The 60,948-nt window shown below is 46.7% G+C and overlaps 2 protein-coding genes across 2 annotated transcripts in view; both read left to right on the top strand.

Annotated features, from left to right (window-relative positions):
- Positions 1–12,760: 12,760 nt before the first annotated feature.
- On the top strand, positions 12,761–29,926 carry LOC140207949 (NACHT, LRR and PYD domains-containing protein 3-like). The gene is given in 10 exon segments (XM_072276486.1): positions 12,761–12,821; positions 13,914–14,080; positions 16,543–16,714; positions 16,814–16,879; positions 25,332–25,595; positions 25,598–27,068; positions 28,506–28,592; positions 28,744–28,914; positions 29,069–29,236; positions 29,400–29,926. Coding segments are annotated over 10 exon segments (2,715 nt in total). The 3' UTR covers positions 29,488–29,926.
- Positions 29,927–53,106: 23,180 nt separating this feature from the next.
- The window catches only part of LOC140207948 (uncharacterized), a 29,419-nt gene continuing 21,577 nt past the window's right edge, over positions 53,107–60,948 (top strand). Inside the window, exon 1 of the mRNA XM_072276485.1 lies at positions 53,107–53,191. The gene's annotated coding sequence lies outside the window, so the exon portion shown is untranslated. The remainder of the gene's footprint in view (positions 53,192–60,948) is intronic.

The following is a 60,948-nucleotide window of genomic DNA, read 5'->3' as shown; positions in this document are numbered from 1 at the left end:
AGTCGAAGCTTCGGCAGGACTTAAACCTCGGCTGTACTCTTTTCCGTAGAATCTCTTAGCATTCAATTTGATGTTTATCGTTTAATTGGCAAGAGAAATATTTGCATTAATATTAAAGCTTAACGCTGATTTATTTTGCAAAAGCGAAGTTAAACGGGACACGTAGCTGTACTAAAGACAATGACCAATACGGAAACCAGTCATCTTCATATCAGTAAGTGACGGATGACTGCCGCCTTCCGGAATAGTTAGATTGCCGCTTGTTCTATTCGTTCAATGAGCTGACAGGTCCGTCTCATTTGTTTTCATATCCCTCCTCAGACCGGCCAAGCCTGCAATTGTACCAGAAGTGGATCAGCTGCACGAACTTCCTTCTGAAACTTTCATATCGTCCTATTCACGAAATAAGGTGGAAATGCTTTTTACGTCATTTATTTAGCACACATGCACAACCAAGCAAAGGTTCTGGAAATATGAATCCAATGAAACAATATCCCCTGCCCACTTGGTCTGGAAAGTTAGTTCCACGACGACAGGGGATAGGGCAGGAACTGGATACTGATAGTGGATGATCAGCCATGATCACAGTGAATGGCGGTGCCGGCTCGAGGGGCCGAATGGCCTACTCCTGCACCTATTGTCTATTGTCTATTGACAGGTACATTTCATTTGGGACTTTGGGAAATCTCAGCTGTGCAAACCTACAGGCCGGTCTGCTCCGGTCCAACAACAACAACGACTTTCACTGCCAACTGATGTTTACAAGTGAACCGTTCACTTCATTTACCATTGGGATTTGATATCGTTGCCGCCCGTGTCGGCGATCCACACCAAGTAAAGGGAGGAAATGGATTGAGAGATTGAACAATGGCGATTGTAGAACAAGGCACCGGAAACATAACTGCAGGAGAGCGACTGACTCCGGAAAATCTGGATTTAATTTGTTTCATCTGTCTTCAGTGCCGCAGGAGTTCCATTGGTAATAATGACTGTTACACATTCTCCAGGTTTGCTCAACTTCTGTCCGTTTTAATCTGCGAAAACTGTGTAATGGAATTGGTTTACATGTATTGGCAACACACTAACACTCCCTAATTCCAAATACTACCCTGCGGATAAAACTATTGAGGGGGTCTCCATTGCCACTGACGGATCTTTTGCTCAAGTTGTTGTATTTTTAATGGGGATTCTTCACTGACTGACATTTAGCGCCATCGATCACTTTGCAGCTCTGTAGCAGATTGCGCCCGGATCATCTTACCGGGTGATCTTTGAAGTAGAATTATCAAACGTGCAGGGGGGATACCCAGGAACTTCCAGTAGCTTCAGAATTTCAAATCTGTCTGCCTCATCAATATAAAAGTGAGACACGGCTTTGTCGGTTGGAGACGGTATTCTCACTGTTAGAAACAAATACCAAATTCATCTATCTGCATTTTAAAGCAATAGTCAAACACTGATTTCAGCTAACAGCAGAAGTGAATTTTGCAATTTGCTGTACATCAGGTTTTAAACATTTTAAACGGAACTGAACGTACAACAAATCTGCCCTTTCTGTGACATTTTTTTTTACAAAAGACCAATATGAAATAAAGCGATACAACATATGGAGGATGCAGACATGAGGGAATCTGCGGATGATGGAATTTCAAGCAACACACACAAAAATTGCTGGTGAACGCAGCAGCCCAGGCAACATCTATAGGAGGAGGTACAGTCGACGTTTTGGGCCGAGACCCTTTGTCAGGACTAACTGACAGAAGAGATAGTAAGAAATTATCCATTAGGCCACACGGTCGTGTTATGTGAGAAAGGCCGAGGGGAAAAACAGGGAACTGCTGCAAAGAGTTTAGAACATATAACATAGAATAGTACAGCACAGTACAGGCCCTTCGGCCTACAATGTTGTGCCGACCCTCAAACCCTGCCTCCCATATAAGCCCCCATCTTCAATTCCTCCATATACCTGTCTAGTAGTCTCTTAAACTTCACTAGTGTATCTGCCTCAACCACTGACTCAGGCAGTGCATTCCACACACCAACCACTCTCTGAGTTAAAAACCTTCCGCTAATATCCCCCTTGAACTTCCCACCCCTTATGTTAAAGCCATGTCCTCTTGTATTGAGCAGTGGTGCCCTGGGGAAGAGGCGCTGGCTATCCACTCTATCTATTCCTCTTATTATCTTGTACACCTCTATCATGTCTCCTCTCATCCTCCTTCTCTCCAAAGAGTAAAGCCCAAGCTCCCTTAATCTCTGATCATAATGCATACTTTCTAAACCAGGCAGCATCCTGGTAAATCTCCTTTGTACCCTTTCCAATGCTTCCACATCCTTCCTATAGTGAGGTGACCAGAACTGGACACAGTACTCCAAGTGTGGCCTAACCAGAGTTTTATAGAGCTGCATCATTACATTGCCACCCTTAAACTCTGTCCCTCGACTTATGAAAGTTAACACCCCATAAGCTTTCTTAACTAGCCTACCCAACTGTAAAACAACTTTTAGCGACCTGTGGACATGTACCCCGAGATCCCTCTGCTCCTCTACACTACCAAGTATCCTGCCACTTCCTTTGTACTCTGCCTTGGAGTTTGTCCTTCCAAAGTGTACCACCTCACACTTCTCCGTGTTGAACTCCATCTGCCACTTCTCAGCCCACTCCTGCATCCTATCAATGTCTCTCTGCAATCTTTGACAATCCTCTACACTATCTACAACACCACCAACCTTTGTGTCATCTGCAAACTTGCCAAACCACCCCCCCGTCTACCCCCACATCCAGGTCGTTAATAAAAATCACGAAAAGTAGAGGTCCCAGAACAGATCCTTGTGGGACACCACTAGTCACAATCCTCCAATCTGAATGTACTCCCTCCACCACCACCCTCTGCCTTCTGCAGGCAAGCCAATTCTGAATCCACCTGGCCAAACTTCTCTAGATCCCATGCCTTCTGACTTTCCGAATAAGCCCACCGTGTGGAACCTTGTCAAATGCCTTACTAAAATCCATATAGATCACATCCACTGCACTACGTATAGAATGATTTCCTGCCAGAGATAAAACTACTCTTATGCAGTGATTTCATCCCAGGTGAACATTCGACCATTGTTGTTAATATCCCTCTATTCATTCCTGCTTTGGGATGTTCTTTTAAATTCAATATTCTCTTTCTGTCACTCAGAAAGGAAATCTAAAAGGCACACACCACTATCCTTTGCGGCTGCGTTATATTATGGGATTGGAATAAGTGAAAATGGTCCACCACATTAAATACGTTATTGATAGAGTGAACTCGAATTGTTTTTAGGTATTTCAGCCGTTGGTTTGGTATTCCCGAACCGAGCAGCCATGTGTATGTGTCGGGTAAGCGTTAGGATGTTCGGGTCTGCGGCTGCGCACAGCCGGGCGTGCCGTCAGCGCGTCATAAAGTGGTAGTTATCGCGTTATTGCATTTGCCCAAAACAGGAAAAATCGTCATTCTGAACCAGATGGCAAATTCCTATAATATCTGTTTACTTGAAATCAAGCAACATGATAACAAAGCTATTGAAATTTTATTTAATACAACATTAGTTTATCTCATTTTACAACTCAAAACATTCAGAGTTTCTCCGAGTTACAGAGCACGGAATCGATACTTATGCCGCAGCACGTCCATAGCGTTTAAAGTGCCTGAATTAGTTATTTCCATGTTTCCTGTGGTTCGTACAAATCTCTTTAAACTGTCCTTATCCACGTCCATGAATTCTGGTAAGCACGGCGAGCAAAGTTAATTGACATAGAATCTGAACACAAATGTTTTGACGATAAGCAGAGTCTGTAAGTGCTCTGAAGAAATTCAGAACTTAGAAACAAGAGAGTAGAGCAGACGAGGTGGCCGAGAGGTTAAGGCGATGGACTGCTAATCCATTGTGCTCTGCACGGCTGGGTTCGAATCCCATCCTCGTCGCGACATGTTTATGTGGGAGACTCTTTGTTGAATCTGTCACTTTAAAACATCCAAGCTCCAACTTCTGTCACAGGGACGCCAGATGGTTTGTCATATAAGTCATGAAAAACAACATTCATCATTAGTTTATCGCCAAATTTGTCCTCAATGCCACAAGATACACTGTAGGAGCAGAATTAGGCTATTCGTCTCATCGGTGTTTCTCCGCTATTCCATCACGGCTGAGGACTTACCTTGAGTATTGTCAACAGTTTTGGGTCCCCCATCTCAGAAAACTATCTTTGGAGAGAGTCTAGAGGAAGTTCACAAGAATAATTCCAGGAATGGAAGGGTTATCATACGAGAAACATTTGATGGCTCTGGGTTTGTACTCGCTGGAATTCAGAAGGATGAGAGGAGGATCTCATTGAAACTATTTGAATGTTGAAAGGACTAGACAGAGTAGATGTGGAAAGGGTGATTCCCATGATGGGAGAATCTAGGACAAGAGTGCACAGCGTCAAGATAGAGGGGCTCCCTTTCAAAACAGAGATGCATAGAGATTTCTTCACCCAAAGGGTGGTGAATTTGTGGTATATATTGCCACATCCAACTGTGGAGGCCAGGTCGATGGGTGTACTTAAGGCAGAGATTGGTAGGTTTCTGATTGGACATGGCATCAAAGGATACGGGGAGAAGGATGGGGACTGGAGTTCATGAGGAGAGAAGAAAAAGTATCAGCCATGATTGAATGGCGGAGCAGACTCGATGGACCAGATGTCCTAATTCTGCTCCTATGTCTTATAGCCCTGTGGTCATACATATTATCAGTCGTATCCCCATTCCCTTGTCTTCTCCTCGTCAAATTTGACAGCCTTATTACCTGCCCTCCTCCTCAACCGCGGCTTTAAGTATGCCCAATTACTTGTCATTCATGGCTACCCATGGCAATAAATTCCACAAACCCATAACTTCAAGCTACAGAATCTGCTTCTCTAAAGTGACGTCCTTATCTGAGGTTGTGCCCTCTTACCCTCTACTCTAGCACTACATCAAAATCCTCTCCAGGTCCATTTTAACTCGACCTGTCAATATTCGATAGATTTCAATGAGATCCCCGACTCCTTCTTCCAAATTCCAGCGACCAAGGCCCACGGTCGTAAAATATTCCTCATGCGTAACTCTTTTATTCCGGGCATCATTCTCGTGACCGCCCTCTGGACTCTGTCCAATGCCGGCACATCCGTTTTAGATAAGGGATCCAAACCATTCACCATATTCCAACTGTGGTCCCACCGAAACCTTATAAAGGCTCAGCATTACATATCCGTTTTTATTTTCTAGTTCTCTCGAAACTAGCGTGATCACGTGGCCAAATGGTTAAGGCATTGGACTGGCGACCTGAAGTACGAGCCCCAGCCAAGGCAACGTGTTGTGTCCTTGAGCAAGGCACTTAATCACACATTGCTCTGCGACGACACCGGTGCCAAGCTGTATGGATCCTAATACCATTCCCTTGGACAACATCCGTGTCATGGAGAGGGGAGACTTGCAGCATGGGCAACTGCTGGTCTTCCATACAACCTTGCCCAGGTCTGCACCCTGGAGAGTGAAGACTTTCCAGGCACAGATCCATGGTCTTGAAAGACTAACGGATGCCTTAACTCTCTCGAAATAAATGCTGACACTGCATTTACCTTTCTTATTTCCATCTCAAGCTGTCAATTAAACTTCAGAGAATCCCGCACTAGGCCTCCGAACTCCTGTTACACCTCTTATTTTCTGATTTGTCCCAATCAGAAAATAGTCTTCACCTTTATTGCTCCTAACAAAGTGTATTTCCATACAATTCCCTGCAATACAGCCCATCTGCCGCTTCATTGCCTACTCTCTTCACCTGTCCAAGGTCTTCTGCAAACTTTCTGCTTCCTCAAGACCACCTACCCTACAATCTATGTTTGGATTGTCCGCAAATTTGGCCGCAAAAGCACCAGTTTCATCATCCAGATTCATTGACATATGATGCCCTAATTCCGACTAGTCACCGGCAGCCGACCAGAAAAAAAATTCCCCTTTATTCTCACCGTCTGCCTCCACCCAGTCAGCCATTCGTCTGTCTATGGCAGTATCTTTACTGTATTATGAGGAACGTTTATCTTTTTTAGCAGACTCCTGCGCTTCACTTTGTCAACGACCTTCTGAAAATCCAAGTAAACAACATTCAGTGACTCTCCTTTGTTTATTCTGCTCCAATTTATCTCTCAATATGTTTCGTTCCGCACTCCACAGACCCTCGATGGACAAGGGAGGGAACTGCTGCAGGCAGGCACAAGAGAGGGCGCGCTGAGGTCATAGTTCAGCTGTGGAAAATGCCTGAGAGGTCAAACACCCTGCTCTGAATTCAATAAAACAGCAGTCAGACCTGAGAAATAAGTGACCCAGTGAGTTTAATGTCCCTAGTCTTTCCATCACTTACTGAAGAGATGTATCTATCAGTTAAGTATGATGGATGCAAATTCATCCACGGGAAATGGCCGTGATGTCATATGATTGGTGCTGTGATTTGGTTACTTACTGTTTCCAGTAAGAACGGTCATCTGAAGGGGAAGGGCGCGCCTATGTTGCTGTCGCCTTTGACCGGTAGTTATCTCTGGGAGGTGTAATCTCGGCACAGCTGCTACTTTGCCGATTGCTGTAATGGTGCAACTGGGTGCAACTGTTGAAGACAGTTTTATTATCGGGCAGACTCTGAGACCAGTGCGGCTCCAGGCAGCTGGGCCAAAGTTAAAACCAGGAGAGGGAAAATGTCTCGTGTTCAAAAGGGGAAAAAAAATGAAAAATGTGTAATAGTTCATGATATTTCACAGCGTCCTTCCTTCTGCTGCCTCTGAGTAATACCTCCACAGCGGACTTCGTCCTGAGCTGTGACTGGAGTTTATAGTGTGACAACAAACTGGTCCCAAGCTGAAGAATAAATCGAAGCGCCGACACCAACCGAATCGAACCAACTGTAGGTTGCGATTCCTCTCTGCAGTAGACCAATTTTTCTAGAGAAAACGTGGCCACTGCTGTGGTGCTCTGAATTAATAATTTTTGACTCGGAACACATGTTACAAAGACTCATTGATGTAAAATGAGTATTTGCGTGTTTGAAGAAAAGCGTGATGAAACAGGGTGTAGCCTAAAGGGTGAAGTTCAGGTTATGAGTGTGTTATTACCTGAAGGTGTGTTCCAGGTGTGTTTACCTACTGTTAGGGTCCATAAAATTTTAACGAGTTTATTCGCTGAAGCAGGTCTAAGGTCGCTGATACCACAGAACACATTGACAAATGAAAGATCCAGCTAATTTTATGTTCAGGAGTTTTCTATCGACCTCTGACGCAGAACGGTAAGTGTATGTATAAAATAAATTAGACATCAGGGAAATTCACAGGCGACAATGGTCGTAATTTGATATGATTGCTGCTGGGATATGGTAACGTGTTTCCAGTGAGTGAGTAGTAAAGTGAAGGAGAAGGGGGTTCTTAATCTGCTGTCGACTTTGACCCGTAGCTATCTGGGGGAAATGGTAATCTCAGCATGTTTCTCCCCAACTGGCCCATTATTCCAATAGACCACCATCAGACAACTGCTAAAGCTGGCTGTATAAACGGGCTAACTTTAAGATCAGCGCAAGTCTACGCGATGGGAAAGCAGTTAAGGCTGGAGAAAGGAAGGATCCAGTGTTCATAAAAATATATATATTCCAAAGGCAAAATATATGATCACACCTAACAGAGTTCTTCCGTCTGCGGTGCCTGTGCAGTAAACACGCAGCGGTCTTTGCCCTGAGCTGTCACTGGAGTTTATAGTCTGGCAATAAACTGGGCCCAGGGTGAATAATAAATCAAAGCGCCGACACCAACCGAATGGAACCAGGATGCGGGTTGTGATCACTCTCTGGAGCAGATCAAATTTTCCAGTGGAAGTTACTCATTGCAATTGTGCACTGTCGTAGTAGCTCGGATTGGAACCGTATGTTAGAAATGCGCATTCAAGCGATACAAATGCTTTAACATGAGCGTTGTGGAACAGGATGTGGCGTTACGTGCTGAAAAGTGTGCTGTTTAGGTTTATGAGCGTGTTATCAACTGACCCTTGCTCAGGGTGTGTTCCCTCACGGTTAGGGCACATAAAATTCAGCTCAAACACGAGGAAATCTGCAGATGCTGGAAATTCAAGCAACACACATCGAAGTTTCTGCTGAACGCAGCAGGCCAGGCAGCATCTCTCGGAAGAGGTACAGTCGACGTTTCAGGCCGGGACCCTTCGTCAGGACTAACTGAAGAAGGAGCTAGTAAGAGATTTGAAAGTGGGAGGGGGAGGGGGAGATCCAAAAAGATCCAAAATAAAATTCAGCTGCTTCGATAGGCTGGGACCAGACTCAGGAGTTGAGCACAAGGTAAGAAGAGAGACTATACGGGGAAAAGTCACGGTGTTTCAATGCGCCCACTCGTCGCGGCAATGCGTCTAGTGTTACTACCAGATCAATACGGTCTCTAAAATCGCACGGCTTGTTGGATCTGGTTTTTTCTGTATGCGTTTTTTTTTATTTTAGCAATAACGGGGTACAGCAGGCAACGGTATTTAATACAAACTTTCTCCAAGTAAATTCACTGGCTGTTGACAAAAACATACCGAAGTGCAGACACGGTGGGCGCTTTATTATGTTCGTTCTGTACCTAATGAAGTGGAAACTGAGTGTATGTTCGGGACCTTCTGCTACTGTTGCTCGTCCAGTTCAATGCTCGGTATGTTACCCGTTCAGTGATGCTGCACTGCACACTACTTTTATAACTTGTGCATATTTGATTTGCTGCCGGTTTCCTATCAGACTGAATCAGTCTGGCCAATCCCCTTGATCTCTCTCATTAGAGCGGGTTCTCGCCCAGATAACTGCCTGTTTCCGCCTGGCCGGTCTCCCTGATCTCTCTCATTAGGGCGATGTTCTCGCACACTTGATTTGTTGTTTTTTTTTTGGCTTTTGTTTTTTGCACGATTCTCTGTAAACGGAACAATTTGTGCGTGAATGTTCCAGGAGCTGAATAGTTTCTGAGATATTGGCACCAACAATCCTCCCACGGTCAAAGACGTTTGGATCACTTTTGTTCCCCATCTTGAAGTTTCCCCTGAACACCCTTCATACGTATTGACCATGCCTGCATGTTTTTACGTTTTGAGCTGCAGCCACATGACTCACTGGATCGCATTGACGAGCTGGTATACATATCCACCGAATAGAGTGGCTAATGGTTGTATTTCCTATTCAGACGGCCCTCCCCTATCTCTAATATGAGCATTTATGAGATCTGGACCTAATTACTCCCGATGCCCCTGTTTTCAAAAACATAGCCAATTAACGGTCCAATTCTGTGCCAGGCGTCGCGGCATAAAACCATAAGATATAGGAGCAGAAGTAGGTCGTTCAGCCCCTCCATTCTGCTTCGCCATTCAATCGTGCGCGGCTCCACTTCATCCACTCACGCCCACTCCCCCGCTTTCACCCCAAACCCTTTAATGCCCTGGCTAATCAGGAACCTGTCTATCTCTGCCTTAAATACACCCAGTGACTTGGCCTCCATAGCCGCTTGTGGATTTCCACAGATTTACCACCCTCTGATTAAAGTAATTTCTCTGCATCTCAGTTTTTTTTAGTTTTTAAAGGACGTCCTTTAATCCTGAAGTCATGCCCTCTTGCCCTAGCATCCCCTACAATGGGAAGTAACTTTGTCATATCTAATCTTTTCAGTCCTTTTAACATTTGGAATGCTTCTATGAGATCCCCCCCCCCTCATTCTCCTGAACCCCAGGGAATACAGCCCAAGAGCTTCCAGACGTTCCTCCTACAGTAACCCTCTCATTCCTCGAATCATTCTACTGAATCTTTTCTGAACCCTGTTCAATGTCAGTATATCCTCTCTATCATAAGAAGCCCAAAATTGCACAATACTCTAAGTGTGGTCTTACGATTGCCTTATAGAGCCTCAACATCACATCCCGGCTCTTATATTCTACACCTCTAGAAATGAATGCCAACATTGCATTCACCTTCTTCACAACCGACTCAACCTGCAGGTTAACCTTTCGGGCATCTTGCACAAGGACTCCCAAGTTTTTGGCATCCCTGCATTTTAATGCTTTCCCCATGTAAATAACAGTTTGCCAGTTTATTTCTTCCACCAAAGTGCATGATCATACACCTTCCAACATTGTATTTCATTTGCCAATTCATTGCCTATTCCCCTAAATATCTAAGTCTCTCTGCATGCTCTCTGTTTCCTCAACACTACCCATTCCTCCGTCTACTCTTTTTTTTCTGCCGACCAGCCAGTGCTCCATCCATACTAGTAACTTCCCTGTAATTCCATGGGCTTTTATCTTGCTAAGCAGCCTCATGTGCGGCACCTTGTCAAATGGCCTTCTGAAAATCAAAGTACACCATTTCTACTGCATCTTCTTTGTATACCCTGCTTGTAATTTCTTCAAAGAACTGCAGGATCTTCCTTTTAGGAAACGATGCTGGCGTTGGCCTGTCTTGTCATGTGGCTCCAGTACGCTGTAATCTCATCCCTAACAATCGATTCCAACAACTTCCCAACCACTGATATCAGGCTAACAGGTCTACAGTTTCCTTTCTGCTGCCTCCCACCCTTGTTAAGTAGCGGAGTAACATTTGCAATTTTCCAGTCACCCGGTACAATGCCAGAATCTACCGATTCTTGAAAGATCATCGTAAACGCCACCGCAGTCGCTAGAGCTGCTTTCTTCAGAACCCGTGGGTGCATTCCATCAGGTCCAGGAGATTTATCCACCCTCAGACCATTAAGCCTCCTGAGTACCGTCTCAGTCGTAATTTTCGCTGCAGGAACCTCACTTCCATGACACTTTTGAATGTCCGGTGTACTGCTGACGTCCCGGTGAATTAATCTGAGCTCACTAATCCGATCAAAACCGAATACAGTAACTGCTTGGGGTGCGGTGGGAGGCGGGGGGGGGGGGAGTGGAGAAGCGTATCGACTGACAAACCCATCTTTTTGTTTCTGATTATCAAGTGGAAGTAATATTTACTCCGGAGTGCACGTTTACCCACAAAAACAATAACGGACTCAAAGAGATCCGAATCGGGAGACCCAGTACAAGGTAGGTTACTGAGAAATATATATTTAGTCACAAAACAAGAAATTTGAGAATGTTGGAAATCCAGAGCAACACACACAAAACTCAGCAGGTCAAGCAGCATCTCGGGAGATGAATAGAGAATCAACGTCCGGATGAAAAGCCCCGGATCTGAAACGTCGACCGTAATATTCCTGTCCATAGAAGCTGCCTTATCTGCTCAATTCTTCCAGAAGTTTGTGTGTGCTGCTCTCTAACTTTCAGTGAAGGTATTCCTATGAAATACAGTCATCTCACCGTTGCACGCAACTGTTCAATAAACTTCAGATATTGCCGAATTGTTGTCCGGGTAACTAAGAAACACGTGGCCTTAAATGTATTATTTCTCTGTTCGGTTGTTTGTGATGAGGGTCTCCCTTCATTGTCTGCGAGCTGCAAGGAGAGTTATTCACACAACACCAACACCACCGCAACGAGTCCGCACGGCGCCCCTATCCCCAGACCGCGTGTCGCCCCGATCCCCAGGTCAGTGATCTTATCAAGGTCCGGTGACTGCCACTCGGCAGTCAGAGTGTCATCTCGGGTGCAGACCCAATGAAACAAGATAAGGGACGTATCGAGGTTATGCTCCATGCTGTCAGTTACGTACTCTATCTAATAAAACATTGAAGATTGTCGCATTAGGGAAATCGAATGGTATTCCAATAGTCTTGCTTAATTTTGCAGGATATATTTTACAGGCAATTGATGAAATTCTTATCCATTAAATAATTAAAATAAATCTTCGGTGAGGGAAATGTGAAACGCAAACAGAGTGTACTGGAAGTGTTCAGTAGATTGGGGAACAGCTGTGGACAGGCTCAATTCTGATTATGGTCCCTCGACCTGAAAAAAAGTATTACACCGTCTGTCTTGTTGAATAATTCCAGCATTTAAAATTATTTTGAAGATTTTTTGTAAAACTTGCTGTATTGGATGTAACGATCCAATGGTAGCCAGATGATATGCTCCAATAAATCCTGAACGAAATTTAGGCGCTGAAGACCTGCCAGTGAAAATATAGTGGTTTAAGGCAAGACATCGTGATGCTGTACGCGGGACTGGCTTTCCACATTGCCTCAAACAAGATATGTAGTCTTGCCAGTGACGTCAATACTTCGTAATTTAAAAAAAAATGGAAGGAGACTCTGAGAATCAGGTGTGATGGAGAAATGTGTACAATTTGGCGAAGTGAGGAATAGATGTGCCAAGGTCAGCAGAAGTGTTTGAGCACTCGCTGCTGTACCAGATGTCCATTGATCACCATAGCGCCACTAGTGGTCGGAGGGCACAAGCTGTATGTGTTTCCTGCTCAGGACCTCCAACCTGCATTGACGTTCTGTTGACTTGACAAGCCGGTGTGACATCTCACTCTTGCTCATGTCACGGGATTGCCTGGAAAAGCACGGGCATCTCATCCAGTCATCCGGCCATAAAGTATCTTCCAGAAGTTCTATGGGTGTGTGCAGAAGGATCAAGCCTTATCATGATTTCATTGGGAAGGACTATATTTTTGGCAGTATGTTGCTCTGTACAGATATCAGCTTTCTCCTTTATACCTAAATTAATACCGGACCCTATTCTTGATTTTGTTTCTTGCAGAGAACTAGAATCTGTTAACACCTGTCTTCACAATGGCTGATGGAGCCAGCGAGGGACGAGACTCAGAGGCGTCAACATCAGAAAAACACCCGGGTACGCAGCCATCCTGTCATTTCCACCAAATTGGCCAGTCGTATATTTGTTATTCGTACTGTATCTGCCAGGTATTTCTCAACTTCCTGGACAAATTTAAATCTGTCGCAGCCTGTCTCTTCGATTCTCGCCTTCCATCCAGATTTAGGTCATTCAGAAACATGGAGATGTTTCATTTATTTCCCTCGTGGAAATAGCCTTTCTGAATATCTCGGGTCCTGGCATTGATTCCGGTGGTACCACTCCTCACTCATTGCCATTCGGAAAACAATCACTTTATGCCTAATCTATGTAATTCGACCAACACGTTCGTATCCGTATCATTACTTTATCCGCAACCCCTCGTGGTTTACGCTTGCCTGATAATCTGTAATGCGTGATTTTACTGAAAATCCTAATATTCTACATTCGCTGGTCCCACCTTATATATTCTGCTAGTTGCATCCTCAAAAGTATTGCAAGGGGTTAAGCCAGTGTGATTTCTGTTTCACAAAGCATTGTTGAATTTGTTAGGCCTTTTGAATTTTCTCCTGATACAGCTTCTACAATGGCCGAGAATTGTTCACATCACTGATGTCAGGCTAAGCAGAATACTGTTCCTAATCTTCGTTTTAACTTCTACTTTCACAGACCTGTGTAATGTTAACCACCTCAAACCATTCATTCAGCTCAAGAAGTAGGTAAATGCAGGTGGGATTAATGAGAATTGAAATATACTGAAGTCGATCTAAGGTGCAACTGCACGCAATACTCCAAACAAGACCTCACGAACGACTCATACAGCTCCAATTTCTCTACTCAGTAGCTAGGTTAACAAAATTAAATGTTCCAGGACTCTCTTTAATACCCTGTCTCCACGTGACGCCACTATCAATTAATTAAATTCCTTGGAGTTGGATCTATATCTCTCAGTGCCATGTCTTTCGCTGTGTAAGTCCTTCCCTGATTTGTGCTTCAAAATGGTAACACCTGTGTGTGTCTATTTCTGATTGTGTTTGGTAACATGGTGCACCGACCTTAGGTTCTAGATGGAAAGGTGTTGAGCAATAAAGGTTCGATAATGTCTTTAGTTTCCTTCGCTTCGCTCCACAGGTCCGAGCTCAGTAATCACCGAGCTCCTGGCAAACTGGAACAATTTCAAGCTTCTGCAGTTGATTGACTTCTACCGGGACAGGCTGGAGCAGGCGATGGAAGGAGTGGTGCACGGAATGAGCCTGGCGTTAACGTTCGAGAATCAGTTCAGTGAAGAGGAACATCGGGTAAGTGAGCGAGAGAATGGGTTTGAATGTTCACACATCATAGGTGTCCAAAATCTGACTCATCGGATATTAAAGCAGATAAATGAACAACTGGGAAATAAATACTGAATATACAGTGGCATGCAAAAGTTTGGGCACCCTTGGTCAAAATTTCTGTTACTGTGAATAGTTAAGCGAGTAAAAGATGACCTGATTTCCAAAAGGCATAAAGTTATAGATGACACATTTCTTTAATATTTTAAGTGTTTTTTTTTTTTAAATTTCCATCTTTTACAGTTTTAAAATGACAAAAAAGGAAAAGGGCCCGAAGCAAAAGTTTGGGCACCCTGTATGGTCAGTACTCAGTAATACCCCTTTTGGCAAATATCACATAATATAAACGCTTTCTGTAGCCAGCTAAGGGTCTTTGAATTCTTGTTTGGAGGATTTTCGCCCATTCGTCCTTGCAAAAGGCTTCTAGTTTTCTGAGATTCTTGGTCCGTCTTGCGTGCACTGCTCTTCTGAGGTCTATCAACAGATTTTCGATGACATTTAGGTCGGGGGACTGAGAGGGCCATGGCAAAACCTTCAGCTTGCACCTCTTGAGGTAGTCCATTTTGTATTTTTGAGGTGTGTTTAGGATCATTATCCTGTTGTAGAAGACAGACGGTGTGATGTTTGCTTCCAGAAATTTGCTGGCATTTAATCAAATTCATTCTTCCCTCTACCAGTGAAACGTTCCCCGTGCCACTGGCTGCAATCCACCCCCATGCTTAACAGTTGGAGAGGTGTACTTTTCATGAAATTCTGCACCCTTTTTTCTCCAAACATACCTTTGCTCATTGCGGCCAAAAAGTTCTATTTCAACTTCATGTTTCCAAAATGCACTAGGCTTGTTTAAGTGTTCCTTTGCAAACTTCTGACGCTGAATTTTGTGGACGCAGAAAAGGTTTTCTTCTGATGACTCTTCCATGAAGGTCATATTTGTGCAGGTGTCGCTGCACAGTAGAACAGTACACCACCACTCCAGAGTCTGCAAAACTTTCCTCAAGGTCTTTTCCAGTCAAACGGGGTTTTGATTTGTCTTTCTAGCAATCCTACGATCAGTTCTCTTGAAAGCTTTCTTCGTCTTCCAGACCTCAACTTGACCTCCACCGTTCCTGTTAACTGCCATTTCTTAATTACCTCATGAACTGAGGAAACGGCTACCTGAAAACGCTTTGCTATCTTCTTATAGTCTTCTCCTGCTTTGTGGGCATCATTTATTTTAATTTTCAGAGCGCTAGGCAGCTGCTTAGAGGAGCCCATGGCTGCTGATTGTTGGGACAAGGTTTGAGGATTCCGGGTATTTATAAAGCTCTGAAATTTGCATCACCTGGTCTTTCCTAACGATGATTGTGAACAATCCATAGCTCTAACAAGCTAATTAAGGTCTGAGACCTTAGTAAAAGTTATCTGAGAGCTCAAATCTCTTGGGGTGCCCAAACTTTTACATAGTGCTCTTTTCCTTTTTTTTCACTCTAAAATTGTACAAAACAAAAATAATACACTAATCTTGTTTAAAATGTTGAAAAGAATGTTTCATCTTTAACTTCATGTCTTTTGGAGATCAGTTCATTTTCTACTCACTTAACGATTCGCAGTAACAGAAATTTTGACCAGGGGTGCCCAAATTTTGCATGCCCTGTACAATCACAAAATTATAAATCTGCACCAATGACAGAAAAGGGGTGAAAATATCCCCCGGACTGGTGGGTGATTGCTCATTTTCACAGCGAGGGAAGCGGGTAACTGTTGTATAGGCTTAACATAATGGACATTAAATAGAAATATGATACGGTATTTCGGTTTAGGACGATCGCAGAGCGTGACCGTAGGATTTCAGTGAAAACCTGGGCATCACCTGTGGGTGTCACAGGAGCTCGACAGTGTTCTCTTTTGGGTGGAGGTGCTTGTGTTATAATTTGTAACTGCAAACTGTGTCTTTCGTGGTACACTACCATGTTGTGATGTTGTGATGTAATCACTGAAGAAACGCCACCAGAAAAGAAAATGGAAATACAGTGGGTGCCAGTCGCCGTCATGTTGGATACTGGCAGACTGAGAAGATTAATCGGATCATCTTTTCTGTAACTTCTCTGAGACTGAACACGTGTTATGAAAAAAGCTTCTTGACTTCTTTGTTCATCTGCTTTATGATAAATCATATTTTATGATTTCTTACTGACACTGTCAAATCTGATGAGGAATTATTTATGGGTTGGAATCATTGTAACAAAGTGGTCACAGACCAGCCAGGATCTCATTGACTGGTGGGCCAGGTTCACGGTGAATGCCCTTCTCTGTTCTCTGCTCTGAATGTACAGCCCATCTCCAGAGAGGATCGGCATCCAGCCGTGTGATCCCGATAAAGGGTACATCGCTTACTTCGCATTCTCTGTGAATCTGGCAGTCCCCAATATGTTCATTTCTGCACCTCACAGAAAATCTCTGATCTCGCTGATAAGGGAGAGTTGGTGGATGGTTCTAAACTCCTCTTGAGCCTGGTGATTGAGAGAGGCTCCCGCGCCCGGAGGGTGATGTGGGAATCGTTTGTGAAAATGCGGAATGGCGTCCCAAAGTTGGACAAAATACTTAAAGAAATACAGGAATATGGTGAGATAATAGTAGAGATTAATGTCAATTCGGATTCAAACAATGCACACTTTATAATTCAACACATCTGATTTCACCAAACTGTTTAAAATTAAACAGGTTGTGCACCGTACGAGCGATCAGACCCCGCTCAAGGTTTACGGGAGATCCCCAGTGAGCTGAAAGGTAGGTGAAGAAAATGCTGTTTCCACCAACCGCTGACACTTGCGCAGAACGGTCATGTTGATGAGTCACGGGGGTTTGACCAGGTAAATGTCGTCACTGTGACACAGTACATACTAAGGCACATAGAAACATCGTCTCCTGGAGGAAGAGTTTTCAGAGGACATAATGAGGAACGAGGCTGAGAGTCGGGACTTGAGGAAAGGGGTGACTCCTCTCTGGTGCCTGGAACTACAGCTGCTTCCACCGGGGTCAGAGCATACGAAGGAGCAATCCGGTGGAGGGGAAATCTGGGAAACCTCTACACCCCAAAAGGTCGAAACCTCACCCTACCTGCCTCTCTCCCCCTTCCCCACTGCCGAACATCCCTCATCCTAATTCATTTCTCTAAACTCCGTCAGTCCCCGCAGATAATCAGTTCTTCGAGTTGGACATCGATTGAAGTTCTAGTCACAGAATACCAGCAACAGCTTCCCTTTAAACAGAAAACCAGGTCATATTCCAACTAACCTGTCCAATCCCAAAAAAGCAACTGTAACCCAGTCTGTTTATATCTGCACTCTCTTAATGCAAACAGTGGGAAGTCCATCAGGAGACAGTGGAGGTGAGGGGAGGGTGGGGGGGCAGTGAGGGTTGAAAAATCTACAGAACTGAAATTCATGTCTGCCTGTGGTGTGTGATGGAAACTGTGGACGGGTAAGAGCTGTCAATTAGGTCAGAGAAACCCAGTGTTGTGTTAATGCGGCGAGGAAACTGAGAAGAACTGAAGAAATCGATAAAAAAAATGTTGAGATAAATTACATGCTCCAGACTGATGAGAAGCTCACTTCATCCATAAGCACATTGTGCCTGTGAAAATGGAGCCCTGGGCAGTGCAAGTGCTCAGAGTCCGAAAAGCTTCATATTCACAGACAGTGTTGTATCATCCAACTGCACATCTAACAGAAGAGAGGGCGAAGGAAAGACAGATATTGCAACAGTTATTAATCTTACAGTAGCCAATGTTGTATCTCAGTATTCGAAAGTCTTCATCAGAAACATGAGGAATCCCTGCCAGTGTCCTGGTTCAGCGTCTCTCATTTCCAAGAACAAATTCCAAATATGTTATTGTTCTTATAGGACCTGAGATAGGCTAATTAGGAACTTTAGAAAGACCTCTCAGTCTCTGTCACTTCCGTAATTATTGTTTCGGTCCATATTCTGCCACCAAAACCCCTCAGTTTCCTTGCACCACTGACTTAGTATATCTCTACAAATTGCCTGCAAAATTATTCTTCAATGTTCTTCATGCTGCTTGCCAAGGGAACAGATACAGCTGTAGAATTCTCACACTGACTTAGAAATATAGATATGTAGAAAACCTACAACACAATGCAGGCCCATCGGCCCTCAATGCTGCGCCTAACATTGAGTAATGTCAGTTACTTCAGTAATTACCTATGTTTACGCATAGCCCTCTATTTTTCGAAGCTCTATGTACCTATCCAGGAGTCTCTTAAAAGACGCTATCGTACCCATTCCCACCACCGGCAGACCATTCCAAACACTGACCACTCTCTGCGTAAAAAACTTACCCCTGACATCTCCTTTTTACCTACTTCCAAGCACCTTAAAACTATGTCCTCTCATGCTAGCCATTTCAGCCCTGGGAAAAAGCCTCTGACTATCCACACGATCAGTGCCTCTCATTATTTTGTACACCTCTGTCACGTCACTTCTCATCCTCCAGAGAGAAAAGGCCGAGTTCACTCAACCTCTTCTCAAAATGCATGCTCCCTAATCCAGGCAACATCCTTGTAAATCCCCTCTGCACCCTTTCTATATTTTCCATATTCTTCCTGTACTGAGGTGACCAGAACCGAGCACAGTATTCCAGGTGGGGTCTGACCAGAGTCCTATGTAGCCGTAACATTACATCTCAATTCTTAAACTCAGTCCCACGGTTGATGAAGGCCAATGCACCGTATACCTTCTTAATTACAGAGTCAACCTGCGCAGCAGCTTTGAGTGTACTGTGGACTCGGACCCCATGATCCCTCCGATCCTCCACACTGCCAAAAGGCTTACCATTGATATTATATTTTGCCATCATATTTGACCTACCAATATAAACCACCTCACGCTTATCTGGGTTAAACTCCATCTGCCATCTCTCCGCCCAATTTTGCATCCTATTGATGTCCCGCTGTAACCTCTGACAGCCCTCCACACTATCCACAACTCTCCCAAGCTTTGTGTCATCAGCAAATGTATTAATCCATTACTCCACTTCCTCATCCAGGTCAATGATAAAAATCACGAAGTGAAAGGGACCCCGAACAGATCCCTGAGTCATCGACCTCCATGCAGAATATGAACCACCTACAACCACACTTTGCCTTCTGTGGGCAAGCCAGTTCTACATCCACAAAGCAATGTCCCCTTGGATCGTATGACTTCGTACTTTCTCAATAAGCCTTGCATAGGGTACCATGCCAAATGCCTTGCTAAAATCCATTATACTGTATATCTACTGCTCTACCTCATCAATGTGTTTAGTCACATCCTCAAAAAAAATCAATCAGGCTCGTAAGGCACGACATGCCTTTGATAAAACAATGCTCACTATTCCTAATCATATTATGCCTCTCTGAATGTTCATAAATCCTGCCTCTCAGTGTCTTTTCCATCGGTCTACCAATTCCTGAAGTAAGATTCACTGGTCTATAATTTCCAGTGCAATCTCTACTACCTTTCTTGAATAAGGGAACAACATCTACAAACCTACAACCCACTGGAACCTCTCCTGTCCCGATTGATGATGCGTTGATAGTTGCCAGAGACTCATCAATCTGCTCCGTCGCCTCCCGTAGTAACCTGGGGTGCATCTCGTCTGGTCCCGGAGACTTTTCCAAAAGCTCCAGCATGTCCTCTTTCTTCATGTCTGTATGCTCGCCAAGATCCTTTTCCGTAGTGAATACTGAAGCAAAGTACTTACTAGGAACCTCTGCTATCTATTCCGGTTCCATACTCAGTTTTCCACTGTCACACTTGATTGGTCCTATTCTCTCTTATCATCTTGCTGTTCACATACTTGTAGAATGCCTTGGGTGGTTTCCTTAATCTTTCCCGCCAAGGCCTTCTCATGGTCCCTTCTGGCTCTCCTAATTTCATCCTTAAGCGCCTTCCTGCTAGCCTTATAATCTTCTAGGTCTCTAGCATTGCCTAGATTTTTGAACCTTTTGTAAGCTTTTCTTTTCTTCTTGACGAGATTTTCAACAGCTTTTGTGCACCACGGTTCCTGTACCCTACGCACCTATGCAGAATGCCACGCAAATATCCCCTGAACGTTTGCCACATTTCTGCCATACATTTCCCTGAGAACATCTGTTCCCAATTTATGATTCCAAGTTCCTGCCCAATTACTTCATATTTCTCCTCACTCCTAACTTGTCTGTTCCTACGCCGCTCTAATGCTATGGTAAAGGAGACAGAATTGTGATAACTATCTCCAAAATGCTATTCCACTGAGAGATCTGACACTTGACCAGGTTCATTTCCCAATACCAGATCAAGTACAGCTTCTCCTCTTGTAGGCTTATCTACATATTATATCGGGAAACCTTCCTGAATACACCTAGCAAACTCCACCTCATCTGAAGCCCTTGCTCTAGGGTGATTGCAATCAATATTTTGGAAATTAAAACCTCCCGCCACGCCAACCCGGTTATTCTTGCATCTTTACAGAATCTGTCTCCCCATCTGCTGCTCGATGTCCATGTTACTATTGGGTGGTCGATAAAAAAACGCCCAGTAGAGTTATTGACCTCTTCCTGTTTATAACTTCCACCCACAGAGACTCAGTAGGCAATCCCTCCATAACTTCCTCCTTTCCTGCAACCGTGACATTATCTCTGATCAGCAGTGCCACGCCCACCCCTTTTGTCTTCCTCCCTGTTCTTTCTGAAACACCGAAATCCTGGCACTCTAGGTAACCACTTCTGAACATGCAATAGATACTCCCCTGGATCTTTGAAGAACAACTTCTCTACTAGTTTGCCATTCTCTAATGTAACTGTTTATACAATCCATGCTTTCCTACGTTCCCTGTCTCACTCGAATACGTTGAATGAATGGCTACTGAGAAAACATGCCTGCATCGTTTAGCGCCAGATCACCGGTGTTTTCCTCAGAACTCTCAACTCTCTAAGAAGATGATATAAATGGTATTTGCTGGCCCCGGATACATGGTGAAGATTAAAATGTCATTTTCAAGATCCGTTACACAATAAACGTCTATGTAGAGTATACCTGTTATTTGGAAACCCCACACACCCCTGGCAGGATCCTAATGCGCTGTGAAACCCTGCACATCTCTGGCAGGGTACTGACACACCGCTAGACACCACACACCCCTGGCAGGATCCTAATGCGCTGTGAAACCCTGCACATCTCTGGCAGGGTACTGACACACTGCTAGACACCACAGACCCCTGGCAGGATCCTAATGCGCTGTGAAACCCTGCACATCTCTGGCAGGGTACTGACACACCGCTAGACACCACACACCCCTGGCAGGATCCTAATGCGCTGTGAAACCCTGCACATCTCTGGCAGGGTACTGACACACCGCTAGACACCACAGACCCCTGGCAGGATCCTAATGCGCTGTGAAACCCTGCACATCTCTGGCAGGGTACTGACACACCGCTAGACACCACACACCCCTGGCAGGATCCTAATGCGCTGTGAAACCCTGCACATCTCTGGCAGGGTACTGACACACCGCTAGACACCACACACCCCTGGCAGGATCCTAATGCGCTGTGAAACCCTGCACATCTCTGGCAGGGTACTGACACACCGCTAGACACCACACGCCCCTGGCAGGGGCTGACACGCTGCGAGACTCCACAAGCCTCTTGCCGTCTACCTACACGCTGCGAGATGCCATACACTCCTGCAAGAGCCGTCACACAATGTGAAACCCTTTAACTACTTTACAAGGCTCCGGAACACTCTGAGGTCCCGCACACTCCTGTCAGGATCCTGACATACCGTGAGGTTTCACATTCTTCAGGTGTACTTTCACTGCAAGTAACTTTCCCACACCTCATCCAGACCAGGTCCTACATTGACATCGGCTATCCCTTATTTCAGGACGGGCTCGGGTTTCAGTGGGAGAGGTTTCGGGAACAATGAACACAACTCAAGTTCTGAGATGGTTATGAATAAAGAGAGGTCTGCAGCTTAGGTGATACACAGGGTGGGGATGTTAAATTGGGGAAGGCAGATTAAATGGTAGAAGTCAGGTGAGGAACAACTGTTACAGGGCAAATCTCCGTCTGGTGAGAGTCGATATATATCAGCTGATCAGAATTTCGAACCGGCATGTTCCAAAGAGGATTAGAGCATAGTTTGTCACCGTCCCGTGACGGTGACGGGAAATGTTGTGAATTTAGTCTGCAAATGAAATATATGCTTTCTGAAGCTGAGGTGAGACAATGAGTAATGGAGAGGGAAGAAATGTCTCAAAGAGTCCAGTGGGGTATCGTCGTGGCTATCCCTCGAGGTCGAGGATGATGGTCTTCATTCTGAAGAAGTGGCCCCCAGAGCGAAGACACCTGTGCGTGAATTTGTTTAACGAATACTTGATGTTGCACTCCAAGAAGCACACAATACTTCACAAATCAACCAACTGATTCCAATGGCATGGAAACCACGACAATTGGAGCTGGCGGATTTGTTGCAGCCTTCATCCGCCTTCACAGCCGTTGAGTGGGGTATAGATCAGTTGCAGAGGCGGGTGGACAAATAGCAGATGGAGTTTAATCCAGAAAAGTGTGAAGGTATGGGGGATGTTTAAAGTAGCTGGCAGACGCTAACATCATTGAGGTGCAGAGGAAGTTTGTTGTCAATGTCCGTAGCTCGCTAGGTGTGACAACACAGGTAAATGAAGAAGATATGATCACATAGTTCACTTCATTGTACGGAGCACTAAGTCTATCGAAGCTTTAGGTTACAGATGTATAAAACTTTGGTTTGGCTGCACTTGGACTTGCACTTGGAGAATTGGTTCAATTCTGTCGGTCCATTACAGGAAGGATCTGGAGAACTCGGAGAAGAGAGTTTTACCAGATGCTACCGGGATTGGAAATGATCCTGCTTTTCAAAATTTTAGTTCAATTTGAATAATAGATCTGTAGCATCCACTCTCTCCCTTTCTCCAGAGCAGCGGTGTGCCTTGGGGATCGGTTGTGGGATCCCTACTGTTCGTGATTTTTATAAATGATCTGGATGAGGAAGTGGAGGGATGGTTTAGTAAATCTGCTGACGACACGAAGCTTGAGGGTGTAGTGAATAGTGTGAAGGGCTGTCAGAGATTACAACGAGACATTGATGGGATGCAAAACTGGGCTGAGAAGTGGCAAATAGAGTTTAACCCAGATAAGTGTGAGATGGTTTATTTTGTTAGGGCAAATATGATGGCAGAATATAGCATTAATGGTAAGATTCTTGGAAGTGTGGAGGATCAGAGGGATCTTGGGGTCCGAGTTCATAGGACACTCAAAGCTGCAATGTAAGTTGACTCTGTGGTTAAAAAGGCATATGGTGCATTGGCCTTCATCAGTCGTGGGATTGAGTTTAAGAACCAAGATGTAATATTACAGCTATACAAGACAGTGGTAAGAGCCCACTTGGAGTACTGTACTCAATTCTGGTCGCCTCAGTACAGGAAGGACGTGGAAACCATAGAAAAGGTGCAGAGGAGATTTACAAAGATGTTTCCTAGATTGGGTAGAATGCCTTACAGTATGAGTGTGCTCGGACTTGTTTTCTTGGAGCGACGGAGGATGAGAAGTGACCTGATAGAGGTGTACAAGATAATGAGAGGCATTGATTGAGTGGATAGTCAAAGGCTTTTCCCCAGGGCTGAAATGGCTAGCACGAGAGCACATAGTTTTAAGGTGCTTGGAAGTAGGTACAGAGGAGATGTCAGGGGTAAGTTTTCTTTCGCAGAGAGTGGTGAGTGCGTGGAATGGGCTGCCGGCGACATTAGTGGAAGCGGAAACAGTAGGGTCTTCTGAGAAACTCCTGGATGGCGACATGGAGCTGAGAAAAGTAGAGGGCTATGGATAAAGCCTAGGTAATTCTAAGGTAGTGACATGTTCGGCACAGAATTGTTGGCTGAAGAGTCTGTATTGTTCTCTAGGTTTTCTATGTTTCTATGTTTTTATTCTCCCTGTCCTGCTGAGTATTTCCCGTGGATACTGTTTAGTGGACATGAGACTGCAGAACTGCAGGCCCGGACATTCTTCTGGATGATCTCGGTGAGTTGTCCAGCATCCGTGGTATAGTAGGGTGAATAAATTATTTATGTTTGATTAGAAACGCTGATTGTCTGAGTCAGCTTTGCGAGACCTTGACAGCTGACCCCCACCACCCCTACAACGTTGCTGATCGACATGCAGTAGGTTTCTTTTGTTTTATTCTGTTACGTACCCCGTAACTGGGTTGCCAAACCAGCAGAAATGGACCACTTAGTTGGAGTCTGGTTTAACAGAAATTAATAAAGTTTTATTAAAGAAATAAGTAACACAGTACTCTAATCGTAAGGATGTAAATGAAACAGGTTAGCAATGATAATACACACGTGTACACAGAACTAGGGTAACAGGAATCAGCTAAGTTCTATCGCAGTCTAGGGGTAAAATGATCAGTCTCAAGTGACGCAGAGTTCAGTTCAGCTTAGTACAGTTTGCAGTAATCGCTGTTGTGCTGTTGGAGAGAGAGAGAGAATGCAAATTTTGATTCAAACAGACCTTTGATGTTCTTCGCAGTTAGCTTTCGGGCGAACCTTTTTATGTCTTCTGTGGTCACCGACTGTGATCCCTCCGTTCTGGATACGACCGTTCTTCCGCGGTGAACCCGGCACCCAGGCAAGGGCGGGCACACACACCAGGTTCCCGCCGATCGTTCCTTTTCACCCTGTCAGTCTATGGTCGGTTCCCTCGAACCAGACCTCCAACTTTAATCAACTTGTGGGGGCACACCGCTCTTCCAGGGTCTCGTTATCTCGTGATCTCGTGGTGTGTGTCGTGCCTTAGCGAACCTGTTCTTTTTATCCCCCTGCTGGGGTATCGCCTGTCCATTAAACTTCAAACAGTTCAGGTTCAAAGCAATCAATCTGTCAATATCTGAAATGTCTTTCTTTCTCGTTAATCTCGCTCTTCTCTCTTATTAGCATTTTGAATGTTTCTCCATTGTTCCCCTTATCTCTCTCATCAGCATCAATCTTCTGATAACTTGGTTTTTCGTCACAATTCTGATTCACTGCAACCAAATTTACTTTAGTGTATGAACATATTCTGATAAATTAAATTGATACAAGAGCTTTGTGCTGCACTATTTGTTGTTTACTAAATTCTGAGTTGAGGCGTCTAACATTTTGACTCTTTCTCTGTTCCCATGGAAGATGTTCAACAGAAACACAAGGAGACTCTGCGGGCACAAACCGAAACACTGAGCGTGAACACGATCCTGATGACGGAGAAGGTGAATGTTTTCCAGCTGGTTGATCGATACGCTGAGATCACGGTCATTTCTACTATTCGTGATCGGAGACTGGTGGAACACGAGCTGCTGGCGAGAGGCAGAGACCACGAGGAGTGGAGAAAACAACATCTCCGCAGAGAGCTGGAAAAACTCCGGACTGATCAGTTGTTCCAGAGCAGCTTTTCCAAAGTAAATGCAAATCTGGGAGTTCGGCAGCATTGGCTGGAGTCCCGGGGATAGGGAAAACAACAATGGTGCAAAAGATTGTTTATGACTGGGCCATGGGGAAAATATACCAGCAATTCCAGTTTGTCTTCAGTTTCAAATTCAGGGATTTAAACTCCATTAACTGCAGAATAAACCTGAGGGAACTGATTTTGGATCAGTATCCTTACTTTGGGAATTTCCTGAGAGAGGTTTGGAAAAACCCAGAGGGATTGCTGTTTATATTCGATGGCTTGGATGAATTCAAACATAAAATTGATTTTGCTGACAGTCGGAGAGATACAGAACCTCAGCACAAGTGCCCAGATCCCGAGTGGTGGTGTGAAGTGTCGGATATTGTGTACAGTTTAATCCAGCACAAGCTGCTGCCAGGGTGTTCAGTACTGGTGACCACCCGACCCACTGTGTTACATTTATTAGAAAAGGCAGAAATCAATGTCTGGGCTGAAATCCTGGGATTTGTCGATGAAGAATGGAAGGGATATTTCATGAGGCATTTTGAAGATAAGACGGTAGCAGAAGCTGTTTTCAAACATGTGGAGGAGAACGAGATCCTGTACACCATGAGCTACAATCCCTCCTACTGCTGGATCCTCGCTCTGGCACTGGGACCCTTCTTCGCAAAAAGAGACAGGGACCCCCAGCGAGTTCCCAAGACCATAACCCAACTCTATTCCTACTATATTTACAACATCCTGAAAAACCACGGCCGTGAGATTGAGAACCCCCGTGACGTGTTACTCAGGGTTGGTCAGATGGCCTTCAGAGGTGTGTTTGACAAGAAGATTGTATTTACAAATGGAGATTTAATCAACTACAATCTGAAGCCTTCCCAGTTCTTGTCTGGGTTCTTAATGGAGCTTTTGGAGAGAGAGGATTCTCCCCGATGTGTGGTGTACACATTCCCACACCTCACCATCCAGGAGTTTGTAGCGGCACTCGCACAGTTCCTGAATCCGCATCCCGGGGATATCCTGAAATTCCTCACTGAAGCCCACAACACAACAGATGGCCGATTTGAGGTGTGTCTCCGTTTTGTTGCTGGCCTCTCCTCTCCAATGACAGCTCGGGGCCTGGAGGAGTTTCTGGGACCATTTCCCCGTCAAACAACCTGCCGGGTGATTGACTGGGTGAGGGAGGAGGTTAAACGCCAGAGTGGAAACACGAGGAGTGAAGCTGGTAAAAGGAGCCTCCTGAACACACTGCACTACCTGTTTGAGTCTCAGAATTGTGGGCTGGCTCAGGCCGCACTGGAATCTGTGGAAACACTTTCATTCAGTAGAATGACACTGACCCCGATTGACTGTGCGGTCCTGTCTCATGTCATCGGACTCTGTGATACAATAAAACATATCGACCTAGTTGGCTGCCACATTCAGTGTGAAGGAATCCAGCGGCTGGTACCTGGGCTGCACAAATGCCAGGAGTTGGGGTAACTTCACTTATTTCTCAGTCTGATCTGTGAAAGTATTTCATTATTTTGTTTTAATGTAAAGGTAAAGCAGATTATGAGTTTTTGTGACAAATTAATAGGCGATCGGTCAGTAAATCAAGAACGGGAGTGCCCTATGGTTTCGTGTATAGAGATGTTGGAGACTTCAGATGAGCGAACAATGGTCGTTGGTTTAATGGTAGTAAATCACATGAATGGCCGTGTTTCTCGCTGCATGTGACACGTCAATTGACAATGTTCCTTCTCACTGTTACTGACATCGACACCAACACTGACTGCAGCAGGTGTGACGGATCTGCGCACCCTCTTCCCGATGAAGTACAAGAGAGAATCAGAGGAATGTCCCAGTGAGAGGGAGAGAAATACCCGAGATTATCCTTCCCAACCCCTCTCCCCGCGTGTGACTATCACGATCACTCCAACAGTGTGACTTTGTTCACTGCCAGATACCCAACACTCATGTGGGCATCACCTCTTCCAATTGTGGGGTTCAATTCTGACCAACCCTCCCCGTGCGATCTACGTCTGCATCACATCCTGTTGTGGAATCTTGCTTCCCCATCTGCCTTCCTCCTATGGGATCTCTCTTTTTCATCCCCCTTTCCTCCTATGGGATCTCTCTTCCCCATTCCCTTTCCTCCTATGGGATCTGTCTTTGCCATATCCTCTTCATCTTGTGGGATGGCTCTTTACCTATCTTCCTTCATTGTGGGATCTAGCTTCCCTATCCCACTTCCTCCTCTGGGATCTATCCTCTGCATACATTTTTCCTCCTGTGGGATCTCTCTTCTCCATTCTCCTTCCTCCTGTGGTAATTATCCACTCCATCCCCCTTCCTCCTGTGGCATCTGTCTTCCACATCCCCCTTCCTCCTGTGGGATTTCTTTTCTCCATTTCCCGTCCTCCCATGGAATCCCTCTTCTCCACCCCCCTCGTCCTGTGGGGATATCTCTTTCCCATCTCCCTTCCTTCTGTGGCATCTTTCTTCTCTATTCTCCTTTCTTCCCGTGGTATCTCTATTCCCCATCTCCCTTCCTCCTGTGGGATTACTCTGCCTATCCCTTTTGCCCTGGCGGGCTTTTCTTCCACCATCTCCCATGGACACGTTCTCATCCACAACTCTTCCTCCCTGTGGGACTTTTTCCAGCCCTCCAACGCTGCAGCTTTCTACCATCTCGTCAGGACTTTTTTTCCAAACGTCGGGGACTGAGACAGAATATAGAAAGTTTACAGAGTCACACTGACAGGCTAAATTACTAACATTCGGAGCTGGGCAGTGAGGGACATTGACAGTCATGTGAATTGGTCAGTGATTTACTGAAGGGTTTAATGTTTCCTGAAATACCGGGTGAAAGGAATTCCCTCAGAACCACTGTCTGAATCAATTTGTTCATCAATTTGTCTGTTTGTGTTTAGACTTGGGATGAATAAACTGGGAGATTCAGGAGTGAAACTGCTGTCTGCAGCTCTGAGGAATCGAGAGTGTAAAATACAGACACTATGGTGTCAGAAAGGGATATTGCGGTTATAGTCACTGGGTATCTGACACTGAACATTAAGGTGATCAGTAATTGTATTACTGATAAACACTGGGAATTTCTACCGTCTCCTGTCTCTCTGTGGCCTTTACCCACACTCTCCCTTTCATCCACAGGCTGAGCAATGTCGGTCTCACAGATTCTGGTGCCAAGCATCTTGCCTCCGCTCTCAGCACAAACCCTTCACTGACGAAGCTGAACCTGAATGAAAATGAACTAGGAGATTCAGGGGTGAAACTGGTGTCTGAGGCTCTGACGAACTCGGAGTGTAAAATGCAGAAACTGTGGTAAGTGTAAGACTGTGGGAGATTGTCTTTACAGTCACTGGGTGTCTGACGCTGAACATTAATGTGATCAGAATTGTCTTATTGGTCAACATTCGAGATTCATAGCGTCCACTGTCTCTCGGTGTCCTTCACCCTCACTCTCTCTCATCTCCAGGTTGTACAAGGTCGGTCTCACTGATGCTGGTGTCGATGATCTCGTCTCCGCTCTCAGTGCAACCCAATCACTGGCAGAGCTGGATCTCGGATCAAACTCGCTCACAGACCAATCTGTCCCCGCTCTTCGCCGCCTCATACTGGCCCTCCCGAATCTGGAGCGGATCTGGTGAGTGATTGTGTTCATATTCAATGTCATAAAATATCAGCGGATCCGCCGGGTTTCCGCTTGTGTTTGTCTGTGAATGTTGTTGAAACATTAACCCTAGTCCTCTGTTGCTGACACTGTTGTGTAATTTGTTATTTCCTCTTCATTCTTCCATCTGTTTCAGGCTGTGGGACAATCGGATCAGTTGGACCGGGGAAGAGGAACTGAAGTCTCTGCAGGAACTCAGATCCGGACTGAGTCTGATACTGTGAACATCTGAATGTGTGCACATCCCCACCCACAGTTTGACAGACTCTCCGCCCACCCCCTCCCCCGCGCCTTTAATGGACCGTGACAGATTTAATTCCCAAAGTTTCTGACGGACCCCGTCTCCAGCAGCGCGCACTGTGACGTCAGAGTCAGTTCCAGAGACGTAATTCCACCTCCGGATCAGCGGAACTGCCTCCGATGTATGTTCAGTCCGGAGAGCACCCCCAAGTGATGCCCTGGGTAATTACACAGGCAGTAAGAGCCCGGAGGCAGTGCTCATGGGACACCAGTCCCGGGATGGGGTAATCCGGGGAGTGAATCCTTTTGCCCACTTTGCTGAGGACGGTACATTCCGCAGTGTGGCCGAAATAATAATGTTAAATTGACAAATACCCACAACCTCAAATTGAAAAACAAACTGTACCTCACATGTCCTTTAGAATTATCCCCAACTGATCTTAAATTCATGGCCCCTTCTACTGGAAATTTCAACCCTGAAGAAAAGATACTGTCTGTCTTGTATATCTGTGCCGCTCATAAACTTAGAAACATCAATCAGATCTACTCTCAGCCTCCTCCGCTCTAGTAAATAAAAACAGTCGCTGTTCGTCTAAACTCCAGTCGTCGCGCATGCTCTCTAATCCAGGTAGCACCCTGGTTAATATTTTCAGCAGCCTCTACAAAGACTCGACATCCTTCCTCTAGTGGGGCCACCAGAGTAAATGCATTACTCTGGGTGCGACCACACTTTGTTAAGCTCTCCACCTTTCTTGTAATACCACGAGCATTTATCTTATTCAGCAGCCTTATGTGCAGCACCTTATCAAATGCCTTCTGAAAATCCAAATAAACAATATCCATTAACTCTCCTTTGTCTGTATTTGCTGTTATTTCCTCAAAAATTGCATCAGGAAAGAGAGATTTCCCTCTCAACCACAATCTCCTGTCTTATCACCATATCCTTTCATGCTCTGACTAATCAAGATTCTGTCAACCTCTGCCTTAAATATAACAGATCACCTGTCCTCCTTAGACATCTGTGGCAAAGAATTTCACATATTCTCCACGTTCTGAGTAAACATATTCCTCCTCATCGTTCTAAGTTGACCTCCTTCAGCCCCCTCTATTAGGAGGCTGTGTTTTCTGGTCTCAGACCTCTTCCATCCACCTCCATATCATGAGAAACATCCTCTCTACATCCACTCTATCAAAGCCGTTCAATATTCGATAGGTTTCATTGAAGATCCCAATCATCCTTTTAAATTCCAGTGATTAGCTTCCCAAAGCACCAAAACCTCCTCCTATGACAAGCCTTTCCATTCCGGAATCATTTTTGGGAATCAGTAAATGAAACAGTGTAACTTGGCAAACACCATGCCTGTTCCCTCAAACTCTCAGGGAGACTCTCTCTGTCTGGTTAGAATCACTGAGCATAGCAGTAACAGTGTAAATAAGTGGAGAGGACTTTGGAGGTCATTCTTGAGTGGGAGATATTAGTGGCCAGTGTTGGAGTATTTAAGTTAAGGATAACAGAATGACATGGTGGAATAGTGGTTAGCATAAGCTTTAAGATTGTGTTTCAATTCCGGCCACTGTCCGAAAGGAGCCTGCACACTTTCGCTGTGGGAGCTTCCTCTGGCTGCCCTGGTTTCCTCCCACATTCCAAAGATGCACAGGTAGGGTTACTGAGTTGTGGATATGCTGTGTTGGCACCGAATGCATGGCAACACTTGCGAACTGCCACGGCACCTCTCCAACGCAAACAACGTGTTTCCCTATATGTGTCAATGCACATGTGACAAATACGGCTGCTATAGTCATTGTTTTCTCTGTGGGGGCTAAGGGCACAGGAAATGCATACACTCGCCCGAGTCCCAACTCCCTCTGTCACCTCAGTCTTGTTTGTCACTATTACTCAAAGCTCTCACGTGGCTTCTCACCTGATGTTGTCTCTGTCTCTGATACAGGGAGTCGATCGATCACAGTCTATCAGCTTCCTCTAACACACCGGACATTAGTAAGGCTGTGGGCTCTGACAAATTAAACTTTAATGCACAACGAGTGTTGAAGAGCATCCACGTGATGTACCAAAAAGAGATCAAAAATTGATCACTTCTGGAAGTAAACTTCTTTATATTGAGCCTCAGCAGATGGGCAAGATCTTAAATCAATATTTATCCTGCTTTTTTTTCATTGTAGAGAATGATGCAAAACTTAAAATAGTCAATGCAAATGGTTTTGTGATAGTCTACATCATAGCAGAGGAGGTGCTAAATATCTCAAAATGTATTGAGAAATCTCCAGGCCAACAGCACTGTTGGAATGGAGGGAAATGGGAGAGAACTGGCTGAGATGTATGCATCACTAAAATAGGTGATGTGGAAAACAGTGAACATGGTATCGGGACTTGCAGAGAGATCTTGATCATCTCTTGATGTGATCAAATGAATGGCAGATGGAGTATAATTCAGATTAGTATGTTATTTCATTTCGTCAATAATTGAGAATAGGACTTCCAGGAGGCTGAGGAGGTGATAGATAGGACATAGAGTCACAGGAAAGTATAGCACAGAAACAGGCTGTTCACCCCATTGAGTCCATGCTGAACCACTTGAAGTGCCCACTGCCATCAACCTGTACTGGGACCATAGCCATCCATACACATACCATCTGTGTACTGATTCGAACTTCTCTGAAACGTTGAATCGAGTTCATATGCACCACTTGTGCTGGCAGCTTATTCCACACGCATGCAACCCTCTGAGTGAAGAAAGTTTCCCTCGTGTTCCCCTGGACATTTTCACCACTCACCATTAACCTAAGACCTCAATTGTAATCTCACCCAGCCTCAGTGAAAGAAGCCTGCCGGTATTTATGCTATCTATACCTCTCATAATGCTGTATACCTGTATCAGGTCTCCTCTCAATCTTCTACGTCCCAAGGAATAAAGTCCTAACCTAGTCAATCTTTCTTTCTAATTTAGATCCTCCAGATCCAGCAACAGCCCTGTAGATTGTCTCCGTACTCTTTCAACCTTGCTTACATCTCTCCTACAGGTCAGGTGATCAAAGTTGCACACAATACTATAAGCCAGGCTTACACAACTTCAACACAACAATACTTTGATTTATGAAGGCCCATCTGCCGTTGTATTCCCAGATTATTTTGCTCTACCACAATCACCAGTGCTCTATTGTTCACTGTGTGAAACCTACCCTTGTGAGGACTTCAGGGTTACATACCTTCTGCCTGATAGTATCTGTGAAAAGATGGCATGGTCTTGATGTTTGATGATAGACGTTGCCTTCTTGAGTAGCACCTCATGTAGAAACTAGTGACAGTGGGGAGGGGTGTGTCTGTAATGTATTGATCTGAGTCATCCACTCTCCCCAGCTCCTTACATTCCTGAACATTCATACTGCCTTGTACAACTTTATTTTTGGACCATTCTCTCTCAACTCGAGCAATTGTTGTCCACGAAAATCCCAGCACGTCAGCAGTTTTGGAGATGCTCAGACTGCCCCATGTGGCACCAACAATTATTTCACTGTCATACTCTTTGATCACTTTCTTCCCCATTCTGATGTTTGGTCTGAACCTTTTGACCATGTTTGCAGGCACTTTTGCATTGAGTTGCTGACTCAAAATTTGCTGTTTAAATATTTGCATTAACAAGCAGATGTACAGGTCTACCTAATAAAGTGGCAAATGAATATGTGAAAAAACAGGACACTACGAGCATATTGTTTGAACAACATTACAAATGTGAAGAATACAATGTACTGTATATTTTTTGTGAATAAATTTTGCATGTCAAGTTTTAGAAAAAAATCTAAACATAGAAAATTCGAGATGAACATATTACAGAGAGATTGAAGTGTTATTGCGAATAAAATAATATCAAGTGAACATGAAGCTGCAGCAAACAATCAGGAAGGTAAAGGACATTTTGTCATCATTGTGAGGGGTTAGAGTTTAGAGGACTACTATTACACAAAGGAGGGTGTGTGACGTCACCTGGAATATTATGTCCAGCCTTGGTACCATTATTTAAACAAAAGTAGAGACCAGCATTGAAGGTTGATGAGAAGAGATCCACTCAGCTGAATCCTGGGATGAGGAGGTTGTCCTTCCCTGAGGAGCTAAAAGCTTTAGACCTGTGCAGTTTGGAATTTAGAGTAATGAGGGGTGATCTTACTGAAATTTGGAAGGTCCAGAGGGAGATAATAGTGTAGATGTTGAGAAGTTCCCAGGGGTGGGTATGACTCAAATAAGGTGGATGTGGTAACAAGTTGTGTGGTCATTTATAAGTGATGTACATTGGTATTTCTTCTCACTGTGTTAAATCCAGAATCTTAAACACTGGGGTTATGGAATGAAATGGATCAATCTGTGAAGGAATGGAGATTTGAGAGCTTTGTGGAGCTGGTTCAGGAGAGGAGGTGAGGCCAGGGACAAATCACCCAGATCGATTTGAGAAGTGGGTCAGGGTTGAGGAGCCCAGTGACCCAGTCAAGCTCCTGATCTGTTGTGTGTTCCCGTGTGGAGGTGCGGGTGTCTCATGATGTACTTCAAGAGCAGAGGAACACGATGGACAGTGTTGCAGAATTTAAATCACAATAATAGTGACAGGGATGGGACAGCAGTGATAACTCAGTGGAGAGTAAGACCCGAGGAAGTCTTCACCCTCCAGGTCTCAGCTCCACCTCTCACCTCAGCCTGGTTTCCATCTGTTGTTCAGTGTTCCCCTGTGGCACCTCACCAGATGTTGCCTCTGTCACTGACAAGAGTCCATCACTCTCGGTCTGATACCTTCCTGTAATAGATCCGTCATTAGTAAAATCTGACCAGTGGAACTCTGCCCACCTTAGATGCTCAGGTCCATCTCTCACCCTGAGGGAGTTCACTCAGTCTGGCCTCTTGCTAATGAAATACCCTCCCTCTACCTCAGGACCTCCTTTAATTACCATGATGGACAATGTAGAGGGTGCTTTACTCTGTCTGGCCACGGGAATGTGAGATGGGAGAGTGTGGAGGGAGCTTCACTATATATCTAATTGTGGGAGTGTGCGATGGTATTGTGTAGAGGCAACTTCACTGTGTCTGACAGCGATATTGTGTGATGGGACCTGCAGAAACAGCTTCACTGTGTCTGACCCCAGGATTGTGTGATGGGATATTGTGCAGGGAGCTGTTCTCCTTGTCTAATCCCTAGGAGTGTGTGAATGGACATTGCAGAGGGAGCTTCACTGCGTGTCTGTTTCCGGGCGTGTGTGATGGGACCATGTAGAGGTAGGAGTTCCCAAACTGGGTCCAGGTACCCTCAGTTAATGGGAGAGGTCCATGGCAGAGAAAAGCTGGGAACGCAAACACGAGGAAATCTGCAGATGCTGTAATTTCAAGCAACACACAGAAAAGTTGCTGGTGAACGCAGCAGGCGGGACAGCATCTCTAGGAAGAGATACAGTCGACGTTTCGGGCCAAGACGCCTGATATAGGGAGCTTCACTGTCTGAGTGCGGGAGTGTGAACAGAGGGGACTTTACTGTCACTGATGTGGAACCCAGCAGAGGGAGGGAAGACCCGGACACCCACTCACCCACAGAGGGACGGGGAGACATGGGATCAACATCAATTGCTCTGTCTCCCAGTAAACTCTCCCCTGTCACTGATGTGGAACCCAGCAGAAGGAGGGAAGACCCGGACACCCATTCACCCACAGAGGGACGGGGACAGGGGACCAACATTAATTGCCCTGTCTCCCAGTCACCTCTCCCCTCTGCTGAGCTCCGAGATCTCTCCGTCATCGATCGGGGAGCCCCGCCCACCGCGCGATCATCGCGCTCCGCCCTCCGCCCTCACCGTTAGTTCCTGACCGCGCGAGCTCCAATCGCTCTTTAGCATTGGCCCATGGCTCCGCCCACAGCGCGAGTTTTAAACTCGCTCCAGCATTGGTCAATACCCCCGACCTTAGCGCGAACTCCAATCTCCCTCCACCATTGGTCAATAACACCGCCTACGGCGCGAATTCCAATCGCACTCTACCATTGGTCAATAACCCCGCTTACGGCACGAGCTCCAATCTCTCTCCACCATTGGTCAGTGGCTCCGTACAAGGCGCGAGCTCCAATCGCTCTCCCCCATTGGTCGAGAATTCCTGTCGGTTGCGCGAGCTCCGCTCTGCGCTTTTCATCCATCTGGAAAACTCCACTCAGTCTGACCGAGTCCGAGCAGCTTCTGAGGTGAGGGAGTGTCCGGTGTTTAGTGAGGGTCTCGGGGGAGGGAGAGAGTCTGAGGTGAGGGAGTGTCCTGTGTTTAGTGAGGGTCTCGGGGGAGGGAGAGAGTCTGAGGTGAGGGAGTATCCAGTGTTTAGTGAGGGTCTCGGGGGAGGGAAAGAGTCTGAGGTGAGGGAGTGTCCGGTGTGTAGTGAGCGTCTCGGGGGAGGGAGAGAGTCTGAGGTGAGGGAGTGTCTGGTGTTTAGTGAGGGTCTCGGGGAAGGGAGAGAGTCTGAGGTGAGGGAGTGTCTGGTGTTTAGTGAGGGTCTCGGGGGAGGGAGAGAGTCTGAGGTGAGGGAGTGTCTGGTGTTTAGTGAGGGTCTCTGGGGAGGGAGAGAGTCTGAGGTGAGGGAGTGTCCGGTGTGTAGTGAGGGTCTCGGGAGAGGGAGAGTGTCTGAGGTGAGGGAGTGTCCGGTGTTTAGTGAGGGTCTCGGGGGAGGGAGAGAGTCTGAGGTGAGGGAGTGTCTGGTGTTTAGTGAGGGTCTCTGGGGAGGGAGAGAGTCTGAGGTGAGGGAGTGTCCGGTGTGTAGTGAGGGTCTCGGGGGAGGGAGAGAGTCTGAGGTGAGGGAGTGTCCGGTGTTTAGTGAGGGTCTCGGGGGAGGGAGAGAGTCTGAGGTGAGGGAGTGTCCGGTGTGTAGTGAGGGTCTCGGGGGAGGGAGAGAGTCTGAGGGGAGGGAGTGACCGGTGTGTAGTGAGGGTCTCAGGGGGGAAGCAGAGAGTCTGAGGTGAGGGAGTGTCCGGTGTTTAGTGAGGGTCTCGGGGGAGGGAGAGAGTCTGAGGTGAGGGAGTGTCCGGTGTGTAGTGAGGGTCTCGGGGGAGGGAGAGAGTCTGAGGTGAGGGAGTGTCCGGTGTTTAGTGAGGGTCTCGGGGGAGGGAGAGAGTCTGAGGTGAGGGAGTGTCCGGTGTTTAGTGAGGGTCTCGGGGGAGGGAGAGGGTCTGAGGTGAGGGAGTGTCCGGTGTGTAGTGAGGGTCTCGGGGGGAGGGAGAATGTCTGAGGTGAGGGAGTGTCCGGTGTTTAGTGAGGGTCTCGGAGGATGGAGAGAGACTGAGGGGAGGGAGTGTCCGGTGTTTAGTGAGGGTCTCGGGGGAGGGAGAGAGTCTGAGGTGAGGGAGTGTCTGGTGTTTAGTCAGGGTCTCTGGGGAGGGAGAGAGTCTGAGGTGAGGGAGTGTCCGGTGTGTAGTGAGGGTCTCGGGGGAGGGAGAGTGTCTGAGGTGAGGGAGTATCCGGTGTTTAGTGAGGGTCTCGGGGGAGGGAGAGAGTCTGAGGTGAGGGAGTGTCCAGTGTTTAGTGAGGTTCTCGGGGGAGGGAGAGAGTCTGAGGTGAGGGAGTGTCTGGTGTTTAGTGAGGGTCTCGGGGGAGGGAGAGAGTCTGAGGTGAGGGAGTGTCCGGTGTTTAGTGAGGGTCTCGGGGGAGGGAGAGAGTCTGAGGTGAGGGAGTGTCCGGTGTGTAGTGAGGGTCTCGGGGGAGGGAGAGAGTCTGAGGGGAGGGAGTGTCCGGTGTGTAGTGAGGGTCTCAGGGGGGAAGCAGAGAGTCTGAGGTGAGGGAGTGTCCGGTGTTTAGTGAGGGTCTCGGGGGAGGGAGAGAGTCTGAGGTGAGGGAGTGTCCGGTGTTTAGTGAGGGTCCAGGGGGTGGGAGAGAGTCTGAGGTGAGGGAGTGTCCGGTGTTTAGTGAGGGTATCGGGGGAGGGAGAGAGTCTGAGGTGAGGGAGTGTCCGGTGTTTAGTGAGGGTCTCGGGGGAGGGAGAGGGTCTGAGGTGAGGGAGTGTCCGGTGTTTAGTGAGGGTCTCGGGGGAGGGAGAGAGTCTGAGGTGAGGGAGTGTCCGGTGTTTAGTGAGGGTCTCGGGGGAGGGAGAGGGTCTGAGGTGAGGGAGTGTCCGGTGTGTAGTGAGGGTCTCGGGGGGAGGGAGAATGTCTGAGGTGAGGGAGTGTCCGGTGTTTAGTGAGGGTCTCGGAGGATGGAGAGAGTCTGAGGTGAGGGAGTGTCCGGTGTTTAGTGAGGGTCTCGGGGGAGGGAGAGAGTCTGAGGTGAGGGAGTGTCTGGTGTTTAGTCAGGGTCTCTGGGGAGGGAGAGAGTCTGAGGTGAGGGAGTGTCCGGTGTGTAGTGAGGGTCTCGGGGGAGGGAGAGTGTCTGAGGTGAGGGAGTGTCCGGTGCTTAGTGAGGGTCTCGGGGGAGGGAGAGAGTCTGAGGTGAGGGAGTGTCCAGTGTTTAGTGAGGGTCTCGGGGGAGGGAGAGAGTCTGAGGTGAGGGAGTGTCTGGTGTTTAGTGAGGGTCTCGGGGGAGGGAGAGAGTCTGAGGTGAGGGAGTGTCCGGTGTTTAGTGAGGGTCTCGGGGGAGGGAGAGAGTCTGAGGTGAGGAAGTGTCCAGTGTTTAGTGAGGGTCTCGGGGGAGGGAGAGAGTCTGAGATGAGGGAGTGTATATCCTGTTCCTGTGGTGTGTCAGCCTCCGTATTGGTGAGAACAATGTAGATTCGGGTTCCGCATTGTAGAACACCATCGGTTCGCAGACACCCTCTGAAATCCATGCCTTTGGCATCAGCGACTGAATGTGTAAACAATTTTTCCCAGTATTCCTATCCAAATGGATCTACCGCCGATCAACAAGTAAGGATACCCAGTGAATCCCAGTTTGATTGGCAAATTGAGCTTAAAACTGCCTTGCAACAGAAGGCAAAGTTTCATTGTGAAGACTTGCTCTGCGACTAGCCTTTTAAAATATCCTACTTTGGTGGCAAAAACAGGAAAACAGATTATCTGAATGGTGGCCGATTAGGAAAAGGGGAGGTGCAACGAGACCTGGGTGTCATTATACACCAGTCATTGAAAGTGGGCATGCAGGTACAGCAGGCGGTGAAAAAGGCGAATGGTATGCTGGCATTTATAGCGAGAGGATTTGAGTACAGGAGCAGGGAGGTACTACTGGAGTTGTACAAGGCCTTGGTGAGACCGCACCTGGAGTATTGTGTGCAGTTTTGGTCCCCTAATCTGAGGAAAGACATTCTTGCCATAGAGGGAGTACAAAGAAGGTTCACCAGATTGATTCCTGGGATGGCAGGACTTTCATATGATGAAAGACTGGATCGACTAGGCTTATACTCGTTGGAATTTAGAAGATTGAGGGGGGATCTTATTGAAACGTATAAAATCCTAAAAGGATTGGATAGGCTCGATGCAGGAAGATTGTTCCCGATGTTGGGGAAGTCCAGAACGAGGGGTCACAGTTTGAGGATAAAGGAAAAGACTTTTAGGACCGAGATGAGGAAAAACTTCTTCACACAGAGAGTGGTGAATCTGTGGAATTCTCTGCCACAGGAAACAGTTGAGGCCAGTTCATTGGCTATATTTAAGAGGAAGTTAGATATGGCCCTTGTGGCTAAAGGGATCAGGGGGTATGGAGGGAAGGCTGGTACAGGGTTCTGAGTTGGATAATCAGCCATGATCATACTGAATGGCGGTGCAGGCTTGAAGGGCCGAATGGCCTACTCCTGCAACTATTTTCTATGACTACGGGGTCCTCTGGGAACATGGGGATTCCTGACTGCCTCTGACCACCCCATTAGTAATGCCACCTTTGTAAACAACTTACTCACCGCTCTACAGCTACCTTGAGTTTTGTCTATTATTAAATGTGCGGCCTACACCCGCATATCCGACCGGGTCACTACAGGCAATGTTTTAGCGGATAAGACAGCCAAAAGTGCGGTCGAACCCTTGGTAGTTGTAGTTCCCTCGGTTTCCTTCAAGCAACCTTCCGTGACTTAAGCAGAATGGATTTGCCAGACATGCGGGAGGTACGTACTTTTCAGGGGGATGCCTCTGAGGAGGAACGCAAACTGCGTCCCAGATGGGGTGCCAGAAAGACCCCGATATAGGTTTTTGGATCACCCCAGTGGGACAGGTTTGTGTTCCTGCACAGTTTTTACCAATATTGTACACATCCCGAAAAGGAGGGAATGGTTGGTAACCTGTACCCTGTACACCGGGTATGTCTCCCTTGACAGGTGAACCTTTTTCACGTCTGCAAGTTGATTTTATTGAATTGCCTAGAGTGCATTGCTATAGATACTGCATAGTTATTATAGACTTGTTTAATAGATGGATTGAAGCTGTTCCAACTACCAGTAATGCTGCTATGACTGTTGTGAAGGTATTATTACAGGAAATAATTCCCAAGTACGGCATGCCAGAGATGCTGAGCTCTGACAATGGCCCACACTTAGTGGCGAAAGTAAACAAAGGGGTCTGTAACAAACTAGCTATCAAGCAACAATTCCACTGTGTACACCACCCACAGGCTGCTGGCATAGTGGAGAGAACCAAAGGCAAGGAAATTGGCCGAACTAACAGCAGAGACTGGACTCACTTGGTTGAAGGTCCCACCGTCACCCCTATTCCACATGAGGGTTACCCCACAGGGAAAACAGGGTTGTCACCAGCTGAAATCATTTATGGACGGTCCATGAGGACACCCTAGGGACCAAGACCTTGTCTACCATTGCTCCCAGAAAGTCTACCAGCAAAATTGGATATGCATACCCTAGGGGAAGAGATGGGGAAATACATATGCCAACGAACCAAAATTCTCCAAGCATTACATTCACAGGTATGACATGCTTACAAGGAAGAGAACTACCCCGCAGAGAGGAGTGACTATCCCACCATAGAACCTGGGAATTTTGTCCTGATCAAGAACTGGGATCGAGGGAAACTCAGACCTCGGTGGAGAGGACCATATCAGGAGTTACTGACCACTCCCACGGCTGTGAAACTGAAGGGGCAATCTCGGTGGATACATCGAACAGACAACAAACCTGTTACTGAAGGAACTGAGTAGAAGGACTCTCTCGACTAAAGGAAAATGTATTGGTTGATAGTGGTGTTCGTGTTTATGTCTTTGAGAGGGCTCACCCCAGCATCCGGGGGCCCCATGTTAACACCTTTCTGTCACACCTATGCCAAACAGGTGGAACTAGGGGCCTGCTGGGTTTGTGCCGAAATTCCCCAGCATGGTAAAACTATGGTTCCAATGTCAGTAATGTTACATGCTTAAGGAGATCTGTGTTTTTTGTGAGAATGCGGTAATGGTCTTTTGGAGGTCACCTGATGTGATTTTCCCGCCGATGTGAGGTCAGGTGATGACATGTGCCCCGTGACGAAATAAGGGTTGACTCAGGTGACGCAGTGGGTTTTTGAGTTTGTGGATTTCCAGGTAGAACGTGTTGTGCCTCCGTTTCTGTTACGTGTTTGTTTTTGTGACGCAGTTTCATTTTTAAAACAGAAGGTGTGTTCTCTTACAAGATATTGTATTTGAGCTGGGAATTTGTGGCTGGAAGTGCCAATTTACTCAATTCTGACAGTTTTGAAGGAAGAGTGAAGAATTCATCTAAGTGAAGGATCGAGAGAAGTCGACATCGGTTGGCAGTTTAATAAAGGATCGACCTTATTGAGTCTTCGTTGGAGAGAACCTGCATTGAGATAACTCTTGCAATAGCGCAATGAGTTCATGCACAAACGCTCTCTCTCTCTAAAAGGAATTTGAGGTCAGTCGATTTAAACTGTTTATTTTTGGCATCGGGAATCCTGTGGACAGAACCGGCAGTAAAGGTGCGTCGGTGAAGAAATCGTTCTCCAGAGAAGTCTCTCCCAATTGAATGTGTAAAACTGTTGGACTTTCGAAGTTATCGCTTTAAGAACTGTACCTGACTGTATCGCTTTAAGAACTGTTTTCAGCATTTAACACTTTAAGAACCAGAGTCGAGTGGCGAGCTGGTGAACAACTGCATACCTGTTAACCTCCAGTTAAAGTTTTCCTTTGTTTTTACCTCCTTATCGTTTATACGTGTTTAATAAATGTTTGGTTGTTTTTATAAAACCTGTCTCGGTAAATATTCATTGTTGCCGGTTACGCAACAGTAATCCCACTGAACCAGAGTGAGGAACTCTCAGCCTGAGCTTTCTCAAATAACACCCAGGGAAGTGAGGTGAGGAACTGTGGCCCAGTCAGAGATAACTGTGGCTGTCAGTGTTCTGAGGGATGGTATCTCTCAAACAGAACTTCCTGTACTGGGAAACATGCATCCTGGCCATACTTGCAGGTGCCCAGCAGCGGAGAAGCTGAGACTGAGCGATTTTGGATGATCGCTTTTCTCTCCTACGGAGTAGCCAGGAATTCACGAGAGATAATCAATTTGGCTACAGCACTTGAGGAGCTGGCCACAATACTGCAGGGGCCCTGACAGAATCACAGGCCCAAGTAACAGAAATATCCACTGAAATGATTGCAATCCGGCAAACAATCCCACAGAATCGTATGGCTTCAGATTTTATCCTGGCTGAGAAAGGGGGAACCTGTGCTATTATTGACACAGAATGCTGCACCTATATCCCTGATGACTCTACTAACATTACATCCCTCTCCAAGCACACTGCCAAGGAGACTGACAGCATCAAGAAAGTAGGGCAGGATTTACACGGGTTCACCAAAGGGTCGAAATGGTGGTCTTCGAAGGCCTGTTCAGTAATATGTGGGGCATTATATTGCATTATGGCCGAATAGTTGTACATATGATTGTTATCATTACCGTTGTTGCTTTCTCTGTAAAAAATTACTGCTTTGTAGATCAAGTAATAATCAAAAGGAGGGAATGATAAAGTATGTAAAAGTATTGTTCGTTAAACAATAGCAGCCTGCTTTTCTGAAAGAAACTGCTGATGATCAACAGATGTGCTAAGCCATGCTGAGCCATATTTCTTCTTGAGGGTCACTAGCTAGGGTTTCAGGATGCTTATCTCCCTGTGCACTCATGCATAGAGATAGGACAGCTTCAGTCTGTTCCGTGTGTGTAAGCCATTATGACTATTCTGTAATTTGTCTTTAGGGGCTGTCATGTAGTAAATAACTTTGGCTCCAGCCTGTCTTGTGTGGCGGGTATCTGGACGGATATATCTGTGGTGTAAGGGAAATTGTTCGTCAGTTAGTGGATTGGGCGGGAACAGTCATAGACTGAGTAAGCCCCAGGTGCTTGGAATAAAGAGTTTGTACTTAAACGGTCTCTGAGTGACTTTATCTGGATTCGACTTCCACAGAATAGGAGTGGTTTTAAAGGGCTGGGCTGCTGGAAGCACATTACCAGACCTGGAGTGATTGCAGCTGGGTCTGACAGAGGCATAACTGGCTCTTCTGGGCACATTCAGTCTCACCCCAACTGCTTCCTACCTTCTCTTGTACAGATATGTAATGTCTAAAGGACTAGTGTTTGAGTAAATAAGACTCACCAAACTTTCTCCTGACTGAATCACTGGAATCTCCGAGTCAGATGAGTTCTCTCCAGTTGATGCTCTCAATCCTCGGGCTGGTTCACTTGTTGCTGTTCCCTCGTCTTCAGTCGTGGTTTGCTTCCATTTGGGGTTTTTCTTCCAATAAATCTCTCACTGCAGGTCTAACTTTAACATGAAAGGTAATGAAGCACATTAACAATAAAAAGGAGAACCAAACATATCTGCTTCATGTTTCTAAGAACAAAACTCACTGAAATTTAAACGTTGAAGGCAAATATAATCATCTCAGTGAACAATCTTTTATTGTCCCTCACACGTCACAAAACGATATGGAATAAGAAGGAGCCATCAGTCAGTCATGGTAAGACATAAGACACAGGAACAGAATTAGGTGATTCGATCCATCTGGTCTGCCCCATCACTCAACCATAGCTGAGTTTTATTCCAACACCATATTCCTGCCTTCCTCCTGTAACCCTGAAGCTACTTAGCAATCATGAACATATTAATTTCTGTCATAAATATACCCAAATGGCAGCTTCAATCAATCTCTGCGGCAACAAGTTCCACAGATCAGACATATTTTCCCCAAATTTTTTTTCTCATCTGAGTTTTTAAGGGAAGCATCTTTATTCTGAGACTCTACTGTGAGATTACAGACTCTCTATCTAATGGAAACATCCTCTCCATGTCCACTGTATCCAGGCTTTTCAGCATTCGGTGAGTTTACTTAACCATACATCCCCCCCCCCACCACCCCCAATATCCCTCTGAACTCCATTGAGCACAGGTCCAGAACCATCAAATGCTCCTCATACATAAAGCTGATCATTGCTGAAATGCCGAGGGGTGATTGGTAAGTTCGTGGCCTAAGGTGGAAGGCGCCAATTTTAGAAAACCTAGCATTTTTCAATTATCTGAAACAGAAATACCACAAAAGTTATTAACTCCAAACTTTCAGCATAATCACTCAAAGAGTTGAACTACACGTGCATGTAACGAGAGCTGTATAACTTTAGGCCTTCTAACTTAGGCCACGAACTTATCAATCGCCCCTCTTACAGCTCCGGCACCAAAAAAAATTGCCACTGCACCCCTGCTCCGGCCGTCCGGTAGAATAGTGCTCCTTTCTCAATGCCCTAACCCAGATTTACACAACCACGAGGAAATCTTACTCACCGCCGCCCGAACGGCACACACCGGCAACTGCGCATGCGTTTAGCGGGAGGTTCTCCGCAGCACCTCCGGTGGCCGGAGGTCTGCTCATCCCACCAGTGGCTGGAGGTCCATGCAGCGCCACCAGTGGCTGGAGGTCCATGCAGCGCCACCAGTTGCCGGAGGTCCATGCAGCGCCACCGGTGGCCGGAGGTCCATGCAGCGCCACCGCTGGCCGGAGGTCCATGCAGCGCCACCGGTGGCCGGAGATCATTCAGACAGACCTCCTCCGGCAGGCACTGCACAAGGAGGGCATTAAAGTGGGGGGAAGCGTTTCCCTGACCAAAGTTGGGATCCCCGGCATACGTGGCGTAAATGGAAGCAAACCTGTCAAAAAACTCGGGACCGTTCTCGTCTTTCCGAGGTTTACAATTCAATACTCTGATGAGATCCATTGGTTGGGACAAGGCCCTTCTCAGGGTGTCTCCAATGCGTTGGATCTGGTCCGGGCCCTGGGGGAAAGCGGCACTAAAAGCCGCCCAATCTGCATGGCCCCCTTGGGCCTAACGCCATTTCTCCTGTTCCACAGGATTAAGGGCCATGTAACAGAGGCAATAAAGGTCCTGGGGAGCAGCCTGATAGATTCGGATTACGCGTAGTAGGTGATCTATGAACCCTTCGGGATCGGTCTTTTTGTCGGGGGCCCCTTGCATTATCATGGCCATTTCCCGAGGCTTCCAAGGAGTGTATACCTCAATAGTTGGTCCCTGATTATGCTGGCCTGCCTGGGGATTAGGCACAGTCCTAAATGGGAACTGTCGGGTCACGGAGGCCAGTCATTCTCGGACTCATGATCAAAATTAGAGTTGGGGTCTGGATCATCAGGGTCCTGGGGATCTAGGGTGGGACCATGGCCACGTCAGTTGGGCGAGCCACCGCGTTGCGCTTCGGCTGGGGCTTTGGGACTGGAAGCTGTGTGGTCCGCCAGTGAGTTCGGGTAGCAATATAGTCCGAAAATTGTGGGGTACCTGATCTGCCATCAGTAATAGTCCTGGGAAGTACGGAGGATGCCGGGACGGGGGCCGTCACGGGGGCTGATGTGGGGGTAGGAGAATAGGGGGTGGTTTCGAGACCTGACCTGAAGGATTTGGTAAACCGGGTGGGGGAGGGAGTGGGATTCCTGCAGGGGCTGAAGGAATTATTACATCCTCATTGTCGGTTTCTTCGACGGTGTCAAATGAAATCAGCAGTCCTGACATATCCAAAGGTGCATCTTTCCCGGTTGATTTAATTTGTTGTTTATCAAATAATTCACATAAGGCCTTTAAAACCACATATGGTCGGACCTGGCCCTGATCATCGGTAATAGGGATGTTTCGTTTTTTGGCATTTTCTTCCCAGGATGTCTGTCTGGAACGCTCATTTAATCTGTCCGCTACTTTTACCCACATCGTAATCAAATCTTTCCATTATTGAGAGCAATTTTGCTTCCAGACTTCAGTCTCTGTTTTTTTGCATTTGTCCAGGTCCCAAGTTCCCCCCAACGGCCAATTTCCACCCCCACCACCAATCTTTTATTTAAGCCCGCACTAAGACGTCTTAGGTTCTTTTCTAGCTCCGGATTTTCCTTACACATCTTTCCGAGTTGGGTGGTAATGTCCCCCTTATCCACAGTCTGACCCATGTTTATCACTTTACTCCCGAATCCACTTCAAGGTCCTGACCTTCGCGTGGGAGATTTCCCCTCTTGACAACCGGTCTAAGGCTGGATGCAGTTTCAGTGAAATATCACCCGTCCCTCCCCGAATCTTTTACTGCAGTACTCGTGAGCGAGGCGACCCCAACTCAGTCACTCGTAGAAAAGCGAGATTTCCACTAGTTCACAAGTGTACCTAAAATGTTGCTACAGCATCCGGATGGACTGCAGGGGAGAGCCACTTCCCCTGTGTTTGGCCAAACGTCTGCTCTGCCCTGTGCTGATCAATTTAATCTACACACCCCGTCCCCTCCTACGCCAATTAGAATGGTTACCAGCTTCAAAATGTAATAGGATATTGCCACGAACCCGCTGACCAATTTGCTGTAACACACTCAAAGAAAAATGTAATAGGTCACTACCAATGATCCGCTGCCCAATTTATTAGCACCGGCAGGCTTTAATACTCATAATACTTCATCGGGGATTGTAACCCCTCATTGAGGTCCTGGACCTCCAAAACAAATCGTGCGCGTCGGCCCCTGGTCTCGGAGTCCCGGACTCCCTGTTTCTCAGACACTGTTTCACTGCGTGTCGGCCCCTGGTCTCGGAGTCCTGGACTCCCCGTTTCTCAGACACTGTTTCACTGCGTGTCGGCCCCTGGTCTCGGAGTCCCGGACTCCCTGTTTCTCAGACACTATTTCACTACGTGACGGCCCCTGGTCTCGGAGTCCCGGACTCCCTGTTTCTCAGACACTATTTCACTGCGTGTCGGCCCCTGGCCCCGGAGTCCCGAACTCCCCGTTTCTCAGACACTATTTCACTGCGTGTCGGCCCCTGGTCTCGGAGTCCCCGACTCTCCGTTTCTCAGACACTATTTCACTGCGTGTCGGCCCCTGGTCTCGGAGTCCCGGACTCCCCGTTTCTCAGACACTATTTCACTGCGTGTCGGCCCCTGGTCTCGGAGTCCCCGACTCTCCGTTTCTCAGACACTATTTCACTGCGTGTCGGCCCCTGGTCTCGGAGTCCCGGACTCCCCGTTTCTCAGACACTATTTCACTGCGTGTCGGCCCCTGGCCTCGGAGTTCCCGACTCCCTGTTTCTCAGACACTATTTCACTGCGTGTCGGCCCCTGGTTCCGGAGTCCGGGACTCCCTGTTTCTCAGACACTATTTCACTGCGTGTCGGCCCCTGGTCTCGGAGTCCGGGACTCCCTGTTTCTCAGACACTATTTCACTGCGTGTCGGCCCCTGGTCTCGGAGTCCGGGACTCCCCGTTTCTCAGACACTATTTCACTGCGTGTCGGCCCCTGGTCTCGGAGTCCGGGACTCCCTGTTTCTCAGACACTATTTCACTGCGTGTCGGCCCCTGGCCCGGAGTTCCCGACTCCCTGTTTCTCAGACACTATTTCACTGCGTGTCGGCCCCTGGTCTCGGAGTTCCCGACTCCCTGTTTCTCAGACACTATTTCACTGCGTGTCGGCCCCTGGCCCGGAGTTCCCGACTCCCTGTTTCTCAGACACTATTTCTCATACAGATTCTCATACAGAAATCCGTCAACGTTAAAACCACTTCCCCTCGTGGCCTCTACCGACTGTGGTCCGTGGAGTCCGCTGAGCAGCTCAGCAGGAACCCTGAGGGGAACAAGCAGCCAAAGGAGACCGTGAGAGGACCGGGGGAAAGTCACCCCGTGGGCCCGTCCGTCTCAGCGGCGTCCAGTGGATCGCTAGTTCACTAACACCAGGGCCGCTGGAGGCTCCCGTTGGGACTCCTGGCTGGCTCGCCAAGTTGTCCTTATCAATTCACCATTCACTCAGAGACCACGATCAATTCTTTATTCAACCTGATCCGAGCAGAGGTAACCACCATACGCTTCTACAGCGTCTGGCAGTCAGCTCTGCCCAGCACGAGTACAAGGTTACATTTATATCCAAAAGAAAGGTTTCAGTTAGCAGCTGTTTCCCCTGTCCACGCTTATGACGGTTTAGTGGTCAGCAATTTCATCAGGGTCACAACAGCTTCAGGTGCAGAGGTACAGGTCAGTCAGCGCTTCTGTTCTGAGAGATGAGCATGCAGTTGCAACATCCTAACCGTGCCCGGTTCTGTTGTCTAGTTCCCGCCCCTGCTATATTTTCCAGGTCACATACACCATTTAACCCTTCCTATCCCGTACTCCAACCCCCTTTTCACTTACACAAAGAAGGTTGAAAAGTTTGTCTGGACCGAGCCTTGTCAGGATGCATTTGATCGATTGAAAGTTATTATTTGACATTAGGCCAATCAATGTAGGGTCGTCAGTGAATTTAATTAGCAGATTGGAGCTGTGGGTGGCGACACAAGTCATGGGTGCACAGAGAGTAAAGGAGGGGGCCAAGGAGACAACCCTGTGGGGTATGTGTGCTGAGGGTCAGAGAGACAGAGGTGAGGGAGCCCACTCTTACCACCTGTCGGCGATCTGACAGGATGTCCAGGATCCAGCTACACAAGGCAGGGTGAGGGCCGAGGTCTCTGAGCTTCTTGTCGATACTTTACGCCTTCGTATGGCTACTGCTCTGCCCATGACTGCAAGGAACTGCAGAGAACTTTGGAGAGCAGAGAACATCAGATAAACAAGCCTCCCCTCCATGGACTCTTCCTGCACTTCCCCTGTGTCGGAAAAGCAGGCCGGGTACTCAAAGATCCTCACAACCCGGACATTCTTGCTGCAAACCCGCTCCCTCATCGGGAAAGAGATACAAAAGCCTTAAAGCGCGTATCACCAGGCTCAAGGACGGCTTCCTGTCTGCGGTTATAAGCCAAATGAATGATAAAATGGGCTCGACCTCACAATGTAACTCGATGTGACCCTGCACCATATGTCTATCTGCACTGCACTTTCTCTGCAGCCATAATGCTTTGTTACAGTTACTGTTTTGTCGTACATCAGCTCAATGTACTGTAGTAATGTATCGATCTGTGTGGATGGTACGTCAGGCAAGATTTTCACTATAGCTCAGTACGTGATGATAATAAACAAATTCCCATTTTAATTGTGTGGAAATATTAGACAGACTGAGCTTCTGCTCTGGAACCACAGAAGGAAACTTAACTGTTGTAATTTCTGAGGAATGCAGATAAATGGAAAAGGCTTCAATCTCGCATTACGATCTGCGGTAACTGGGATCAGGTGACTGGTGGTGGGTCTCCCATATCAATATCAGAATCAGGTTTAATAGCACCGGCATATATCATGAAATTCATTGTCTCTGCAGCAGCAGTAGAACCTAATTCATAACAATAGATTTTAACAATTGTGATTTAAAATAAGAACATACATATTAAACAGTTAAATTATGTAAGTAGTACAACATAAAAATAAACTATTTTAATTGTGTGGAACTATTTGACTGACTGGGTTGTTGCATTGCAAATTCTGGAGTGAAGCTTAACTAAACTACACATTTATGAGAAGCTCAGATAAATAGAAAAGGCTAAATTCTCACATAAATGGGTCATACATCCAGAAACATTGGCTGCACTTCAGCAGGTAAAAACAGTGGAATGAAACATGCTGAAAATATTGCAGATAAAAACATATTGTCCACCCACGACGAGAGGACGTGACAGATCCGGATCTCACTGCCTTGTCTGAATGGGCAGAAGATGAAGCTACACGGACACGTTGAGCAGTGACCGGCAGATGCTGCAGATCTGCGGGGAAATGTGAACAGGAAACGGGATCAGGTGACGGGTGGAGGGTCTCCCACCTGAACAGGTGACTCTGCTCCTCACCCCTCACCCGCTGCCCGACCCATCCGCCGCATTTCCCACATTATTGCATAGTTACATATCCCTCCATATCTTCCCCGTCCCTTTCCCTCCACCTCCAGGTCACAGAGTTATGGGGTCGATTCCCATCCCGATCAAACACACTTTTCAGACACAAACTGGAAATGTGCAGGTTTCATTTAAATCAGTCTGTGTTTATAAACACTAATTTCTATTCACATTCCTCCGGCCTCACTGGACAGGAACACTGAAACACCAAGTGAGAAACAGCAGGAGGTGGCCATTCAGCCCCTCTAACCATCAACAAGATGGCTGCTGCTCTCCCATCTCAGCCACATGTTTCTGTCCGATCCTCATTTCCTCGATCCCTTCAGTCTCCACACATCTGTCAGCCTCTGTTTTATGTGAGGACGATCACTGAGTCTTCACCGCCCTCTGTGGTGGGGATTTACAGACATTCACCACCTTCGGAGTGGAGACATTTCCCCTCATCTCAGTCCCGGACAGTCCACCCCCTTTTTCAGAGACTGGGATCCCTGGTTCAACCGGTAATGATGTTGTGCATTTCAATGTGTTCAACTCTCAGTCCTCGATTCTCTAAATGAAAGGGTTATCACATTTGATCTTTCTTCATATGATGATCCCAACACCCCAGGGATCAGTCTGGTGAATCTTCATTGCACTCTCTATAACAAATACTCTCTAACCTCTCTGTTAATCCTCTATGGAATTAATTTCCATCTTCTGCAGCCCCGTGTTGCCCCAACCACTCACCTCCCACCCCTGTCACTATTTCCACCTTCCCACCTCCCCCTCACCTGGACCCACCTCTCACTCCCCAGCTCTTGCCCCATCCCCACCCCTCACCTCTTTTCTCGGACTATTTCCCGTCCACTCTCAGTCCAGAGGGAGGGTCTCGGCCCGAAATGTTGACGGTCCATTTCCCTCCACAGATGCTGCCCGACCCACTGAGTTCCTCCGGCAGTTTGTTCTTTGGTCTGTATAACCCGTGTTAGTGTGGGGAGCGGGATTTTACACCATATTCCCGGTACAGTCTCAACAAAACACAAATAATTGTCACTTTGCCCGGACCATCGGCCCCGCTTGCAGGGCAACAGTCTGCCGGTGTTTGCCCCCCAATGTGGTGAATCGCCACCACCGTGGGCTCAGACATTTCCACAGATGAGCCCCTCCTGTCCCCACCGGGACAAACATCCTGTCCGCCCCCTCTCTCACCGTCTTCATCCTCTCCCTCCCCGGGGAACCGGCATCAAACCGACGGGCCGAGCGGTCTCCTCCTACCTCTCAGCGATACATCAGACTCCGGCCGCAGGAGACGCTTCACAAACGCCCCAACTTCCCTCGGAGGGAAATGGAAATAAATCAGAAAGCGGACATTTACTTTGGGATTTTGTTCCGCTTTGATGAGGAGTTTGACACTTGTGCGAGCGACGGTGTGAGTGGGGGTAACGCCCTCTCGGCCGGTCCGCCTCCACGACTGGTTGTAACCAATGATTGACATCCGTTCGCACCAATGGGAATAGCGCAGCTCCTGAATCCTCTGTTGACAGCGGTGGGGAAGGGGCTCGTCACGTGATTAGTAGCCCAGCCGTTAAACCGATAAAGCTCGAGCTCTCCAGCGCATGGGTGACGTAAGACACCGCCCACGTGAGGGCAGATGCCGGTGTGGGGAGCCCATGTGTGACGTCAGGCACGTGAGTGCGTCTGTGTGACGTCACCTGTGGGGGAGCGCTCTTATTCAAAACCACCTCAATGGACATTTCTTATGATTTCAGTGGGACAACAACATTAATCTCGGGTTTCATCACTGAATCCAGTGTTGTGAGATGTAAAGTCCCCTGTTATGTGTCCGGCTGTGCCGTGTTGTTGGTGGAGTGGGCAGCGTGGTGTTTGTCTCGATTCGGGTCACAACACCAGAATTGCCAGCGGGGTCCACACACAGTGTATTAGTGACCAGAAAACCTCCCGTCCCTGCAGTCTCTGTCTCCTGGTAAACTCAACACCCTGACAATGTGGACCATAGACACCCCTTCCTCTCAGAGTCAGGGGATCATTCAGACAGCTGATCAAAGAGAGGAATTATATTTATTGGTCATTAAAGTTCACCCAGATTCGTTTGGACGGATTTGATGTGAGTTCGGGGGTCACAGTGAAAGGACCGGACGGCCGAACTCTCCCCGTTGTCCAAACATCCTTCCAGGTGAGGCGACCCTTCACCTGTGAATCTTCCGGGGTCGCCCGTTGTGTCCGCTGCTCCCGATGCGGCTCCTCTACACCGGTGACACCGGCTCCTCCGCAGTTGTGCGGGGTCGGGTTGTTTTTTCGGGGGATCGATGTTATTGTTCCCATTTGTGGGAGGGGTGGGTTTTGGGGGTTGATGATCGGGATGCCGTTCCTTTTTATGCGGGGGTGGGATGGGAGTTTGATGTTTCTCTCTGAACGACTTTCATGTTCTTTGTTCCGTGGCTCACTGGAGAAGAAAACAAAAACTCAGAGCTGTTTATGGAGATCTGCTTTGATAATTAATTAACCTTTGAACTATCTGCTCCGAGCGGGATTTCCCGGTGTCCAAACATTTTCATTCCGATTCCCATTCCCGTTGCGACGTGTCAACCCATTGCCTCCTCTTGTGCCAAGATGAGGCCACCCTCAGGGTCCAGGATCAGCGCCTCATATTCCGTCTGGTTACCCTCCAACCTGATGGCATGAATATCGATTTCTCCTTCCGCCGAACAAATCTCCCCCTCACCTCTCCCTCCCACTCCCTCTCTTCCTCTCTGACTTTTCACGTCCACTCACCTGCTGATCACTTCTCTCTGGATCCACTGCTCCATCTCTTTCTCCTATTCTCCACTCTCCTCTCCTATTAGATTCTATTTTCTTCTGCTCTTGAGCTTTCCCACCTACCTGGCTTCACCTATCACCTTCCAGCTCGGCATTTCCTCGCCCGCCCCGATTTTATTCAGATATTTCCCCTATTCCATCTCAGTCCTCAGTTCAACTGGAAACGTCGACTGTTAACTCTTTTCGATAGGAGCTGTCCGGACTGCTGAGTTCCGCCAGCATTTTGTTTGTGTTGCTCTGGATTTCCAGCATCAGCAGACTTTGTTGTGTTTGTGATTTACATCTCCGCTGTCACTCACGCCTCCGGCCACTAGTGGCGCTGCAAGGACCTCCGGCCACCGATGGCGCTGCACGGACCTCCGGCCACCGGTGGCGCTGCACGGACCTCCGGCCACCGGTGGCGCTGCACGGACCTCCGGCCACCGGTGGCGCTGCACGGACCTCCGGCCACCGGTGGCGCTGCACGGACCTCCGGCCACCGGTGGCGCTGCACGGACCTCCGGCCACCGGTGGCGCTGCACGGACCTCCGGCCACTGGTGGCGCTGTATTGACCTCCGACCACCGGGGGCGCTGCATTGACCTCCGTCCACGGGTGGTGCTGCGGCGAATATCCTGCTGACCGTCGGTCCGGTGCCCATCACAGTTGTCGCCGGCGGTTCTGCTGTCGGGGAGGTGAGTAATGGAGTTTGTGTAAATCGGGGGTTTGCTGCAGTTGGAAAGGGCCGGGACCGAGTTCTGCCGGACGGCTGCAGGCTCCGGGCTCTCCGGTCCCGCAGCCCCGGTTTTAGCTTTGCGCCCGAGCCCGGGCTCTGGGATCAGTCAGTTGTGGTTCCCAGGCTGGGAGGGGGTTTGGGGTGAAGGGGATCTGTCTGTGTGTGGGTAGAGGTTACGGGTGGACTGTGGGTGTGGGGTGAGTGGTCGGAAAGATGTGGGACCCTAGGCCTGAAAGGGGGCGGTTGTTAGAAAGTGGGATGTCCTTTCAGCAGGGGTGCAGTGCTAATTGTTTTAGGTGCCGGAGCTGACAAAATGCTTGCCATTTCCTAGATCCTCTCTCTCACCCAGTTTGTGTACCTGCTGATTTCATGTACTGGGCAACCTCCTTGCCCCAATCGAGTAATGAACAGGTAAACAAATTGAGTGTGGTATATATATGTATATCTTATGTCAAAATCAGATTTATTATCACAGGCAATTGAAATGAAATTTGTTTGACTCAGCAACAGCAGTTGAATGCAATACATAAATACATATTCTGGCATAGATAATAAATTAAAACATAATAAATAAAAAACTAAATCATTATGCATAATGAATAGACCATAAGACAAAGGAGCAGAAGTAGGCCATTCGGCCCATCGAGTCTGCTCCGCCATTTTATCATGAGCTGATCTATTTTATCCTATTTAGTCCCACTGCCCCACCTTCTCACCATAACCTTTGATGCCCTGGCTACTCAGATACCTATCAATCTCTGCCTTAAAGACACCCAATGACTTGGCCTCCACTGCTGCCCGTGGCAACAAATTCCATAGATTCACCAATCTCTGACTATAAAATTTTTTTCGCATTTCTGTTCTGAAAGGGCGCCCTTCAATCCTGAAGTCATGCCCTCTCGTACTAGACTCCCCCATCATGGGAAACAACTTTGCCACATCCACTCTGTCCATGCCTTCTAACATTTGAAATGTTTCTATGAGGTCTCCCCTCATTCTTCTAAACTCCAAGGAATACAGTCCAAGAGCGGACAAACGTTCCTCATATGTTAACCCTCTCATTCCTGGAATCATTCTAGTGAATGTTCTCTGTACCCTCACCAAAGTCAGCACATCCTTTCTTAAATAAGGAGACCAAAACTGCCCACAGTACTCCAAGTGAGGTCTTACCAGCACCTTATAGAGCTTCAACATCACAGCCCTGCTCCTATACGCTATTCCTGTAGAAATGAATGCCAACATTGCATTCGCCTTCTTCACTACCGACTCAACCTGGAGGTTAACTTTAAGGGTATCCTGTACGAGGACTCCCAAGTCCCGTTGCATCTCAGAACTTTGAATTCTTTCCCCATTTAAATAATAGTCTGCCTGTTTATTTTTTCTGCCAAAGTGCATAACCATACACTTTCCAACATTGTACTTCATTTGCCACTTCTCTGCCCATTCTTCCAATCTATCCAAGTCTCTCTGCAGACTTTCCGTTTCCTCAGCACTACCGGCCCCTCCACCTATCTTCGTATCGTCAGCAAACTTAGCCACAAAGCCCTCTATTCCATAATCCAAATCGTTGATGTACAATGTAAAAAGAAGCGGCCCCAACACGGACCCCTGTGGAACACCACTGGTAACCGGCAGCCAACCAGAATAGGATCCCTTTATTCCCACTCTCTGTTTCCTGCCAATCAGCCAACACTCTATCCAGGTATGTAACTTTCCTGTAATTCCATGGGCTGTTATCTTGTTAAGCAGCCTCATATGTGGCACCTTGTCAAAGGCCTTCTGAAAATCCAAATATACAACATCCACTGCATCTCCCTTGTCTAGCCTACTGGTAATTTCCTCAAAAAATTGGTTGAATAGATTGTTAAAGATGTGTAAAAACAGAAATGATGTATATTAGAAAGTGAGGTAGTGTCCAAAGCTTTCAAAGTCCATTCAGGAATCAGATGACAGAGGGGAAGAAGCTGTTCCTGAATCGCTGAGTATGTGCCTTCAGGCTTCTGTATCTCCTGACTGATGGTAACAGTGAGAAAAGGGCATGCCCTGGGTGCTGAAGGTCCTTTGTAATGGATGCTGCCTTTCTGAGACACCGCTCCCTGAAGATGTCCTGGATACTTTGCAGGCAGGTACCCAAAATGGAGCTGACTAGATTTACAACATTCTGCAGCTTCTCACGGTCCTGTGTAGTAGCCCCTCCATACCAGACAGTGATGCAGCCTGTCCAAATGCTCCCCACAGTGCAGCTATAGAAGATTTTGAGCTTGTTTGTTGTCATGCCAAATCGCTTCAAACTCCTAATAAAGTACAGCTGCTGTCTTACCTTCTTTATGACTACATCGATATGCTGGGACCACGTTAGATCCTCAGGGATCTTGATGCCCAGGAATTTAAAGCTACTCACTCTCTCCACTTATGATCACTCTTATGATGATCGGTACGTGTTCCCCCGTCTTACTCTTCCTGAAGTCCACAATCAGCGCTTTCGTCTTACTGACATTGAGTGCCAGGTTGTTGCTGTGGCACCATTCCACTAGCTGGCATATCTCACTCCTGTACGCCCCCTCGTCACCACCTGAGATTCGACCAACAATAGTTGTATTGTGGGTAAATTTGTAAATGGTGTTTGAGCTGTGCCCAGCCACACAGTCATGTGTATACAGAGAGTAGAGCGGTGGGCTAAGCACACACCCCTGAGGTGCGCCAATGTTGATCGTCAGCGAAGAGGATATGTTATTACCAATCTGCACAGACTATGTTCTTCTGGTTAGGAAGATGAGAATACAATTACAGAGGCCCAGGTTCTGCAACTTCTCAATTAGGATAGTGGGAGTGATGGTATTAAATGCGGAGCTGTAGTCGATGAACAGCAGCCTGACATAGATGCTTGTGTTGTCCAGGTGGTCTAAAACCGTGTGAAGAGCCATGGAGATTGCATCTGCCATTGACCTATTGTGACGATAGGCAAATTGCAGTGGGTTCAGGTCCTTGCTGAGGCGGGAGTTCATTTCAGTCATAACCGACCTCCCAAAGCATTTCATCACTGTCGATGTAAGTGCTACCGGGCAATAGTCCTTAAGGCAGCCCACATTCTTCTTCTTTGGCGCTGGTATAATGGTAAACCAAGATGAAAGAAATATATCAATTCCAGAGCTCCACAGAAATATAGTGATAGTTAAAACATTAACAATAGTATAGCCTATCAGTACATTTCAGTGTATAACTGGTACAATAAAACATATAATAATTTAATAATATGACAAAGTATTACATGGTTGTACTCACTAATTATCATAAAATATAATTATCAAGCAAGTAAAGAAAAAGACAGTAATCATGTATTTTACCAATTTAAAAATAATTACCTACTTACCAAATGCCACCAATGAGAAGTTTCACAATAATTTCCTCAAAGGGTCAGGTGTAATATGTGTTCGTGGGTCTGAAGCAACTCTTGTCCTGGTATCATCTGCTGATCTGTGGTACTGCAGCCATGTTGTGACATACGGCTCAGGATTCCACTGAACTAGAGGAGGTCTGTGTAGTTTAACAAACATAAGTGCTGATACATGATCTATGAGAGTCCTTGAGTGTGTTGCTGTTATTATCAAGTTGATGTGACTGAATCCTCTCTCACACTCAGCAGTACTAATAGGAATAACTTGTGAACAGCTCAGTAATGGGCGTAAATCTTGGGGGATGCAGCGTCCACGATCCTCCACATAATCTCTGAAGGCATTTATTACAGAGGAAGAAGAAAGCTTAAGCCTCTTACAGAGAGATGATATTGCAGCTTCTCCATAATTCTCCATCAGGCAGAAGGTACCGAAGCATCCGGGCTCAAACGACAAGACTGCGTAACAGCTTCTTCCCCCAAGCCATCAGACTCCTCAATACCCAGAGTCTAGACTGACATCCACATCATTTATTATTATATTGTTATTTGTCCGCTACTGTGCCTATTGTCTTGTTTATAAATTATTGTACTGCCCTGCACTGTTTTTGCACACTTTATGTTGTCCTGTGCAGGGCTGTAGTCTAGTGCAGTTTTTTAATGTTGTTTTTATGTAGTCTAGGGTAGCCTTGTGCAGTCTCACATAGTCTAGTGTAGTTTTGTGTTGTTTTATGTAGCACCAGGGTCCTGGAGAAACATTGTCTCGTTTTTACTGTGTACTGTACCAGCAGTTTATGGTCGAAATGATGATAAAATACGACTTGACTTGGAAAAAAAAATTAAGCAGTATTTTAGCAGGCCAGTTATCTTTATCAAGGACACACATTTCATTTGGCTGGGAATTAATACATACTTTGAGGTTTAGAAGTTTGAGAACTTTTCAAGGATGTTGCCGTGAACATAAGGTGCTGCAGATTGTTTATAAGACGAGCAAGAAATTGTCGATAGTTAATGGAGACAATTTTGTTGTTGCTTGTTAAGGTAATTTCTCCAAATTTCCCCTTTTCAACTGCCTCTTGAGCTTCTAGAGTTCTTGTACCAGGTTGGTCTTTCAGTCCATACAGTGATCTTCTGATCCATTGGGTCAGTTTGTCTGCATAAACAGTCGTAGTAGTGTGTTTCTGTAAACACTCTGACAGTAAACCAAGTTCATGCAACGTGTCATACGTTAGAGCTCAGTCCGATAGAAACTGTCCTGAAGAATCTTTTCAACAGACCTTCATAGGTTTTTCTGTCACTCCCAGATCCTGTTTCATTCTTCATTGCTTTTTCAAAGTGAAAACACAGTGCTTCATAATTTTGTCACACTGCTGAAACTGTTCGAAATGAGCTAGCCACACACCTGGTGCCCAGAACACGGCCTATTTTGCAAATTTGTTGTTCTAGTTGAGAGGCACATTCAGACAGTTCCTTTTGATTTAGAGGTGATCTGCTGTAAACAGAGTAGAATTTGTCCATAAATGATTGAAAATGATTAATTCCGTGAACTTCTCTCACTGAATCACCTACTGCAAGTTCTAATCTGTGACTAAGACCGTGCCAATTTGTCACAGGGTAATGTTCCTTGAGAATTGTAGCAACACCAGATTTGACAGCAGGCATTACGTTCGCCCGATCACTAGCAAATGCTACAAGGTTCTGTTTCAAGTAAGAGTCATCAAACCCATGGTTCATGAGACAATTCAGAAGATGCTTAACAATAGTTGCAGCTTTCTGATCAGGCAGTTCAATTAGATCTAAAAACATAAAATGGGGATCACCTTCCTTATCACGTTTCAAATAAACTATTTCGGTGGTCTTAATGCTCAGGCTTGTTGATTGATCAATGAGAACAGAAAATTTGCCATTTTTTCTGTTTGATATGCTAGCAAATTTTCTTTTTCATATTAATGGCTACTGTTGAAGTCAGAAGTTTACATACACCATACACCACTCAGTTTTACACAATTCCTGACATTTAATCCAAGAAAACATTCCCTGTCTTAGGTCAGTTAGGATCAGTACTTTATTTTAAGAATGTGAAATATCAGAATAATAGTAGAGGGTGTAAAAGAGGCTTACGAGGATATTGTCTAGATTAGAGGGCATGAGCTATAACGAGAGGTTGGACAAACTTGTGTTGTTTTCTCCAGAGCGGCGCAGGCTGGGCTGACACTAGATGAACGTTTATAAGATTACGAGAGGAATAGATAGAGTGGACAGACAATATATTTTTCCCGGGGGTTGAAATGTCTAACACATTTAAGGTGAGAGGAGATGTGAGCGGCAAGTTTGTTTCTTTCCACAGAGTAGTCAGTAGCTGGAATGCTCTGCTTGGGTTGATGGGAGACCCCCACCAGTCACGTGATCCCATTTGCCCGTCGCATTTAACCACAGATGTAACAAGCCCTTTGTGCATGCTCACAGTCTCCGGGTGAGCCGTGTTTTCCTTTCCGCTCAGTGCTGGACTGGACTGGATCATCTGCAGGATTGGGAAAGTGTCTTCGCCTCCTGGGTCGGGGTGCCAGGGGTTGGGATCACTGTCTGTGGGCCAAAGATATCACTTTCCCATCGGTGTGTATTGAGACCGATCCCGAGCGGGGAGATCTGATGTTGGCCGTGAGCCCTGAACCGAAAGCCAATTACTCATTTAGTACCCAGTTATCTGGGCTCTTCAAAAAATGTGTCGACTTCACTTAATCTGCATTGAACGATCCAAACCAGGAGCCCAGGCTGCCTATTTCCGCAGAATTCCCGCCAACAGCTTCAGTGAGGCTGTGTGCCACAGATCTGCCCCACCCTCCGCTTTGCGATGCAAATTCATGTGGTGTGTCCTTCAGTCACCGGATGGGTGGTGATGCTTCCTCCATGTTGCGTTGGGGAAATCTGATGTTGGCCACCGAGTCCTGTTAACTTCCCCCAACTCGCCTCATTTCCTGAGGCTCCTCGCATTTGTCCTGAAGCTTTATGGATCTTGTGTCTTCTCCCCGACTAGAGTGGGTGAGAAAGGAGAACGTCCCAGGTTTTGGGGATCTTTGATTTCACTGCCTACATTACCGAGGGACTGGGAAGTCTAGGGGGAGAGAATGGTTTCTGTGATGTGCTGATCTGTATCCAAAGTTCTCTGCTGTTCCTCGCAGTCACAGGCAGAGTAGTTACCATACAAAGTGTGAAGAGTCTGGGTGGGAAACTTTCTATGGTGTGTTGATAAAAATTTGGTGAGGGTCAAAGGGCATATGCCAAAATTCTTATTGTTTGTTCTAACTATGTCATTTTATGAGCTTTTATTATGTGCGATTAATTCAGTATCTGTGTATCAGTGATCGTCCTTGATCCCTTCTCCCACCTGGTTCCTTCTGCTCATCCCTGCCCATCTTGTTCAACCTCTGTTTAGTCTCCTGCCGCCCGCTTCAGTGGTATGCATCAACCATCTGGGTCAACCTCGGTCCACCCTGTATCCCACCACCTCAATGTTATATATCAGCAATCTTTCTTTTACCCTTTGTCTTCATTGTGAAGTGTTCTTTTGCACATTTGGCCTTGCTGAGTTATTTCCAGAATCAGTTTTTGTTAGCTGGAATGCCAGAGGGTCATCAGGTTCCAGTTCTGTTGTGCATTGGTGTGGAGATGCTAGTTATTGAACTGTGACTGGCTGACACACTGCAGCATTTTACTGGCAGCAAAGAGTACTGGGAGAGTTGGTGCTTCGGCTATAATCCTGTGATCTACATTCCAGGCATATGGAACTGTTGGTGTTTTGGCTTTGACTTTGGTTAGTGCTTCTACAGATGGGGCTGGATGGTCGTCCTTCTGCAATGAAGCAGAAATTTCGAGCAGCTGGAGGAGGGATGTATGGTTAAGTAAACCTACTGAATGCTGAAAAGCCTGGACACAGTGGATATGGAGAGGATGTCCCCATTAGACAGAGAGTCTGATCTGACAGCACAGTCTCAGAATAAAAATGCTTCCCTTTAAAACTGAGATGAGGAAAATTTTTTGGCCTAAAGATATCTGATCTGTGGAATTTGTTGCCACAGAGGTTGGTTGAGGCTGCCATTTGAGTAATTTTATAACAGAGATTAATATATTCATGATTGCTAAGTAGCTTCAGGGTTACAGGAGGAAGGCAGGAATATGGGGTTGGAATAAAACTCAGCCATGGTTGAGTGGTGGGGCAGACAAGATGGATTGAATCACCTAATTCTGTTCCTGTCTCTTATGTCTCACCATGTCTTATGCCATATCGTTTTGTGACGTGTGAGGGACAATAAAAGATTGTTCACTGA

Source organism: Mobula birostris, chromosome 13, assembly GCF_030028105.1.
Source record: "Mobula birostris isolate sMobBir1 chromosome 13, sMobBir1.hap1, whole genome shotgun sequence".
NCBI lineage: Eukaryota > Metazoa > Chordata > Chondrichthyes > Myliobatiformes > Myliobatidae > Mobula > Mobula birostris.
This window is presented reverse-complemented; position numbering and strand designations above follow the sequence as displayed.